The sequence below is a fragment of the Anomaloglossus baeobatrachus genome, chromosome 1 (assembly GCF_048569485.1).
Source record: "Anomaloglossus baeobatrachus isolate aAnoBae1 chromosome 1, aAnoBae1.hap1, whole genome shotgun sequence".
In the NCBI taxonomy this organism is placed as follows: Eukaryota; Metazoa; Chordata; class Amphibia; order Anura; family Aromobatidae; genus Anomaloglossus; species Anomaloglossus baeobatrachus.
Window position 1 is genome coordinate 919,112,478 of NC_134353.1, and position 72,089 is coordinate 919,184,566.

Consider the following 72,089-nt stretch of genomic DNA (forward strand, 5'->3'; position numbering starts at 1 on the left):
TCACTTGCAGATTAGAAATGGGGGTCTCATAGATGCTTCCCTTTACTAATCTAGCGCTTAGTGGCAGCTGTGATCTGTCATTAACACCTTATTACCCTAATTGCTACTACAACCCGGCAATTGGAATGAGCCAAGTAAAGTTTAAGATTGTCACCTCTAATGGATGCGATAATTCTGGGCTGCTGTAGGCTGCTATTTTTACGCTGCGGGGCCCATTAACCATAGGTCTCCTCAGCCTGAGAATACCAGCCCCCAGCTGTCGACTTTTTCGTGGCTGGATTATCAAAATTTGGAGGGACCACACGCCGATTTTTAAAATGATTTATTTAAATCATTTTTAAAAAGCCGCATGCAGTCCCTCTTATTTTGATACACAGCCAAGATAAGCGCAAGACTGGGTGCTTCAGCCTTTAGCTATATGCTTTATCTTTTCTGAGTATCAGTATGGGGGGACCCCACACCAATTTTTTATTTATTTATATTTACACCACGATAGGGATACAGACAGCACTTGTGACTGCAAGCCGGCAGATGCTGTCACCCAGGGTGGGGGCGCTGTCTGACCAAAACCAATTAGACACCAGGACTGCTGGTGGGCAGGGGGATAGCAGTGCTTATGCATGATGGATAAGAGCAGCCCCGGAAGTAGTATGAGCAGCCCTGGAAGTAGCGTTATAGCCGTGCGGGACTTTGGTAAGTATAATGCGCTTCCTCTAATCCCCTTATCCCTTTTACCACCATATTAAAGCACCATAGTCTGGTCCCAATGGGATTCAATTCTGGGTCAGAACCGGGGTTTTTTTTAAAACCAGATTAGACCTGCCGATCCAGGGTATCTGCGGGTCCGCCCATCAGTAGTTACAATGTTTTGAACTTTTGACTTTCAGGCTTAATATCTCACCACGTGTTACATGATTGAGCATGAAACAGCCAAGATGATTGTCTATAAAATTAAGGCTGGTTTCAGACGTCCGTGTTTTAGGTACGTGTGACATCCGTTTTTAAAACGGATGTCACACGTACCCATGTTACCCTATTGTGCACTCTCACACGGCCGTGTCTTCACACGGACCATGTGGCCCCGCTATTTCACACGTAGACGTTCCCATTTTTTCTCCAGCAGCACGTATGTCACACGGACCGCACACTGATGTGATCCGTGTGACATCAGTGTGACACGTACCGGAGAAAACACGGGTTTTTAAATAAAAATTTTTTCTATATTTACCTGTATCCATCAATTCTGTCTCCGGCTCTGCTGCGTCCCGCTCCTGCCCCCCCCTCCTCCCCCATTATTTTCATTGATTATTCACCGCGTTGAGCAGTTGAGAGCAGGGGCATCGCGGTGACAGCAAAAGAGACAGCACCGCTGACGACAGCACCGCCGAGGACAGCATGGCTGGGGACATCTCTAGTGACAGGTGAGTATCCTGCCAGCAGTGTGTGTTCAGGGATGTCCAGGAGATCATCGGATTTCCCAATGAACTCTGATGACCTCCTGATGACATCCCTGCGACAACTGCGCTACAGCGAGTGTCAGGATGGTGACTTCCGGGGTTTCATGAGAGTTCATTGGGAACCCTGATGAGTCCCTGGATGTCACTGCACAAACTGCTGTATACTCACCTGTCACCGGCGATGTCCCTGGCGGTGCTGTCCTCGGCTGTGCTGTACCCAGCCTGTCCCCGCGATGTTCCGGCTTCCAGATCCTCAGGCAGTGAATAATCAATGAAAATAATGAGCGGGAATCAGGAGCGGGACGCAGCAGAGCCGGAGATAACATCGCTGGATACAGGTAAATATAGAACATCTTTTCATTACAGAGACACGTGTTTTAGGCTTTGTGCGTACTAGAAATGTGATGTTTCTCAAGAAAATTTCTTGAGAAAATTCTGAGAGTGGAAGATTTCCGGACCTCCGGAAAAAATCCGCACCAAATCCGCGGTAAATCCGCATGCGGATTTGCTGCGGATTTGCCGCGAATTTGCCGCGATTTTCCCGCAGGTTGTTCCCTGCGGATTTTGCAGGCTGTACTGCAGAAATCCGCAGGTACCTGCGGAAAAGAATTGACATGCTCATTTTCTCAAGAAATTTTCTCAAGAAAATCTTCTCAAGGAAATTTCTTGAGAAAAATCCGCAGCGTGCGCACAGCTATTTTTTTTTCTCATAGGATTTGCTGGGAAATGTCTGCACAAAGATTGCAGACATTTCTCAAGAAATTTCCACAGCAAATCCGCGGGTAAATCCGCGGGTAAAACGGCCTAGTGCACACATAGCCTTACCCAGTACGTGTCACACGTATACAAACACGTATGTCACACGGATGTCACATGTGTAACTCACGTATGACCATAACCATGCGTGTGACTGGTACCTGATTAAACACGGACGTCTGAAACCAGGAGAAGCTATAGCATACAAAAGTTTGACTTGCAACTATTCAGCATATGATTAGTTATGAAAAAGAAGAAAAAGATCCAGCTGAGTGACCAGGTGATTTATTCAGTGCAGTTCAGACAAGGCATATGGTCGTGGTTAAACCATATGCCTTGTCTGAACTGCACTAAATAAATCACCTGGTCACTCAGCTGGATCGTTTTCTTCATTTTCATTGCTGTGCGGCCAGGGCAGGGCCGGATCCAAGTCTGAGGCGCGGTGAGGTCAGACGTGGGTGAGCTGGATTCCTTCACATATGATTAGTTATGCTGATTTTTGTCATATCACTGCATTGTTACTGTTTTGCTACTGGTGTTTGAAAAATCTCTTTATTCCTGTATTCTACAAATTACAACCTGTTTTCACATTCTCTAATAGCTCAGTGGGTTATTGGTTTGATTCTCAAGCGAAAGGTCACCTGTTTCGACTTGAGGAGCAGCCATGAAGAAGATTTCCCAAGAAAAGATAAACAATATCACCCAAGTTATTGCGTCATTGATAGTGATCTCTCGGCCAAGAAAATTGCCAAACTGCATCATTTGAGTTCCAGGACAGTTGGAAAAATACAAAATGAAGTCTGACTATGCATTCAAAAGCCAAGAGGTGGACATCCGGGCAAAATATCAGTTTATACCAAATGTTAGTGAATTCTGTAACTATCTTTTAAGCTTGTACCTGTTCCTGTATAAATGTAGTATACTTGATTCTTTTCCCATATCAATATAGTAAGCTCAATTATGTTCCCCTATGTATGTAGTAAGCTTGGTTCTGTACAGATATCTATGTAGTAAGCATGTGCCTATTACCTTGGTAAGCTTGGTTTGGTTATGTATCTATGTAGTAAGCTTTGTTTTGGTACTGTATCTGTATATCAAACTCAGTTCTATTCTTATGTAGTTAGCTTGATTCTATTTCCATATCTATGTAGTAACATTGGTTTTATTACTGTGTTTACGGAGTAAGTTTGGTTCCAGTACTGTATGTGTATAGTAAGCTTGTTACTGATACTGTATCTTTTTAGTAAGCTCAGTTTTGTATTCATGTAATTAGCTTGGTTTTGCTCCCCTATCCATGTAGCAACCTTGGCTATGTTTTCCTATTTAGGTAGCAACCTGGTTCTGTTTCCATATTCTTGTAGAAAACTTGGCTTTGGTACCGAATTTGTATCCGATCTTTGGTAAAGATGTTTCTATGGATAGGAGTCAGAAATTTTGTGCAGATTAATTTCTTACTGCATAACTGAAGCTTTATTTTGTACTGATTTCCCAACTCCCTATATCAGATTTTATTTGCTGCCCCAAAAATAAGCCCTAGCCTGATTTTACAGGATTTCTGGAGTCTGCTTGGACTATAAGCCCTACTCCAAATATAAGCCTCAGTTACAGTCAGGTCAGGACTGGCGTTAGGTGGAATCAAACTGAAAAATTTCTCAGGGCACCCACTCTCTTAGGGACATTAGCATTTGTAGTCCGAGGTTAACATTGTTTTAAGAACCTTTGGTGACTTCACAGTAAGTGACTATGATATAACCAAAGGTCTCCTAATTGTATGTAGGAGTCTTAAGGCCACTTTACACACAGAGATAAATCTTTGGCAGATCTGTGGTTGCTGTGAAATTGTGGACAATCAGTGCCAGGTTTGTGGCTGTATACAAATGGAACAATACAGTTAGGTCCAGAAATATTTGGACAGTAACACAAGTTTTGTTATTTTAGCTGTTTACAAAAACATGTTCAGAAATACAATTATATATATAATATGGGCTGAAAGTGCACACTCCCAGCTGAAATATGAGAGTTTTCACATCCAAATCGGAGAAAGGGTTTAGGAATCATAGCTCTGTAATGCATAGCCTCCTCTTTTTCAAGGGACCAAAAGTAATTGGACAAGGGACTCTAAGGGCTGCAATTAACTCTGAAGGCGTCTCCCTCGTTAACCTGTAATCAATGAAGTAGTTAAAAGGTCTGGGGTTGATTACAGGTGTGTGGTTTTGCATTTGGAAGCTGTTGCTGTGACCAGACAACATGCAGTCTAAGGAACTCTCAATTGAGGTGAAGCAGAACATCCTGAGGCTGAAAAAAAAGAAAAAATCCATCAGAGAGATAGCAGACATGCTTGGAGTAGCAAAATCAACAGTCGGGTACATTCTGAGAAAAAAGGAATTGACTGGTGAGCTTGGGAACTCAAAAAGGCCTGGGCGTCCACGGATGACAACAGTGGTGGATGATCGCCGCATACTTTCTTTGGTGAAGAAGAACCCATTCACAACATCAACTGAAGTCCAGAACACTCTCAGTGAAGTAGGTGTATCTGTCTCTAAGTCAACAGTAAAGAGAAGACTCCATGAAAGTAAATACAAAGGGTTCACATCTAGATGCAAACCATTCCTCAATTCCAAAAATAGACAGGCCAGAGTTAAATTTGCTGAAAAACACCTCATGAAGCCTGCTCAGTTCTGGAAAAGTATTCTATGGACAGATGAGACCAAGATCAACCTGTACCAGAATGATGGGAAGAAAAAAGTTTGGAGAAGAAAGGGAACGGCACATGATCCAAGGCACACCACATCCTCTGTAAAACATGGTGGAGGCAACGTGATGGCATGGGCATGCATGGCTTTCAATGGCACTGGGTGACTTGTGTTTATTGATGACATAACAGCAGACAAGAGTAGCCGGATGAATTCTGAAGTGTACCGGGATATACTTTCAGCCCAGATTCAGCCAAATGCCGCAAAGTTGATCGGACGGCGCTTCATAGTACAGATGGACAATGACCCCAAGCATACAGCCAAAGCTACCCAGGAGTTCATGAGTGCAAAAAAGTGGAACATTCTGCAATGGCCAAGTCAATCACCAGATCTTAACCCAATTGAGCATGCATTTCACTTGCTCAAATCCAGACTTAAGACGGAAAGACCCACAAACAAGCAAGACCTGAAGGCTGCGGCTGTAAAGGCCTGGCAAAGCATTAAGAAGGAGGAAACCCAGCGTTTGGTGATGTCCATGGGTTCCTGACTTAAGGCAGTGATTGCCTCCAAAGGATTCGCAACAAAATATTGAAAATAAAAATATTTTGTTTGGGTTTGGTTTATTTGTCCAATTACTTTTGACCTCCTAAAATGTGGAGTGTTTGTAAAGAAATGTGTACAATTCCTACAATTTCTATCAGATATTTTTGTTCAAACCTTCAAATTAAACGTTACAATCTGCACTTGAATTCTGTTGTAGAGGTTTCATTTCAAATCCAATGTGGTGGCATGCAGAGCCCAACTCGCGAAAATTGTATCACTGTCCAAATATTTCTGGACCTAACTGTATGTCCATGATTTCACTGCAACCACAGATCTGCCAAACATTTATCTCTGTGTGTAAAGTGTCCTTTAAGAGCTGAACAGGAGACAGGCTGGAATGCAGAACTGGCATTAAGGGGAAAGGAGATCAAACTGCGCAATTTCACGGGGCACCCAGTGTTTCTATCCTAATATGGTACAACTAAAAGGGAACCTGTCAGCAGAAATTTCGCCCAAAACCTAAAAGATTCCCCCTCTGCAGCTCCTGGGCTGCATTCTAGAAAGGTTCCTGTTATGATTGTGCCCCATGTGAGACCAAAATAAAGACTTTATAAAGTTGTACCTTTTTGTATTCAGATAGTGTAAATGGGACACGGGGGCGGGCTTTCTGGCGTCCGTTATTCTGCCTCCTGGTCCTGTATGCTGCCCCCATCGCTCCTTTCCATAGCTGATGCACCGCCCACTGCTCCAGCCATCCCCGCGCATGCCCAGTGCCAGTCTCACGGGACTGAGCAGTGTGACCGCTGGTGACATGTGCGCAGGCAAGTGATTATGGGCGGAGCTGTGATTGTTATCCGCAAGTACCCGCCCATAATCTCGTGAGCGCGAAACCTCACCAGCGGTCACACTGTGCTCAGGGTAGTGCTAGACTGTATGGGCTGCTTCCAGGGATGACGTCCCTTTTGTCACGTGATAGGGGCGTGTTCAAAATACTATCACGTGACAAAAGGGACGTCATCCCTGGAAGCAGCCCATACAGTCTAGCACTACCCTGAGCAGTGTGACCGCTGGTGAGGTTTGCGCGCTCACGAGATTATGGGCGGGTACTTGCTGATAACAATCACAGCCCCGCCCATAATCACTTGTCTGCGCACACGTCACCAGCGGTCACACTGCTCAGTCCCGTGAGACTGGCACTGGGCATGCTCGGGGATGGCTGGAGCAGTTGGCGGTGCATCAGCTGTGGAAAGGAGCGATGGGGGCGGCATACAGGACCAGGAGGCAGAATAACGGATGGCAGAGAGCCCGCCCCCGTGTCACATTTCCAGTATCTGAATACAAAAAGGTACCACTTTATAAAGTCTTTATTTTGGTCTCACATGGGGCACAATAATAACAGGGACCTTTCTAGAATGCAGCCCAGGAGCTGCAGAGGGGGAATCTTTTAGGTTTTGGGCGAAATTTCTGCTGACAGGTTCCCTTTTAGTTGTACCATATTAGGATAGAAACACTGGGTGCCCCGTGAAATTGCGCAGTTTGATCTCCTTTCCCCTTAATGCCAGTTCTGCATTCCAGCCTGTCTCCTGTTCAGCTCCTGTCCATAAATTAAATCAATTTTATTAAACAAAAAGTAATGGCTTAAAATACATAAAATAATTTAGATAGAAACCCAGGTGGAAAAGGTGAAAGAAGAAAGCATACATCAGTAATAAGGAGAGGCAGTAACAATATGATTTTACACAAATAGAATATACAATATTTTCACAATCAGCAGGGTATGTGGCAATATAATAATATCCTTGTGAAAATTTTGTGTAAGAACATAAATAATTTGCCAAGACCCATGCAGTAAAGATTAATTATGCAAAAATGTAATATAAATTACATACCCATTGCTCTCTGATTGTCCTCAGACCATAAGCCCCAACATGTGTTTCGGCATGCAACAGTGACACGAGCGGGCTACTGATGTCATGGGGGATTTCCCCATGACCTTCTAAGTCACTGGGATAGCCAGAAGGAATATTGACTCCGGAGGGGGCCGCTATGCGCATACGCGGGCTAATATGCATTACGTGGATCACCGGAAGTAATTCTGGCTTCGGGGGAGGGGGATTAGTTTCATATACAGTAGAGACGAAAAGTTTGGACACACCTTCTCATTCAAACAGTTTTCTTTATTTTCATGACTCTGAAAATTGTAGATTACATTGAAGGCATCAAAACTATGAATTAACACATGTGGAATGAAATACTTAACAAAAAAGTGTGAAACAACTGAAAATATGTCTTATATTCTAGGTTCTTCAAAGTAGCCACCTTTTGCTTTGATTACTGCTCTGCACACTCTTGGCATTCTCTTGATGAGCCTCAAGAGGTAGTCACCGGAAATGGTCTTCCAACAGTCTTGAAGGAGTTCCCAGAGATGCTTAGCACTTGTTGGCCCTTTTGCCTTCACTCTGCAGTCCAGCTCACCCCAAACTATCTTGATTGGGTTCAGGTCTGGTGATTGTGGAGGCCAGGTCATCTGGCGTAGCACCCCATCACTCTCCTTTTTAGTCAAATAGCCCTTACACAGCCTGGAGGTGTGTTTGGGGTCATTGTACTGTTGAAAAATAAAATGATGGTCCAACTAAAAGCAAACCGGATGGAATAGCATGCCGCTGCAAGATCCTGTGGTAGCCATGCTTGGTCTGTATGCCTTCAATTTTGAATAAATCTCTAACAGTGTCACCAGCAAAGCACACCCACACCATCACACCTCCTCCTCCATACTTCACGGTGGGCACCAGGCATGTAGAGTCCATCCGTTCACCTTTTCTGTGTTGCACAAAGACACGGTGGTTGGATCCAAACATCTCAAATTTGGACTCATCAGACCAAAGCACAGATTTTCACTGGTCGAATGTCCATTCCTTGTGTTCTTTAGCTCAAATAAGTCTCTTCTGCTTGTTGCCTGTCCTTAGCAGTGGTTTCCTAGCAGCTATTTTATCATGAAGGCCTGCTGCACAAAGTCTCCTCTTAACAGTTGTTCTAGAGATGTGTCTACTGCGAGAACTCTGTGTGGCATTGACCTGGTCTCTAATCTGAGCTGCTGTTAACCTGCGATTTCTGAGGCTGGTGACTCGGATAAACTTATCCTCCGCAGCAGAGGTGACTCTTGGTCTTCCTTTCCTGGAGCGGTCCTCATGTGAGCCAGTTTCTTTGTAGCATTTGATAGTTTTTGCCACTGCACTTGGGGACACTTTCAAAGTTTTCCCAATTTTTCGGACTGACTGACCTTTATTTTTTAAAGTAATGATGGTCACTCATTTTTCTTTACTCAGCTGTTTTTTTTCTTGATATAATACAAATTCTAACAGTCTATTCAGTAGGACTATCAGCTGTGTATCCACCAGACTTCTGCACAACACAACTGATGGTCCCAACCCCATTTATAAGGCAAGAAATCCCACTTATTAAACCTGACAGGGCACACCTGTGAAGTGAAAACCATTTCCGGTGACTACCTCTTGAAGATAATCAAGAGAATGCCAAGAATGTGCAAAGCAGTAATCAAAGCAAAAGGTGGCTACTTTGAAGAACCTAGAATATAAGACAGATTTTCAGTTGTTTCACACTTTTTTGTTAAGTATTTCATTCCACATGTGTTAATTCATAGTTTTGATGCCTTCAATGTGAATCTACAGTTTTCAGAGTCATGAAAATAAAAAAAACTCTTTGAATGAGAAGGTGTGTCCAAACCTTTGGTCTGTACTGTATATGTGCCGCTTATTGCGTCCACTTCTTCACCTGGGTTGGCCTCTTATAAAACCAGGACACACAGTATTTCATAAGCCCCAAAAGAAGTCCATGCAAAATGCGCATCAGGGTTGGTGGTCTAATGCTGGGTTCACACATAGCGACGCAGCAGCGATCACGACGGGCGACCTGACCTTATCAGGATCGCTGCTGAGTCGTTACATGGTCGCGGGTGAGCTGTCAAACAGGCAGATCTCACCAGCGACCAGTGATCAGCCCCCAGCCAGCAGCGACGGGTGGAAGGACTGATGTGCTTGGTAACTAAGGTAAATATCGGGTAACCAAGGGCTTGGTTACCCGATATTTACATTGGTTACCAGCGCACACCGCTTAGTCCTGGCTCCCTGCACGCCAGAGTACACATCGGGTTAATAAGCAAACCCTTGCTTATTTACCCGATGTGTATTCTGGCGTGCAGGGAGCCGGCAGCACAGGCAGCGTGAGAGCGGCGGATGCTGGTAACGAAGGTAAATATCGGGTATCCAAGGAAAGGGCTTCCCTTGGTTACCCGATGTTTACCTTGGTTACAGCTTACCGCAGGCTGCCAGATGCCGGCTCCCTGCTCGCTTCAGTTCGTCGCTTTCTCGCTGTCACACGCAGCGATGTGTGCTTCACAGCGGCAGAGTAACGTCCAAAAAAAATGAAGCAGGACATTCAGCAACGAGCGTCAACCTCACAGCAGTGGCCAGCTCGTTGCTGGATGTCACACACAGCGACAGCGACGGGACGTCGCTGCTACGTCACAGAAAATGGTGACGTAGCAGCGACGTCGTTGTTGCCGTCGCTGTGTGTGACACCACCTTAAGGTTGTCCCTGTTTTGCTTCCTTTTGCAGCCTCCTAGCCCTTACTATGACCATCTTTACAGCAATTTTACAACATAGAAATTCAGGTCCCCTTTGACTTCTATGAGGCTCGTTGTCAGGGGTTAAGTTCAGTTACTGAACCAAACTTTCAGCCGAACCCGGTGAAACCTGAAGATCCACGATTCCTCTCATCTCTAGCCACCATAACACTGCAAAAATATGCAATAAAAAGCAAACAAATTATCGTCAATAAATATCTTGTCTCCCCCCCACACTCCCAAAAAACAAGCCCTCACACAGCTCTAATGACTGAAAAATTAAAATGTTATGGTTCTCAGAAGATGGAGTCAAAATCAAACAATATATATTTTTTTAAAATTCCTAATTTTTTTCATCAATACAATAAGAAATAATAACAACTGAAACGTTTGTTATCACCAAAATCATACTGACCTTATTGTGACCAGGTAACTTTTACCACAAAATTTACGCCTTTTAAAACTATTTCCAAACAATAATGTCAGAATTGTGTGCTTTACACAATATCATTACACTTGGAATTTTTTTTTTATTTTGCTTCAGTACACTATTTGGTAAAATGAATAGTGTCATTCAAAAGTACAACTCATCCTGCAAGAAACAAGCTCTCATAGGTCTTTGTGAATGGAGAAATTGGAAAATAATGACTTTTGAATGACAAAACAAAATTGGAAAATGGCCGTGTCGGGAAGGGTTTAAAAACTGCATGCACAAAATATCAGATTTCTTTTGGTAGAAGAAAACAGAAAATGATTCAGATTAATTTCATAATGTATCATTATTGCAGCCTTATTTCGATACTGATTTTCAAACTGTGGTGATCTGGTAAATATTCACTGATAAGATGCAACAACCACACTCACAGTCCTTAGACATCCATTCCTGGTTACTTTTTCTTTTTTTTCCAGTCCTACAGTCCCTGTCCGGCTGATCGCGTTGCAGCGCAACGTATGCATTTTATATGAATGGTTGCTTAGATGTTGGCTGAGTGACTGGTTAATTTAGTGCTATATCAATATTCCCCAACACCACACTCTGGCAAATCAATTTTCAAAAACATAAAGCCGTTTTTTGGTTCACAGAAACATTACATAGTACCCATTGGGATGACACTAGTAACTATATAGAGCGAAAGGATGTCTCCTTTGGTTGTGGCATCCAAGTGAGTAGTGTTCTCTTTCACCTTCATAGCCCCTAACAGAGCAAATAAGAAGCGGACAACTCCTTTAAAATTAGTAAATTGCAGCTTCACAATGAAAGTTACTTGTAATGTAAGCTTTATAAATGGATTTTAATTTAATGAGAAAAAACAATGGTATGCTGAGTTGATAAAACCAACATTACAAAGTCAATTTATACAACTTTAGAATAGTCACATTTTAGCCTTGGAGGTCTGAGGAGGCCACAGAAGACCCCAGTAGGTGGGAGTCTCATTACAAATTTTGCATTGGGGTTCAGAACCTCCAGAGGTTAAAGATGTCTCATCACAATCTGATTAATATATAAACTTGCATGGTAATTAGCTAATTATCGTGGGTCAGGTTTCCGAGACCGATGATGTAGTACATGGTGACCATTCAGATAAAAGGCTGTCTCTGTAATAAAATTAGATGGCTGAAGCCACCAGAGTGAGAGCTGATCTTGTTGTAATCAGATTTCCATCTCTCCATGAAGGTCTTGAGTGGAGGAACCTACCCTCTTGACAACCAAAGGCCCAATTTATTATATCCTTAACATATCTTAAACGGGACCTGTCAGTGGAATAATGCTTCCCAAATCACAGGTAGCATGAATGAGAGCCTGAAGGCATTGCAGCCAGGTATGTCTTTAGCATTATAGAAATAACATAATTTGAGGAGTCGTTTAGCGACCATAGGTAGAAACAAAACAAGTCCAGCTCTGGCCTGATCTGATTGTCCTTGCATCACTCTACTTGATTGACAAGTATCTCCCTATGTACACAGATGGAAGAGACCTGTCAATCATCTGGAATTGTACAGGGAGAAGACAGCCGGTGGCAGGGCTGGACTAGTCACATCTCTCCCTATGGTCCCAGAGGGATATTTAACAATGGAGAATTTCAGAGAAAAACATATCTGGCTGCATTTGGTCTCTGATTAATTCAGCATTTGTTTTTTTCAGCATGAATCAACTGACTAATTCCCTTAACATATAGACGTGTACATACGGTCAACCAGTCTAGTCAATGGAACTACAATAATCTTCATTTTCAGCTTTGTGTATAGGATGCAGGATAAACATAGATTCCCCAAATAATAGAAATGATCACAATTTATTCCATCGAGAGCACCTAATATTTCTACGAAAAAATTCTTGAAGCTGTTTCCAACTAGTTTCTTGTGCTCTACAATGAGGAAGAAGTTCTCCACCCCAAGTCACAGGAAGTGGAAAGTATGAACCCTGTGATACTGGACAGAAAGGGAAACCAGGAGGCTCTATAAGATGCCCCGCTCCTGGATAACATTGCACATACACATCCTTCTTGCCATACTTTTCTGCCCGGGATTTTGCTTCACTAGCAAACAACAAACTATTGCAATGCTGGTCTTTGTCTCCCACCATAAAGAGGATGGGGCCTCTGGCTTTCTCCAGGGGAAGTATAGAGTCCTGGAATTCTGGTTTTCTTGGATCATCGATGAGGTTGGTAAAGCTGATGGACTGAAAGTCTATGCTTACAATTTTTTCCATTTTGTAAGGTATGGCTTTAATAACCAGATCACCATAAAATAGGTTGCTGCCATTCACGGCATTGGATCCATTGATGCATACTGTAGCAGCGACCTGAGGCAGGTAGGATGCCATAGCCAAAGCCATCTCAACTCCTTTACATATCGAGACCACTCCAATTCCATCATCTGATACCTAAAGAGTAGAATATATTATGACATTTATTCATATATCTATAGGAGTATAAATTGGTGAACAGTTAATGGAGCACATTCAACCTATGGCAATTTCATGGTGTTTAGCCGACCATTCAGACTAATGGCTAGCCAGTTAATATGGGGGCCGACTTGGTCTATGACAGAAGACGTTACACAGAGGTCCCCATATATAATGTACATGTGTCCTAGCAATCAAAAATGTACAGTTTTCATTTTATTTAAGAAATGGAAAAAACCCCGAGAAATTTGTAAAAAAAAAAAAAGACAAAAAAAAATTAAAAAAAAAACACTTGTGTGGCCATTTTTCAAGAGCCATAATGTTATCAATTTTCAGGAGATGGAGCTGTTTAACAGCTTGATTTTTGCTCCCTAAGTCGATTTGTTTATTGATAGAATTTTTGGCTACATACAATGTTTTGATCGCCTCTGATTAAATTTTTTACCTGTGTTGCAATGAGTGAAAAAAACGCAATTTTGACATTTTGATTTGTTTTCTCATTATGCCATTTATTGATTGGATTAATTTGTGTCCTAATAATTCAAATGTTTATGCATGTAGTGTGAGAGAAGCTCAGCCATACTGTCTGTGAGCTACTCTCATGCTTCTTAGCCATGTTAGCAAACTTCCATTTTGTCCCTGTCTTTATACAAGTACACTATAATTGACATTCTGAGTTACATAACCTTGGTTCGTGCTGACCAGGTGGAGTTTTCTGTTAAAAAGTTAGAAGCCAATTACTGGGAATAAAGCTGGCTTCCCGTTCCTGGAAGGCAACTAGACATTGCCCCAAGTCCCATTTAATTCACAGAAAATGTGCAAAGAGAAGGGTAATCCATCCTTCAGTTCTTCTACTACATGTATCCGATTCCATTTGTATCTGTTACCGATCCATACCTCTACCTAAGAATGATACTTTCTCGTCTCCATCAATTGGAGGCCCCAGCGAGATACAACCATGTTTCCCCTTTGAATTTTATCCCAGTCTGAACATATTGACTGCATCCCATCCCAAATGGAAATAAAACCCTGGAGTAAGTGAGCCTTTGTCTCGCAAAAACTTTCTCTTTGGGAAAGAAAGCAGGCTAAAGGCCCCGTCACACTAAGCAACATCGCTAGCAACATCGCTGCTAACGAACAACTTTTGTGACGTTGCTAGCGATGTTGCTTAGTGTGACATCCAGCAACAACCTGGCCCCTGCTGTGAGGTCGTTGGTTGTTGCTGAATGTCCTGGGCCATTTTTTAGTTGTTGCTGTCCTGCTGTGAAGCACAGATCGCTGTGTGTGACAGCGAGACAGCAACAACTAAATGTGCAGGCAGCAGGAGCCGGCTTCTGCAGAGGCTGGTAACCAATGTAAACATCGGGTAACCAAGAAGCCCTGTCTTTGGTTACCCGATATTTACCTTTGATACCAGCCTCCGCCGCTCTCACTGCCTGTGCTGCCGGCTCCTGCTCTGTGCACATGTAGCTGCAGCACACATCGGGTTAATGAACCCGATGTGTGCTGTAACTAGGAGAGCAAGGAGCCAGCGCTAAGCAGTGTGTGCTGCTCCCTGCTCTGTACACATTTAGCTGCAGCACACATCGGGTAATTAACCCGATGTGTGCTGTAACTAGGAGAGCAGGGAGCCAGCGCTCAGTGTGCGCTGCTCCCTGCTCTCTGCACGTGCGGTGGTAACCAAGGTAAATATCGGGTTGGTTACCCGATATTTACCTTAGTTACCAAGCGCAGCATCTTCCACGCGGCGCTGGGGGCTGGTCACTGGTTGCTGGTGAGCTCACCAGCAACTTGTGTAGCGACGCTCCAGCGATCCCTGCCAGGTCAGGTTGCTGGTGGGATCGCTGGAGCGTTGCAGTGTGACATCTCACCAGCAACCTCCTAGCAACTTACCAGCGATCCCTATCGTTGTTGGGATCGCTGGTAAGTTGCTTAGTGTGACGGTACCTTAAAGGTCCAGTCACACTAAGCAACTTACCAGCGATCCCAACAACGATAGGGATCGCTGGTAAGTTGCTAGGAGGTTGCTGGCGAGATGTCACACTGCGACGCTCCAGCGATCCCACCAGCAACCTGACCTGGCAGGGATCGCTGGAGCGTCGCTACACGAGTTGCTGGTGAGCTCACCAGCAACCAGTGACCAGCGCCGCGTGGAAGATGCTGCGCTTGGTAACTAAGGTAAATATCGGGTAACCAACCCGATATTTACCTTGGTTACCAGCGCACGGAGCTACACGTGCAGAGAGCAGGCAGCAGGGCACACTGAGCGCTGGCTCCCTGCTCTCCTAGTTACAGCATACATCAGGTTAATTACCCGATGTGTCCTGCAGCTACATGAGCACAGAGCAGGAGCCGGCACTGACAGTGAGAGCGGCGGAGGCTGGTAACAAAGGTAAATATCGGGTAACCAAGGACAGGGCTTCTTGGTTACCCGATGTTTACTGTGGTTACCAGCCTCCACAGAAGCCGGCTCCTGCTGCCTGCACATTTAGTTGTTGCTCTGTCGCTGTCACACACAGCGATCTGTGCTTCACAGCGGGACAGCAACAACTAAAAAATGGCCCAGGACATTCAGCAACAACCAACGATCTCACAGCAGAGGCCGGGTTGTTGCTGGATGTCACACACAGCAACATCGCTAGCAACATCGCTGCTATGTCACAAAAGTTGTTCGTTAGCAGCGATGTTGCTAGCGATGTTGCTTAGTGTGACGGGGCCTTAAGTGTCAGCCTAGGGTGAAAGAGATACTGTATGTTGCTGCTTCAGTTATTTTTATGTTGTTTTGTTTACTGCATTGCTAACACTTGTCACTTCTGTTTTTTTGGCTGTCTGAAGTCTGCTCATTGCTATATACACTGCCTGACTGATTGTGTATTAATTGCTGCTATTTAAATATGGCACTGTAACCGTATCAGTATTTCATATGCCAGTGTTTGCTGCTGCCAATCTGCGTGTTAAATGCCTTGTCATTTTGTGTTAAATGCCTCGTCCTCAATGTATTGGTAGTATTGTAGATATCTGGGAATTATTAGAAATTTACGGTTTAAATACCTTGTAGATTAAAGGCCACATCTCACTAAGCGACATCGCTGCTGAGTCACGGTTTTTGTGACGCAACAGCGATCTCGCTAGCGATCTCGTTATGTGTGACATCCAGCAACGACCTGGCCCCTGCTGTGAGGTCGCCGGTCGTTGCTTAATGTCCTGGACCATTTTCTTCAAAGGTGATGTCCTGCTGGGCAGGACACATCACTATGTTTGACACTGTGTGACAGGGTCCCAATGACAGCAGAGATCGTTATACAGGTCGCTACTGCGACCTGTATCATTACTGAGTCGTTGGTAAGGTCTGACTGTGTGATATCACACCAGCGACCACCCAGCAACTTACCAGCGATTCTTATCAGGTCGCATCGTTTTCGGGATAGCTGTTAAGTCGCTAAATGTGACGGGGGCTTTACCCTTAGCTACTGATGCGGAAGGGTGGGGCCTTGTAGACCAGTTCAAGGGTAGTGAAAGACTTTGTTATCTGCGATTCAATTGTCATATGGTTGCATCACCAGGGAGTGAAGAAAAGTACCCAGATGATGTGATTAATGAAATAAGAATATCTTTAGGAGGAAACAATCAATGGATTTGTCCACATGCATTTGAAAAATATAGGGAAGCTATAGCAAAGGGTTTTGCAATCCCTAAAAGGGGCATGGACCACTCTGTATCACTTGTGAATCTTGTTTATGTTCTGTTACTTTAAAAAAAAGTTATGTTCGAGGTGGAGTTTGGAGATTAGAAAGAGTACATTTAACTCCTGTGGTTTCACATCAGTATCGCAGAGGAAACCATTTGTACCAAGTGATTCCGTTGCACATTGTACCACACTCACATGCAGTAGGCAAGCCTTGGGGTTATATAATGCAAAGCAAGTGGTATATGCCCCATTGGCAGTATAACATTTTACATTGTCATAGATTTGACAGTCTTGGTGAGGATGCTGGGAAAGAAAATACGGACTATGATTCTCTAGACGAAGACTACGTAAATGTATGAAAATATATAGCGTTTGCTTTGGGAACTGCTTCGTTTATAGTGGTGTATAAACATAACATACGTAGGAAAAGCCTTTTATTTTGTGGTGTAGGATTAAGCCTGCAGGCCGAAGAAAGGTAGGGGAAGATGAAGGTAGGAGTAAATGATAAGAAGAGGGGAGTTGTGAGAGATGCTCAGCCATACTGTCTTTGAGCTTGCATCTTCGCCATATTGTTAGCAAACTTCCATTTTGTCCCAGTTTTCAAACAAATACACTTTAATTGACCGTCTTACCTTGGTTTGTGCTGACCAGGTGGAGTTTTCAGTTAAAAATGTAGAAAACATTTCCTCTAAGAACAATAAGAGTGAAATAAGCCAATTACTGGGAATAAAGTTGACTTCCCTTTCCTGAAAGCCAACTAGACCTTGACACGTCACATTTAATTCATAGAAAATGTGTAAGGGCAATCTATCATTCAGTTCTTCTCCGACATGTATCCGTTTCCATCTGTATCTGTTCCAATATTGTTTTATAATCCAGTTTGTGAAATTCCTCTAACTAATCTATTCTTGTGATTTCTGTATCCAGTCCAAAAATTGAACTATAAAAGTCCACCTATTTAGCCAATAATCGAATCCATCCTGACCAGGTGGCTTCGTCCCGTGCAGTGAACCGTGTGACAACACCCTCAAGATCCTAGACATAATCAATTACGCGAACACCCGTAAAATCCCCTTCATGATTCTTTCGCTTGATGCTGAAAAGGCATTCGATAGAATCTCCTGGTGTGCACTTTCTCAAATGTTAACTCATATTGGGTTCAGCCTTGTATTCACTTCAAAACTTTTAGCTCTTTATAACTCTCCATCAGCCAGACTGAAGATTAATTGACCTGTCGGACTCTCTTTCTATTAAAAATGAAACTCGCCATAGTAATACATGCAGCTGACCGGCTCCTGTCTGGAGAGGGCCAGGCCCTGCTGGGTGATGCGATGCAAGACTCACGCGAGTCACTCGCAAGTGTGACTCTGGCCTAAGGGGTATTTTGCACGCTGCGACATTGCTAACCGATGCTTGCGATGTCGAGCGCGATAGTACCCGCCCCTGTCGCACATGCGATATCTTGTGATAGCTGCCGTAGCGAACATTATCGCTACGGCAGCTTCACACGCACTTACCTGCCCTGCGACGTTGCTCTGGCCGGCGACCCGCCTCCTTCCTAAGGGGGCGGGTCGTGCGGTGTCACAGAGATGTCACACGGCAGGCGGCCAATAGACGCGGTGGGGCGGAGATGAGCGGGACATAAACATCCCGCCCGCCTCCTTCCTTCCACATTGGTGGTGGAGGCAGGTAAGGAGATGTTCCTCGCTCCTGCGGCTTCACACACAGCGATGTGTGCTGGCGCAGGAATGAGGAACAACATCGTATCTCCTATTGGTGCAACATTATGAAAATGTCCGACGCTACACAGATCACCGATTTCGACACTTTTGCGATCGTTTATCAGCGCATCTAGGCTTTACACGTTGCGATGTCGTTACTGGCGCCGGATGTGCGTCACTTTCGATTTGACCCCGACGATATCGCAGTAGCAATGTCGCAACGTGTAAAGTACCCCTAAGTCTGATGCTATAACATATTGCTCACTAACAATGTAGTAACTAAACTACAATCCATTTACCCCTTCAAGTGGCCCCTAATAACTCTATTGATTATTTAGGCACCCAGACCTCACAAGATTGTTGTAGCTGAACTTTCAACCATTTCTAGCTAAACTTGATGTCAATCTCAACACATGGGACCAGGGTGGATTATCCTGATTTGGAAGAATTAATATCCTTAAAATGACTATTTTACCTTTACTGCTGCATTCATTACAGACTATTCCAATTTAGATCCCCTCCTCTGTTTGGGTTGGGGTTTGGTGTTATGTAGATGATTTGTGTGGTTAGCAAGATGCCCAACGCTCAGATGGGATATTCTTACTTAGCCAAAAAAGACGGGGGGAGTGGGTCTACCTGATTGCTGTTGTTACTACTTAGCTGCAGCTCATGCGCGTATACTGGATTTACTACATAATTCCAGGTCAAAATTACGGGTCCGTATTGCGTTAATGTTTGCTCAGTGTCAGTGGCGACAATGCCCTGGATGTGGCTCATCCTATTAACCCTAGAACGCATACCTGGGGCCTCGCAGGCCTGCTTGGTCATTTGTTTTCTATGGTAGATTGTTATGCTTGCGCGTTCTAGGGTTAAGAAGACATTGTCATGTCCTATACTATTAAACTTACTTTGAAAACAATTCACCTCATGTCTATAAAAGGAGTTCATTGTGTCCGGCTGATAATACAGTCATCTGAATTAGGCCAAATTTCTTAGCTGAACAAGTGTTTAACTAATGCCCCCATTCATGTAGGCAGCTGTATCATCATTCGGTCGGCAACTATTGCACCAGACTCTCCCAGATACAGGACTGCTCACTTTGCCGAGCGCTCCTGGGTTCTCTATAAGAGAGCCGCTGCCAGACATTTCTGGAGGCTTATCATTTAAAGAACATAAATGATCTTTAGTCCTAAATCTGACATGCTGGATCCTTATTTTCCCGGATATCATCAGTCAGAGGCAGCCATACACACCAGACTGTGTGTACAGTCATGGCCAAAAGTTTTGAGAATGACACCAAAATGATATTTTCACATGATCTGTTGCCCTCTGGTTTTTAATTGTGTTTGTCTGATGTGTACATCACATACAGAAATATAATTGCAATCATATTATGAGTACCAAAAGGTTATATTGACAGTTAGAATGAGTTAATGCAGCAAGTCAATATTTGCAGTGTTGACCCTTCTTCTTCAGGACCTCTGCAATTCTCCCTGGCATGCTCTCAATCAACTTCTGGAGCAAATCCTGACTGATAGCTGTCCATTCTTGCATAAGCAATGCTTGCATTTTGCCAGAATTTGTTGGTTTTTGTTTGTCCACCCGTCTCTTGATGATTGCCCACAAGTTCTCAATGGGATTAAGATCTAGGGAGTTTCCAGGCCATGGACCCAAAATCTCTATGTTTTGTTCCATGAGCCATTTAGTGATCACCTTTGCTTTATGGCAAGGTGCTCCATCATGCTGGAAAAGGCATTGTTGGGTGCCAAACTGCTCTTGGAAAGTTGGGAGAAGTTGCTCTTGGAGGACATTCTGGTACCATTCTTTATTCATGGCTGTGTTTTTAGGCAAGACTGTGAGTGAGCCGATTCCCTTGGCTGAGAAGCAACCCCACACATGAATCATTTCAGGATGCTTAACAGTTGGCATGAGACAAGACTGGTGGTAGCGCTCACCTCTTCTTCTCCTAATAAGCGGTTTTCCAGATGTCCCAAACAATCGAAAAAGGGATTCATCTGAGAAAATGACTTTACCCCAGTCCTCAGCAGTCCACTCCCTGTAACTTTTGCAGAATATCAGTCGGTCCCTGATGTTTTTTCTGGAGAGAAGTGGCTTCTTTGCTGCCCTCCTTGAAACCAGGCCTTGCTCAAGCAGTCTCCGCCTCACAGTGCGTGCAGAAGCACTCACACCAGCCTGCTGCCATTGCTGAGCTAGCTCGGCACTGCTGGTAGTCCGATCCCGCAGCTGAAACAGTTTTAAGATATGGTCCTGGCGTTTGCTGGTCCTTCTTGGGCGCCCTGGAGCCTTTTTGGCAACAATGGAAGCTCTCTCCTTGAAGATCTTGATGATGCGATAGATTGTTGACTGAGGTGCAATCTTTTTAGCTGCGATACTCTTCCCTGTTAGGGCATTTTTGTGCAGAGCAATGATGGCTGCACGTGTTTCTTTAGAGATAACCATGGCTTACTGAAGAGAAAAAATGATACCAAGCACCAGCCTCCTCTTAAAGTGTCCAGTGGTGTCATTCTTACTTAATCATGACTGATTGATCGCCAGCCCTGTCCTCATCAACACCCACACCTGTGTTAATGGAACAATCACTAAAACAATGTTAGCTGCTCCTTTTAAGGCAGGAATGCAATGATGTTGAAATGTGTTTTGGGGGTTAAAGTTCATTTTCTTAGCCAATACTTACTTTGCAAGTAATTGCTGTTAAGCTGATCACTCTTTATGACATTCTGGAGTATATGCAAATTGCCATTAGAAAAACTTAAGCAGTAGACTTTGTAAAAATTAATAATTGTAGCATTCTCAAAACTTTTGGCCAGAACTGTATAATCTGTCAATATTGGTGGATTCTGAAATGTTTAGTCAGTATATGGGAGAGCTTAACTGCTATCTAAAGGGTATATATATGTACACAATGTCTCAATTATTTTTCAGACAGAAGACGCTTCAGGACACAGGTGTCTTTTGTGCTAAAGCTCCTTTTTTTATTCTTTTCAGTCATCTTTTCTGATATCTTTTGGCGTTTTTTAATTAAATTGTATTAAATAAACTAGTGAGCAGTTTACAAGCAGAAGTCGCCTGAGGAATAGTTGGGTCACTTCATTCAACCGCTTTGCATCTTTGGAAACCTGAATCAGTTAAAAGAAGCTCAAAAGACAACATATGATCAGAGATGAGCGAACCTTTGGAGGCTCAGTTCGCCAAGCCCAACCGAACAAGGGGTATGTTCGTTGAACCTTTATCAAACCAAACTTGAAACTTTTATCAAACCTTTTCGAACCACATTGATTTCAATGGGAGGCCAATTGTAAGTCAGAGAAAACACCATTAGGGGGTCAAATAGCTTCCAAAACAGCAAAACTACGTTTTACAGTGCAGCACCAATGTTTTGGCATAGCCATTACCTCACTAGGTTATTGACAGAAGAAATATAGAGGTGGTTTAGAAACAGGTGTAGGGCTGGTGCTCCCATGCCCCTGCCATTAAAGACAAGAGACAAATTTGAGACCTATCTAGCAGTCTTGACATTCAAAATCCTTTCAGGCAGACAGCAATACAGTAGCTTCAACTGCTTCTGTCACGGGCGGAGGAGACGCGCTCGCCACGCTCGGGTCCGTGGCTTCTGCTGCTGCTGCTCAGTGGCTCGAGCGGTGGACCGGACCCGGGGACTCGAGCAGCGCTCCTCCCCCGTGAGTGAAATGGGGAAGGTATGTTTAGGGAGATTGTTCGTGACGCCACCCACGGGTCGTGGTGATAATGGCACCACCGCTGCTGGTAACGGGGATCCCGGGAGAGATGGTAGGGTGCAGCTGAGATGTTGCCCCCTCCGTGGGTAGGGGGGTTGGTGATCCCGGGGCCCGGTGGTGTGACGGGGAGGCCGGATGGCTGGGGTGCAGGGACAGCGCGGCGCGGTGCCGGACGGCACTGGTGTACTCACTCAGACAATCACTGACAGAGCCGTAGGTAAACCAAAACAGCCGGATGGACGGGTCCCGCAGCCGGCTGCAGTGTTGTTGTTGTGCTCTCCCTGGACGGCTGATGGTGGCTGTCTTTCCCTGCACCTTTGAGAATGTTCTTGACTCCTGTGGTTGCCCACCGGAAGTCCGCTCCCCAGCGTATAGATGCCGTAGGAGCCCGTTTTGCCCGCAGGCGCTGTCCCTTGGATCTCTAGCCTGTGGCGGTGGCTGTATATCCTCTCTGGGTGGACGGTTGCCTTCAATCGGGACTTAGTAGTTTGGAAACCCCTAGGGTTCCTGTCACATTCGGATTTGACTATTGATGGCGGCTCCAAGCCTGGTTGGGGTCCGATGACCCTGCCTGTGTGCTTAGCTTCACTCCGTTCCCCGGTCCGGTATCGGCGGGCCGACGCCCGACCCCGGTCCTTAGGGCTCTGCGGAGTTCCACCAGCTCCTGCAGATGGCCACCACCATCTGCCAACCTTGCTGTCAGTGTCTGGGCTCCAACCCAGACACCTCAAGTGTTCACTCCTCTCACTTTCACCTCCAAGACTGAACTGACACCTTTCCTGCCTCCAGGCCTTTGAACTCCTCGGTGGGTGGGGCCAACCACCTGGCTCCGCCCCACCCAGTGTGGACATCAGACTCTGGAGGGAGGCAACAAGGGTTTTTGGTTTGCCTGGTGTAACTGCCTAGGGTGGGTGTGTGTGTGTTGGTATGTATGTGACTACCTGGCTTGTCCAGGGCATCACACTTCTCTCCCCATAGGGCCTTAAAAGAGCACTAGGTACATGTCGCGGGCGGAGGGGCCGCTGCTGCTGCTGCTCGGTGGCTCGAGCCCTTCATCTTGGTGGTCCACTGCGTCATGAGAAAATGCGCCTGGGCCTGGATCCTCCGACCCATCCTCTCTGTCTGCGCTTCAGTCCAGTCGGCGGTCCCGGAACTAGCGTCTCCACTTGCTGGTTATCGGACCCCTGCCGCTTGCTTGTCCAGGAACAGGATTTGGCAAATTCCTGGTGTCCCTGCCTTTTATCTTCTTGTGTCACATGACGCTTTTTCTGTCCTCCCCTCGGTTTTTCGACAGCAGTCTCGCGGGACCCACTGCCCTTTGCGCTTCCTGTCTGGGGAGTCACCAACTTCCGCCCGCGTTCCCAGGGGGCGGGGCATCAACTTCGCGCCCTTTTCCAGGGAAGAAGACGCCGGGCTTGTTGTTTTTCGCACCTAAAAATGGCGGCAAAATGGCGGCTGACTAAAACTTTTCAAGCGGATCACCGTGTACAGTCCAAAACAAGGCACACTTCCACCAGGTAGGTGGATGGGTTAGAATCCTGTTCGTGACACCAGGTTTTGAGGTGTGTCGCCCCCACGTCAGCAGTTGGGCTGCTCGGATACAGATCCGCAGTGGCTCAAGGGATTTCCAGACCCGGGGGTCGCGCGGACACTCAAATAAAAGGGGACATATACGTAAGGGGATTGCTGTAGATACTTCGTGACGCCACCCACGGTGTGTGGTAATATGGAGTACCACCGCTGCTTTTGGGGAGCACCCAGGGATGATGGAATGGCAGCTGGGTGTTAACCCGTGGGTAGGGGTGGATTCCCTGGGGCTCAGTGTCCAGGACACGGGGAGTGATGTAGGCCAGAGGTGGTGCGCCGGGACGGTCCAGGGAATGTTGATGTACTCACTGTTGAATAATTGCACACAAGTCCGTTGGTAAACCAAGGTGTCAGTGGCCGGCCACCGCGTTCGGGTGTACTCAGGTCCCACACCCGGCTGGTGTTCCGATGTCCCTTCCTCCGGCACTCTGTAATTTTCCTCACTTCTGGACAACTCTGTATGGAACGGGAAAGTCCGCTCCCGGTATGTTCTGGTTGGGAGACAAGCCCGCGAAAACTGACCCTTGGGATTTCAGTGGGTCCTCTTGGTCACAGAACCCTGGCACTACAGACCAAAGCCAACTTGGTGACCCTACTTGCAGTCTCCACATTTCCAAACATTTAGATCAGGCAACAGGAAAAGTGACAACAATTAGCACTCACTACAAATAGCCCAACAAAGCAACATGGCAGCGTGGGACTGGCCCAGGAACAAGCCCTGAACCAGCATTTCTCCCTTCACCAAAGACAGCAAGATAACAGGCGTAGGCCTCTTGGGCCCAGAAGACTGGCACTACCGACAAGACACAACTTGAAGACCCATCTTGGAGTCTAGACATTTAAATGCTTTCAGGCAGACAGTAGTACAGTACCATCAATTGCGCCCCTCCCCATAGGGTCTTAAAACATCAGTGAGTTATGGTCCATGCAACACACTGGATTTGGCCTGGCATTTAAATGTTAAAAATCAAGAGATGCATAACGGACAGGCGTAGGCCTCTTGGTCACATACGCCTAGCAGTACACCATCGCCTAGTCTGCACAGTCTGGGACTGGAGTGGCAAAGTCACTGGACATCCACAACTTGTTCATCTTTATGAACGTTAGGTGTTTTATGCTTTCAGGGGACAGCCGGATGTGCTTATTCGTCAATACACTGCCAAAAGCGCTAAAGACATGTTCCGAGAGAACGCTGGCTGCCGGGCAGGCCAAAACATCCAAGGTGTGACTGGCGAACTCAGGCCACTTTCATTTTTGAAGACTAAAATGCAAAGGGGTCCAATCCACCCTTATGGCATCAATGTTGAGCTCTAAATACTCCTGCACCATCCTCTCCAGTCCTTCACTACTACTAGTGTGACGCCCTGGGCAAGCCAGGGGTCACAGGTCATCACACCACCACACCCTACATCCCAGTTAGGAACACCAAAGCTACTAAAATCCTTGTTGCCTTCCTCCAGGGGCTGATGTTCACACCAGGAGGTGGGCCAGGCGGTTGGCTCCGCCCACCGAGGAGTTCACAGCTCTGGAGGCGGGAGAACGAGCAGTCCAGCTAGGGACAGAAAGGAGTAAACAAGCAGAACAGTGAGGGAAGTGAAAGTAGAAGGAAGTGGTAGAGGAGCTGAAAGTGAAGGAGTAGTGGAGCAAAGAAGAAAAGAGTAAAAGTGAGCTTGGAAAGCCCTGAAGTTGGTCCGGCTAAGTGCAGGACAGTGTCAGCAAGGTCAGCAACAGCGGTGATTGTCTGGAGGGGGACTGCTCGGAGGTTGCTGGAAGGACCGCGGACGGGTAGTGGCCCGGCGGTCTGGAGCAGTATACGAAGGACAGTCAGCACCAGGGCAGGGGCCTCTCGGACCCCGGCAAGGCTAGGAGTCGCCATAATTTGCCAAATCCGTCAGTGAAGGGGACGTCGATCCCCCAACAACCAAGTCCCGACTGAAGGCAAAAGTCCAACCATTAAGGAGGAACACCGCCACCGCCAAGGCACCACTTCCTCGGGGCCAGCGTCTGCGGGCAAAGTAGGGCTCCTCCGGCCCATATCCAAGCCGGGGAGCGGGTTACCGGTGGGAACCCATCGCTACCAACACAGAAACATTAGGTGCAAGTCAAAGGGACATCACCGTTACCTACTGGGAGAGCAAGTGCAGCCGTCCGTGGGAACCGTCTTTCCAGCCGTGTGGTTTACCGAAAAACTGTGTCCACGTCTCAGGCTGAGTGAGTACCACAGTGCCACAAGGGACCGCGCTGCCCCCTCGTCCCTGCGCCCACCAAGCCCTGCATCCCCCACTTCCTCACTGGGGCCCGGGATCACCAACCCCTACCCACAGAGGGGCAACACAACAACTGGCTGCTCCATACCATCCTTCCCGGGATCCCCATACAGAGCAGCGGTGGTGTCAACCAAATCACCACAACCGTGGGTGGCGTCACGGACAATAAACCATCCCCACACCCAACTACCCCCCTTTCACTCACGGGCGAGGAGCGCCGCTAGAGTCCCCGGGATCCGGCTCATCGCTCGAGCCACCGAGCAGCAGCAGGCCGCAGCAGCCGCGGCAGCCGGACCCGAGCAGCAGTGGGAGAGCGCGGCGTCCCCTCCTCCGCCCGCGACACTAGAGTAGAGACTTCTACTCTACTCTGCTGGTGCATGCAATGGTGTAAAAAAATGTGTGCCACAAATCATAGAAATTGCTTCTGGCACTTGAACTGCTGCTGCTAATGTTTCTGCGTTGAATTCTAAAGCTGTGATGCACACTGTGTGCCTCACTGCTGTCTTGTCTGTTAAAATGGTCTACAAGCTTGTTTCGATGCTCCAGCATCCGTGTGTCTCCCAATAGTCAGCACTGTTTCTATTACTAACAATCCGGACATCATGTAGCAAATAGTGAAGCAAGCAAAAAGGTGCTTCTTCCGCAGGCTATTCAAAATACTTTCCAACATGTAGAGGAGCGGCATAGTGATCCTGATGATGGAATCGTCAGTGCTAACCATCTTTGTAGTCGTTTTGAAACTGTGCAGGAGGGTTCAGAGGTCCTTCAACTGTGCCCTCTCCACAATCATGATTTTCCCCAAATCCGTACTGCATTGTCCAAGGTTATGCATTATGGCATAGAGCACCAGGGATGCAACATGTGCAGAGGGGAATTCCATCGTGTCGGCACATCGCATATCAACCGGTTAACCGGTAGGCCGAAAGTCGTCTAGACATAGGGCCGCTAACAGGTTTGCACCATTGTCGCACACGACCTTCCCTGGCTCCAGGTTTAGTGGAGGCAGCCATTGATCAAACTTGGCCTTGATAGCGGTCCACAACTCTGCAGCTGTGTGACTGCGTTCTCCAATGCAGATTAATTTCAGCACTACCTAATTGAGTTAAGCTCTGGCTGAGCTGTATGAAGGTGGGTGGATTCCCTCAGCACTTTTTAAATTAAGGGAAAGGGTGAGGGCGCAGGTGGAGGCCTTAGAAGAGGTGGAGGAAGTGGAAAAAAAAGCGGTAAATCCAGACGTTTGTACCAAAAGCCTTGGGGATTTCAAGACTTGGGAAGCAGCCCTTTCCCCGCCTGCCCCCGCAGCCACAAGAGTAACTCAGTGCCCAGTCAGCGAAATGTAACGCCCCTGGCCATGCTTGCTCATCCAGGTGTGGTGAAATGCACCCTGGGAGACAGAGTTTTTCAAGGAAAAGGTAATCTTGGCTGCGACATAATGGTGTAGTGCAGGCACAGCTTTGTTAAAAAAGTAATGGCAACTGGGCAACTGGTACTGGGGGATTGCGACCGCCATCAGGTTTCCGAAACTCTCTGTATCCACCAGGCAAAAACCTTGAAGCACTTAGTTTTGCCATGTGTTGGAGGAAATGGTCTTTTACGTGACCAAAATGGCAGGACCAAGGGCTGGTTGCTGTGCTGAGAGAGGAGGTTCTGCGGTCGGAGACCTGTGTTAGAATATTTTCACCGGTGATGTAGGAGGAGGAAGAAGCAGCAAACGATGTTGATTTGGCGGCCGGTAGTTGAGTCGACTCATTAGTCCGCATTTTAGCGCAGTGAGATTCCCAAAGTAATGCATGTTCGTTGCTCAGGTTGTGCCTGTTCATGCATGTAGTAGTCAAATTATTTGAATTATTGCCTCTACTCAGTCGTTGTTTACAACGTTGGTAGATAATGGAAGTTGGGTCATCTTTTGCGGTCTCAAAAAGGCTTGGGCTAGGCAACCCTTCATGCGAACTGCAGACCGCAACCGCTGCTGGCCACAGCCAGAGTTGTGGGTGAGAATGCAGTGCTTCTCATGGTTGCATCACTATGTCTTTGTGGGGGATTTGCCACCGTAACATCCTCGGCTTCCTCCTCCTTCATATCATCATCTGCTTAGTTGCGTGCCTCTGGGTTCACACCAAGTGGGATCTACAATTTCATCCTCATGCTCTATGTTGTCCCCCTCTTCCTCTTCCTGACATCACAGCACAGTACGCATGTGCCTCATGTATTTTAGTCTCATCATCATCACCTCCACCCCCGGGGGTTAACGTCAGGATCCAACTCTCAAAAGATTTTGGACATCGGTGCAGATCCTTTCCTCTGCAGACCTCTGATGCCCATGTGATAGAATGTGTGAACAGCTCTGCAGACTCTCCCATGTGTGGTTCCCCACAGTCATTTTGCCGGTTGGAGATTTGTAACGTGGACGCAAAGTAGTGTAATGGCGGGGTGGCGCCTTTGGGGAATTAACGGTGTGTGATGTTCAGGTGCAGGAAGAGGAGAGACCAGTTGATGCCGAGCTTGCCATCCACTCTAGCACCTGCTGTTTATCAGGCTCATTTCAAAGTTGAAGCGATGTGTGGCTGCCAAAGAAATCTAGGGGAGTAGGTTATCCTGTAATGGACGTTGTTTTAATTTCTCTTGGGTTAGGATGAGCTGGCATTTGCTTACTAGACCTTTCACTAACAGATCTTCTCACATGTACACCTCCAACACCCCCCCTAGCACTAATTCCATGACAACCTCGTTGTGATTTACCACTCATAGTTAACCTTTCCCCTTTCAAACAGATGTTTCACAAACCTACGCTCACACCTGTCAGACACCTGACACAAAAGATAAGTTATATATTTCCAACCTGAGTTGGCAATTTTGTGAAGGCATGAAAAAGTACCACTACCTCTACATGTGTTTTACTGCGTAATTTGGAGCAGACACGGAAAAGTGCGAAGACTTTTTTAGCTTGTTCAATAGCAAATTTTCAGCAGGCACTAATGATACCTATAAATGTGTTTCAATGTGTAACCCGGGCCTCGCGCATGCGCATTAGGGCGCGCGCGCGGTCATTGACCCTTTCTTAAAGGGCCAGTGTCCTCCAACAGGATATTTGAAGGATCAGGTACTGGGTATATAGGGGGATCCTTTCCAAGTGGGCGGGGCCTGTTCTTCGTGTTTTCTAAGCTAGGAGTCAGGTCTCCTTGTGTCTTGTGATATACTCACCTATCTCTCTCGTAGAGCCGCTCCTGCCTCGCCAACCGGTCCTGACAATACCCGAACCCCGAACGGTGACGGCCTGCCATCCCGTCAGTTCCTACCATCTCCGATCCCTGTGGTGACCCGCCTCCTCGCTCCATTGGTTCCGGACCCTGCCTGACGTCATCTCGGCCTCCGAACCTGAGCTCCGTCACCTGGACTACCATCAGAGACCCCGTGGTCCCAGGGACTTCTTCACTCCACTCCTCTGAACGGACTGTCCTGCTAGTGCTCCGGCTACCGGGCACCTTGCCCTCGGTGAGGTGTTCAGCCCAGTGGATCCACCTCCTGGGTCTGCCCGTCCACCTGGCCCTAACAACCTATAAATGTGTTTGCGTAATTTTCAGCAGTCCATTAATGAACGAACAAACATTACCGACTTTTAGGGCAAGTGCTCAGGGTTACCGAGCCCGAACAAACATGCAAAGGCTCGTATCGAATTTGAAATTGACGAACATTTATTGAACAGGTTTGCTCATCTCTACATATGATCAACAAGTAATTTTTACACTGCAGGGCACATATTCAGTTTTTTTAGAGTTTACTTAGCTCTATTTCAGATGGGTAATGGAACAGATCTGCCTGAAATAGATGTTGTATGCACATACCTTTAGTCTGACTTACCAGCAGAGCGTGTTACAACTAAAAGTGCCTAGGGCAGCATAGTATCATAGTATCATAGTTTTTAAGGTTGAAGGGAGACTCTAAGTCCATCTAGTTCAACCCATAGCCTAACATGTTGATCCAGAGGAAGGCAAAAGAAACCCCAATGTGGCAAACAAGTTCCAATGGGGAAAAAATGTCCTTCCTGACTCCACATCCGGCAATCAGACTAGTTCCCTGGATCAATACCCTGTCATAAAATCTAATATACATAACTGGTAATATTACATTTTTCAAGAAAGGCATCCAGGCTCTGCTTAAATGTTAGTAGTGAATCACTCATTACAACATCATGCGGCAGAGAGTTCCATAGTCTCACTGCTCGTACAGTGAAGAATCCTCGTCTGTGATTATGATTAAACCTTCTTTCCTCAAGACGTAGCGGATGCCCCCGTGTTCCAGTCGCAGGCCTAGGTGTAAAAAGATCTTTGGAAAGGTCTCTGTACTGTCCCCTCATATATTTATACATTGTGATTAGATCCCCCCTAAGCCTTCGTTTTTCCAAACTAAATAACCCCAGGTTTAATAACCTGTCTTGGTATTGCAGCCCACCCATTCCTCTAATAATCTTGGTGGCTCTTCTCTGCACCCTCTCCAGTTCAGCTATGTCCTTCTTATATATCGGTGACCAGAATTGTACACAGTATTCTAAGTGCGGTCGCACTAGTGACTTGTACAGAGGTAGAACTATATTTTTTTCATGAACACTTATACCTCTTTTAATACATCCCATTATTTTATTAGCCCTGGGAGCAGCTGCCTGACACTGGCCACTAAAGTGAAGTTTACCATCCACCCATACACCCAAGTCTTTTTCTGTGTCTGTTTTACCCAGTGTTCTACAATTAAGTACATAATCATAAATGTTATTTCCTCTACCCAAGTGCATGACCTTACATTTATCTACATTAAACTTCAATTGCCACTTCTCAGCCCAATCCTCCAATTTACATAAATCTCCCTGTAATATAAAATTATCCTCCTCTGTATTGATTACCCTGCAGAGTTTAGTATCATCTGCAAATATTGAAATTCTACTCCGCATGCCCCCAACAAGGTCATTTATAAATATGTTGAAAAGAAGCGGGCCCAATACTGACCCCTGTGGTACCCCACTATGAACTGAGACCCAGTCCGAGTACGTACCATTAATAACCACCCTTTGTTTCCTATCACTGAGCCAGTTTTTAACCCAGTTACACATATTTTCCCCTATCCCCATTATTCTCATTTTATGTACCAACCTTTTGTGTGGCACCGTATCAAAAGCTTTTGAAAAGTCCATATACACAACATCCACTGCATTTCCCTGGTCCAGACTTGAACTTACCTCTTCATAGAAGCTGATCAAATTAGTTTGACAGGATCGATCCCTCATAAACCCATGTTGATACTCTGTCATAAGGTTATTTTTCTTGAGATACTCCAGTATAGCATCTCTCAAGAAACCCTCAAGGATTTTACCAACCGTAGAGGTTAGACTTACCGGCCTATAATTTCCCGGCTCAGTTTTTGTCCCCTTTTTGAATATTGGCACCACATTTGCTATGCGCCAGTCCTGCGGTACCGACCCTGTTATTAAGGAATCTGAGAAGATTAAAAATAATGGTCTATCTATCACAGAACTCAATTCCTGTAGTACTCTGGGGTGTATGCCATCCGGGCCCAGAGATTTGTCAACCTTAGTGATTTCGAGGCGGCGGCGTACTTCCTGCTGTGTTAAGCAGGTAATATTCAAGGGTGAATTTATGGTATCACTGGTCATGTCATCTGCCATGGCATTTTCTTGTATAAAAACCGTAGAAAAAAAGTCATTCAGCAGGTTGGCTTTACCCTCATCCCCTTCCACCATTTCACCAAGACTATTTTTAAGGGGGCCAACACTATCGCTTTTCAGTTTTTTACTGTTTATGTAGTTAAAGAATATTTTAGGATTATTTTTACTTTCCCTCGCAATGAGTCTCTCTGTCTCAAACTTAGCTAACTTAATTTGCTTTTTACATATTTTATTTAATTTTCTATAATTATATAATGCCTCATCACTACCTACCCTCTTTAATTCTTTTAAGGCTTTCTGTTTTTCTTTTATTGCTTCCCTTACAGCTCTATTTAGCCATAGGGGTTTCCTCCTATTTCTAGCATGTTTGTTCCCATAGGGTATATTTTCTGCACAAGCCCTATTCAGGATGCTCATAAAAGTCTCCCATTTGCTTTGTGTACTTTTATTACTTAGTACATCATCCCAGTTTATTGCACTAAGATCATCTCTCAACCGTTTAAAATTTGCTTTCCTGAAGTTTAGTGTCCTTGTAGCCCCTCTACTAGACATCTTACTAAAGAATACATGAAAACTTATTATTTTGTGATCACTATTCCCCAAGTAACCCCCAACTTGTATATTTGATATGCGGTCTGGCCTATTGGTTAGTACAAGGTCTAGTAGTGCTCCCCCTCTTGTGGGGTCCTGTACCATTTGTGAAAGGTAATTATCTTTCATTGTTATCAAAAATCTATTTCCTTTGCTGGAACTGCAAGTTTCTGTTCCCCAATTTATATCAGGATAGTTAAAGTCCCCCATAATAATTACCTCTCCGAGACTCGCTGCTTTATCAATTTGCTTTATGAGGAGATTTTCTACCTCTTCCATAATATTCGGCGTCTTATAACACACCCCTATCAGTATTTTATTATTCATTCTTCCCCCCCTTATCTCCACCCATAGGGACTCTACATTCTCAGTACCCTCACATATGTTGTCACGCAGGATGGGTTTTAAGGATGATTTTACATATAGACACATACCTCCCCCTCGCTTATTTGTACGGTCATTCCTGAATAGGCTATAACCCTGTAAATTAACAGCCCAGTCATAGCTCTCATCCAGCCATGTCTCTGATATCCCCACTATATCATAATTTTCTTCCAATAATATTAATTCTAATTCCTCCACCTTATTTGTGAGGCTTCGGGCATTAGTGTACATGCACGTTACGTATGACTCTGTACCTATATTCCTGCTTACTGTATTAACTGTCCTAACCCTTCCCCCCGTACCACCCCCAATTTCATTACTTGTGCCCTGGTCACTATCTGCACTACATTCCCCTTCTATAAAGTGAATACCCTCGCCCCCCATTCCTAGTTTAAACACTCCTCCAACCTTATAGCCATTTTCTGCCCCAGCAGAGCTGCACCTTCCCCATTAAGATGTAGCCCATCCCTAGCATAGAATCTGTAGCCAACTGAAAAGTCGGACCAATTCTCCAGGAACCCAAAACCCTCTTTCCTACACCAATTCCTGAGCCACCTGTTAACCTCCCTGATCTCTCTTTGCCTCTCTGGTGTGGCTCGTGGCACAGGTAGCATGAATGTCAAATATGGCCCTGCGTACGCCCATTGTCGACATTTGAGAAATTATGCCGATCACAGTCAACTCCTCCACATGCGACCTCGACTACATATAAGCTACTACAAGAAATGCATTTAGAATCTCCTCGCCCTTTCTGTAAGGCTTGGGAAATGGAACTTCTCAAAACCTTTACAAAAGCGCAAGGGGACAGATATTTTTCCCTGTCTCACAAATCGGTGCTCACCTCTAAGTCACAAGAGACCAATTTTAAGATAATATCTAGGTGATCCAGGGTTCCCTGCACCTTGTACAAGTGTTTTCCAAGAGTCTCAGACTTGTGTTAGCATTGCTTGGCAGCAGTTGGGACAATGATGCATACAGGTGAAACCAGAAGTTTGCATACAGTATCTAAAAAGGCACATCTGCATGTTTTTCTCACTCTCTGACATGAAATAATAAACTTTTCCCGTTTTACGTCAATTAGGAACCAAAATTATTTATATCTGCCAAATGCCAGAATAATGAGAGAGAGAATGTTTTAAGACATTTTTATTACTTTCTCCAAAGTCAAAAGTTTACATACATTGCCCTTAAAACTGTATGACTAGGGAGAAACGTTTTGGATCTCCTTCCACAAGCTACTCACAATAGTTGGTAGGAATTTGGGCCCATTCCTACTGACAGAACTGGTGTAACTGAGCCATGTTTGGAGGTCGTCTTGCGCGCACCAGCCTTTTCAGCTTTTCACATAAATTTTCAATAGGATTGAGATCAGGGCTTTGTGATGGCCACTTCAAAACAATGACTTTGTTATCCTTAAGTCACTTTGTAACCAGTTTGGCAGTATGCTTTGGGTCATTGTTACTTTAACCCCAGTGAGAGCCATTCAGAGACTGCAAATGGCTCTCCTTGGGGTGCCTGTATACATCATGCAGAGAAGCATGCCTGCGCATTGGGGTCATTGTTTTATGGATATCCTCCATTTTTGTAGTTGTGATACCTTTTAATGGCTAACTAAAATTTTTTTGTTTCTCTCACTGAGAGCAATCAATCATGTTTCATGGATGAAACATCAGAGCACTGGCTATACTTGTCCGAGTTGTGTGAGTACCCAAGCACCCCGATGCTCAATCGAGAAACAAGTAGTGCCGAGCCCGCTCGCTCATCAGTAGAAATAACCATGTAATGACATGTCAACTATTCGATGGACTCCTTAACGCTTAAGTCTTGCTAACATGTTTCTATTAATAATTCTAACTTACTTTTGGATGATCACATAGAAATTGAGCGGCTTCTTCAAAATATTTTAAATCCATTTCACCAAAGGAAATAGGCAAATCATCATAACCATATATAGCCAGAGCAAGAGAGGCAAAACCATGGCTGGCCAGGAGGCTACTACGATACTCTAAAAGGCCACCAATACCTCCAAACAAGTCAATAACTCCTGGAAAGGGTCCTTCACCTGAAGAGAATATAAGATAGAAACAAAATAGATTTCAATAAAATTGAAGACTAGTTAAAGGGAGTTCCATTTTTTTTTTTTTTTTAAATCTATCTGTCTTTAGAGAGTCCATATCATGTTTGGAAGGTAAAAGAAAAGGCAGATCCTAAAGTTTGGCATGACATATCAAGAGAGTAGGAGAGTGTGCCGCCCCCGTGCCAGCAGCATGTGCTGCTCAGATCCGGATCTACGGTACAGCTCGAGGGGTTCTCCGGACCCGGGGGTCGCGCGGACACTCTGAATAAAAGGGGGATGTATTTATACGGGATTGGTTGTGACGCCACCCACGGTGTGTGGTGAGATGTAGCACCACCGCTGCTGTTGCGGGGCTCCGGGGACGTTGGGCTGGCAACTGGATGTTAACCCCTCCGGGGCAGAGATGGATGTCCCGGGGCCCAGTGTCTGTATGCTGAGGATGGTGATTGAAGGGGCCGGCGCACCCAGCCAGGCCGGGGATGTTACTCACAGTCAAATAAAGCACACAAGTCCTGTGGTAAACCAAGGTGATGGTGGCCGGCTGCCACAGACGGGTGTATCTGATGCCACACCCGGGTTGGTATCAAAGTCTCTCTCCTCTGAACTTAGTGTTTTGTAGAAAGGACGGTGTGAAACACGGGAGTCCGCTGCAGGTCCTTTGGTTGGGAGCCGTGACGGTCTGACGCTGACCCTTGGGATCTACGGGCTCTGGTGGTTACCCTATCCCTCTCTGTGGGTGGTTGTCTACTTTTACGGACTTAGGTTGGGACAGGACCTATAATCCTGCCTTTAATTGGTTAATTAGCTAGGCTGTCAGTGCCGGTCCTGGCTTCAGGGTCCAAGTACCCCCCTCTGTGCACACGGTTTCCGGGTCGGTTCTCCGGTGTCGGTACCGGCGGGCTACAACCCTGTCCCGGTCCACCTCGGATCTCCGGCAGCCGTCTTCCTGTCTCCTGCAGACTCCAGCTACCGTCTGCCACCTAGCCAAGGTTTCAGGGCTCCGACCCTGGCACCTGCCAGACTTCACCTCCACTCTTCAACTCAACCTTATCTGATCTGACTGTTTTCCCGCCCCGGGCTCCAGAGACCCCTAGGTGGGCGTTTCTTATATGCCTGGTCCCGCCCACTGGTGTGTCTGTCCTTCCCTGAGGGGGTGACTAGGGTTTCAGGTCGGCTGTTTTAACCCTTCGTGGGACTGATGTTATGCGGGGGCCTACATGTGCAACTACCTGGTTTTACAGGGCGCTACAAGAGCAGTAGATTGAGTGGGAGTAGCGTATGTACACTGTGTGCAGAATTATTAGGCAAGTTGTATTTTAGAGGATTTTTTTTTATTATTGATCAACAACTATGTTCTCAATCAACCCAAAAGACTCATCAATATCAAAGCTTAATATTTTTGGAAGTTGGAGTGTTTTTTTTTTTTTTTAGATTTGGCTATCTTAGGAGGATATCTGTTTGTGCAGGTAACTATTACTGTGCAGAATTATTAGGCAACTTAATAAAAACCAAATATATTCCCATCTCACTTGTTTATTTTCACCAGGTAAACCAACATAACTGCACAAAATTTAGAAATAAACATTTCTGACATGCAAAAACAAAACCCCAAAACATTAGTGACCAATATAGCCACCTTTCTTTATGATGAAACTCAACAGCCTACAATCCATAAATTCTGTCAGTTGCTTGATCTGTTTACGATCAACATTGCGTGCAGCAGCCACCACAGCCTCCCAGACACTGTTCCGAGAGGTGTACTGTTTTCCCTCCCTGTAGAGCTTACATTTTATGAGGGACCACAGGTTTTCTATGGGGTTCAGATCAGGTGAACAAGGGGGCCATGTCATTATTTTTTCCTCCTTTAGACCTTTACTGGTCAGCCACGCTGTGGAGTAGTTGGATGCATGTGATGGAGCATTGTCCTGCATGAAAATCATGTTTTTCTTGAACGATACTGACTTCTTGCTGTACCACTGCTTGAAGAAGTTGTCTTCCAGAAACCGGCAGTAGGTCTGGGAGTTGAGCTTCACTCCATCCTCAACCCGAAAAGGTCCCACAAGTTCATATTTGATGATGATTCCAGCCCATACCAGTACCCCACCTCCACCTTGCTGGCGTCTTAGTTGGAGTGGAGCTCTCTGCCCTTTACTGATCCAGCCTCGGGCCCATCCATCTGGCCCATCGAGAGTCACTCTCATTTCATCAGTCCATAAATCCTTTGAAAAATCAGTCATTTCTTGACCCAGTCTTGACGTTTTATCTTATGTTTCTTGTTCAAAGGTGGTCGTTTTTCAGCCTTCCTTACCTTGGCCATGTCCCTGAGTACAGCACAACTTGTGCTTTTTGATACTCCAGTAACGTTGCAGCTCTGAAATATGGCCAAACTGGTGACAAATGGCATCTTGGCAGCTTCACGCTTGATTTTCCTCAATTCATGGGCAGTTATTTTGCGCCTTTTTTGACCAACACACTTCTTGCGACCCTGTTGGCTATTTGCCATGAAACGCTTGATTGTTCGGTGATCACGCTTCAAAGGTTTGGCAATTTCAAGACTGCTGCATCCCTCTGCAAGACATCTCACAATTTTGGACTTTTTAGAGCCCGTCAAATCTCTCTTCTGACCCATTTTGCCAAAGGAAAGGAAGTTGCCTAATAATTAAGCACATCTTATATAGGGTGTTGATGTCATTACACCATACCCCTCCTCATTACAGAGATGCACATCACCTGATTTACATAATTGGTAGTTGGCTCTCAGCCTATACAGCTTGGAGTTGGACAACATGTATAAAAAGTATCATGTCATCAAAATACTCATTTGCCTAATAATTCTGCACACAGTGTAGATCATATTGGATGGATAGTAGATCATATTGGATTGGATAGTCACCGATTAGAGGGCAGGTCTGGAGCTGGCAGTCGCTTTCCAAATCTTTATCTGAGGAGTAGTGCTCTTGTCTGTAATGTGAAGGTGTTGCTGGACCCCCAGTCAAGTGATCTGAACTGTTTTTTTATTTGCAAGGGTAATATCCAAGAGGTGGGATGCATACTTGGAGTTTAATTTGTATTGCATTCCACAAAGGAGACATACATACATCTGTAGGATTTTCAAGTAATCACTCCCACTTGCTCCACTGTGGGAGAAGGGAGGTGGAAATCTTACTACTTCCATGCTTTCTAGAGATACTCACTGTTAGGAACCTTCATGTAAAGCACCACTCCAGCGTATTTGTGTTTATTTCCTCGCTGGAGTGGTGCTTTAAATCTAAGTACCCTGCCCCTTGTCTTATACTCTCCCTGCGGGGAGTTCCAATGTTTCATGGGACACACATGAGGTCACAACAACTCAATACAAGTCTATGAGAGTCTCATTCTGTCTCTCATAGACTTGCAGTGAGAGCTTGTGACGTAGCTTCTGACCTCCAGTAAGTCAAAATTTACTGTCGCAAAATGGTGCCGCAGGACCAGTGCAATGCCGACAAAAGGTGAAAACACCAGAGGTTGATTATAAGGCCAGGTGACGGGGACTCAGAGTTAAATCACTAATCCCCAGCATTGGAAAAAAAACCCACTGGAGTTGTGCTTTAGAGGAGCCAGGAGAGGGGAGTAAAGGGTAAGGGAAGATTGGGCCAACCAGCACTTTTTCTATAGGCCATGAGAGACTGCTCTGTTTGGGCAGAGTAATATTATAGCAATGCATAGAAATGAGGATGTAAGAGACTTGTGAAGATTTAGCAAGGGGTTGAAGACATTGGAGATGGGCACTACAGGTGTCTTAAAAAATCATGTGGTCACAGAAGCATCAACATTGATTTAAATGAATTTTCCCATGTTTTAAAGTAATTGCAATAGGTTATGGCATCAGTATAGGTTCATCGGGGGTACAATTTCTGTATCTCCCATGCAATCCCGAGAATTGGTGTAGGGCAGCCTCACATTTTACATTTTTCCTACACAGCCACATTCCTACCCAACTGGAGCCATCTCCATTGATGTAAATGCAATGGTGACAAATCAGTGATGGCACAGTGCTCTACACTACTGTTGCTTGTCCCTCCATTATTTGGATTGGGGTCCTAGTGATGACATCACTTTCGAACATGAGAACCTAAACATTGATGTGTGACATGAACGTTAACTACTCTTGCCAAAAAGGACACCACATATTATGTAGAACTCATGGATTACAACCCCCAAAAATCTTAATAGTAACTGTATTACCCTGATAATTAGGCCTGATATTGTTATGGGTTTCTTTTTACACTGTTACCTACCAGGTGGCAGAAAAAGCGCTCCTCGTATCCGTCCTTCTCTTATTAATATTCTCTGGACTCCGGGAGCTGAGTACCATCTTTCAATGACCTTGGTGGCAGCAGGTTCAGCTTCATGGAGTTTGAGCTCCAATGAGGAATATAGCTCCAGATGAATCAAGAAGGGACTTCCCACTACATCGTGTTTTATCAGCATTTCAAATGGGATTTTTGGTTTAAGAGCCCAGAATAATCCCATTGGACAGACTCCATGGAAGTCTCCACCAGTGGCGGGAGATTTCTCCAAATCCACCTTCCCTTCCATGTCTGTCTTGTAGAAAGCTCTGGAGTGAAATATATGACCTTTCTCATCCTTCAGCCATGCTCCTAGAGTGATTATCTGGTCGGGGAGAAGACCCCAAGCTTGGATCTTCACAGGTTCATCAGCCAAGGAGATCTCAGGAGATACTGATAGACCAACCATATCTGAAGATCAAGGAGTCTTAAATGGGAAACAAGGGTCAAGAAGACACAATTAATATTAAAGTATTTGATAAAAGTATTTATTGTCACAGAGTTTCCACATACAACACTTCATACAATCAACTAATATAAAGGCCCCGTCACACGCAGTGCTATCGCTAGCGATATCGCTAGCGAGCGTGTCCACCCCCGTCGTTTGTGCGTCACGGGCGATTTGCTGCCCGTGGCGCACAATATCAATTGGAGCCGTCACACGGACTTACCTGCCTAGCGACGTCGCTGTTGCCGGCGAACCGCCTCCTTTCTAAGGGGGCGGTTTGTACGGCGTCACAGCGGCGTCACTAAGGAGCCGTCCAATAGAAGCGGAGGGGTGGAGATGAGCGGCCGTAACAACCCGCCCACCCCCTTCCTTCCTCATTGCCGGTGGCCGCAGGTAAGCTGTAGTTTGTCGTTCCCGGGGTGTCACACGTAGCGATGTGTGCTGCCACGGGAACGACTAACAACCTGCATCCTCAACAATCAACGATTTTATGAAAATGAACGACGTGTCAACGATGGACGATGTGGTGAGTATTTTTGATCGTTAACGGCCGTTCGTTGGTGTCACACGCAACGACGTCACTAACGATGCCCGATGTGCGGCACGGAATCCATGACCCCGGCGATATATTGTTAGATACGTCGTTGCGTGTAACGGGGCCTAAACACTGTGTACTTATGAGGAACAAGAAAATACTAGTCATGTTGTTTCTTGACAGGAGTTCAGGCAGTCATAGTTATTTCACCAGCATCCAATGCATTATGATTATTAGGGTGTATATGAGCAAAAAAAAACTTAGAAGGAAGAGTTTCTCTTTGCACAATTTAGGGGGAAATTATTAAAAAAAGGCCGATGACTTGGAAAAAAAATTGTTGTAAAAATAAAGTTGTCACAGGAAGCCTGCCCCATGTACCGAGGAGTCCTCTAAAATCTATGCCTGCGTCATGGAGTAGCAGCAGCATTAGATGTCAGGGCATTGATGCCATGTACATCTGCAGACATGAACAGCATCTTTACATGGAGCTGTATGGTGGCACCAAAGCTGACGCTTAGATTAGGGTTGGCCTCAATGTGGGTCTTCTGATCTACAGATATCGGTAGAGCCGACCCTGGCCTGAATGGTACCCTGTGCAAAAATGCCCTTTGGTGCTCCTACCCTACTAATGTTTTACCCAATTTCCTAGGACACAATTGAGGACAGGAGGCCATTTCTTTCATATCCTAAAAAATTTGATTTCTTCATATGTATTGTACAATAAAATCCTCCAAATTTGTGTTGGAAAATCTGCACCTGAAATCCACATTAATTCCACCACATTTGACTTCGTTCTTTTAGGGGTCTTCTGTTCTCATCCATTTATGCTATATCTTTGAATATTACATAGTGGATGGTACATGCAGATCTCACCAATGTGACCAACATGTATCTGGAGAATGAGGCGCTGCTACTCATCATGAAGAGATTATATAAATTCCTGTACACTTGGATGGGAGTTCTGCCATCTCTGTTCTGGGAGTGTCCATGGCCCCATTGGTGGGATCTGTATCTATTATACAAATTCTGTGGATCAATGTAAAGAATATGAACAACAGACAATGCACCATGGAGCTTACAGCTTGTGCCGCGTGTACTCAGGACCAAAGGGTGCTCTTTATGGAAGAACTATGGCATATATACCATTCTTTAATCAGTGTGGGCTCACACCAGTTGGCAATGCTTCTGAAGCTCATCATACACAACACAGTTGCTGCAGAACCTCATCATAAACACATCAGCTGCTACAGAACCTCATAATACACCTCAGCTGCTACAGAACCTCATAATACACACCTCAGCTGCTGCAGAACATCATCATACACACCTCAACTGCTGCAGAACCTCATTATACATACATCTGCTGCAGACCCTCACTATATACACCTCAGCTGCTGCAGAACCTCATTATTCACATCTCAGCTTCTGCATGATCTCATTATTTACCTCAGTTGCTAATGTTGCATTGTAATGATAGAATGGCTTTCATACCTACACTAAACAATTGCATGTAATGTGCAGACAGCAGTGATGCCATATAACGCATGATTAGTGGTGAGCGGACCAGAACTTTAACGTTCAGTGTTTGTATGGAATACCGACCTTACAAAAAAAATCATTGTTTGAATTTGGGTGCTGTACATATGCTAACCACCCAGTCAAGAATCGGTGTGCTCTGGTATGCTTGGTGCTCGGCCGGTGCGAGCCGCTTGCAGTGTCTGAATGGCTCTCAATGAGTGTAAAATCAGCGTTATCGTATGTAATGTGGACGAAACAAAAACAAAACGCCCTCCTTTCCCCTGAAGTGCTCTATTTGTGGCTGGTTGTGTGTGGGCAGAAAGACACACTGCCCAATCAGTGACTTACAATGGGGTGCGGGTCAAGTCCAGTGCCAGAATAGAACTTTATCTAAAGTGTTCTGTCCCCACTTAAAGGTGATTGAAGGTGCGTAGTTGTGGGATGGCGTGAGAATCTTACCTTCGTTTTCCAATAGGTGAGGCAGACATGTCCAGAGCGCTTCAGAGTTGATGGATAAAACGTGCACACGCTGAGATGAACAATGGTGGTTTATTTCTCCATAAAACATGCACAGTTACAGGAACCGAGTTCTTAGTGTTGTGGTATTCTAGTGATGTTGTTTCTGATGCCACTAAGCTCAGAAGACTTTGCTTCTAGCAACTCAAATAAGGGGTGTGATTCTCACAATCTCTGGCTGGGAACTGAACATGGATGCCAAGATGTGATGTAAGAGGAGCAGCAGACTGGACGAAAAGAAACAGAGGAGCCGAAAGGTCTGACCAGTAGATGGCAGCAGAAGACAAGCATGAAAAACATTAAATAACAGTAGATATGTCATTACAGGTAACAGTTTTAAATAAAACAAGAAGGAACAGCACACTCCCCATCTGAAATTCACTTTCGGGATTCACTATTGAGTCAATAATATAACCTGAAAGGAAAGGCATGTTAAATGCAAAAACAAACTCAATTGAGTCCAAGCAAGAAGGATGGCTCAAAGTACAGGTTCAGTAGCGTTCATCCCATAGGGATGCTCTCTATGGGCAACAGCAGAACAAGTTCGTGGATTGGCCTTGCAAAGGTCTTCGTCTCACCTTTCCTGATGACCTTTAGCTCCACCTTCTGAACATTGACGTCCTGGCTAGGCAGTATCCTAGTAATAAGTCCCATAGGCCAGTCAGTCCTTTCTGTGGTCTGGTCTTTCATGAGGACTAGGTCTCCTTCTTTGAGGTTCAGCTTGGGATGTCACCACTTCTTTCTTCCCCGAAGAATGGTGAGGTATTCCTTCCTCCATTGGTTCCAAAAGGACTCAGTCAAATATTGAACCCATTTCCAGTGTTTTTGATAAGTGTTCGCATGGGTGAATTCTCCGCTGGGCATTACCGCGTTGTCAGTTTTTTGGGTAATAAGAATGGTAGGAGTCAATATGGTTGGTCTTTCTGGATCCATGGTCACCGGAACAAGGGGTCTTGAATTGATAATGGCTGACACTTTAGCTAAAAGAGTGACTAGAGTCTCATGTGTGAGTCTTGAGGAGTTGACGTCCATTAGCATGGATTCAAGATGTTGCGTGAAATCCCGATCATCCTCTCCCAGGAGCCTCCCATGTGAGAACTGTGAGGGGGTTTGAAGATCCAGGTGAAACCTTTCTCTGCCAGCAGATCTTGGATAGGCTTGGTGTCGATGTTCAGTTCTCTATATGCACCGACGAAGTTGCTTCCACGGTCAGACCTCAGCCGTTTCACTGGTCCTCTGATGGCAAGGAACCTTCTGAAGGTGTTGATTAGGCTGGAGGTGTCCATGGACTCTAAAGCTGGGTTCACACTAAGCGACAGCGACAACGACGTCGCTGTTACGTCACCATTTTCGGTGACGTAACAGCGACCTTGTAAGTCGCTGTTATGATCGCTGCTTAGCTGTCAAACACAGCAGAAGCAGCGATCATAACGTCGCTGTGCTACATGTGCAGAGAGCAGGGAGCCGCGCTTAGCGCTGGCTCCTTGCTCTCCTAGGTACAGTACACATCGGGTTAATTAACCCGATGTGTGCTGCAGCTACATGTCACAGTGCAGAGAGCAGGGAGCCGCGCGCACTGCTTAGCGCTGGCTCCTTGCTCTCCTTGCTACAGTATACATCGGGTTAATTACCCGATGCGTACTGCAGCCACATGTGCACAGAGCAGGAGCCGGCGCTGGCAGCAAGAGCGGAGGCTGGTAACGAAGGTAAATATCGGGTAACCAGGGAAAGGTCTTCCCTTGGTTACCCGATGTTTACGCTGGTTACAGCTTACCGCAGCTGCCAGTGCCGGCTCCTGCTCGCTTCATTTTGTCGCTCTCTCGCTGTCACACACAGCGATGTGTGTGTCACAGCGGGAGAGTGACGACCAAAAAATGAAGCTGGACATTCAGCAACGACCGGCGACCTCACAGCAGGGGCCAGGTCGTTGCTGGATGTCACACACAGCGACAGCGACGGGACGTCGCTGCAACGTCACAGAAAATGGTGACGTAGCAGCGACGTCGTTGTCGCTGTGTGTGACACCAGCTTAACACCTCAATGTGAATGGCTCGAACACTCATGCAGGTGAATAACACAGCTTACTGTTTGCTTGGTCGCCGCGAGTTCTGCGTGTGGACACCATCCATGGTCCGAAAACGTCTAGGCTCACGTAGGTGAAAGGTGGCTCTGTAGAAAGTCTGTCTGTAGACAAGTCAGCCATTTGTTGGTACAGTTGTTTTCCTCTCGCTTTAGGACAGTGCACACAATCGTGCAGTATTTGTGCTACACATCTCTTCATTCCAATAATCCAGACGCCTGCAGACCGTAAAGTGCCCTCAGTAATTTGCTTGCCTTGGTGTTCAGTCTTTTCATGGTGGTGTCGGATCAGCAAGACTGTAACATAGTGTTTGTTGGGAATGATGAGAGGATTTTGTTCTGCAACTCCGAGATGAGCCTGGTTTAAACGACTACCAACTCTCAGTAAGCCGAAACTGTCCATAACTGGGTTTAAACTGGCGAGAGGGCTTCTTAATGGAATCTGCTGTTTATTGTATAAACACTTCCATTCTATGGTGAATTCACTCTGTTAGAGGTGGCGTATTATGAGAGACTCACTATGGGAGATGTTCTCAGCAGAAAGGGGTTTGTGGCAGACATGCCAGTGAGGACAGTCTTTGTTTTCAAGGTCCGTACGATAGCATCTGGTGATATGCACTAACCTTGTGACGGTCATGACGAGCCTCATCCAGCTGGAGAAACGTTCAAAATGTTGGCAAGAGAGGTTGGAAGTTTTTTCTGCACTAGTGGCCAGGGTGTTGATTTCAGCTCGGACATCTGGATCGTTGTCTGGATCTAGGATGCTGAAGGCTTCCTGGACACCTTCTTCTGACTGTCTCAGCAGGAACTCTGGACCTGTAAGCCAAGAAGAAATAGCAAAAGAACTTATAGACATAGGTCTAGTTGCGTGATCTGCTGGATTCAGTTCAGATGGTACATAATGCCATTATTCTGGTTTAGAGGATCTCCTGATCTTTTCGATGCGGTTACTGACGTACACATAAAATCGTCTTGATTGATTGTAGATGTAACCTAAAACGACCTTACTGTCAGTGTAGTATTGGACCTCATCTATTTCAACACACAGTTCTTGCCGTATGAAGTCGGCAATTTCCACTGCCAAAACGGTGCCACAGAGTTCCAGTCTGGGAATAGTATAGTCGGGCTTCGGGGCTAGCTTAGCCTTGCCAAATACAAATCCAACGTAGTTTTGTCCGTTGGGGTCTGTCACTTTCTGGTATGCAACCGCTGCTATGGCTTCTGTTGAGGCGTCTGAGAAGATGTGGAGTTCCTTCTTTATGCTAGAGGTGAGTGAGATTTTGATATAACATCTTGGGATGTGAATGTTGTTCAACCCACACAACGACTGTTTCCAAGCTTCCCATTTTTGCTGTTTGTCGGAAGGGAGTGGGGTATCCCAGTCTTTGACGGTTTCAGAGAATTGTCTCAGCAGGGATTTGCCTTGTATAGTGATAGGCGCCACAAATCCCAGCGGGTCGAATAAGCTGTTCACTACAGAAAGGACACCACGTTTTGTGAATGGCTTGTCTGAGCAACTTATTTGAAATCCGAAGGAGTCAGCTGCGAGATCCCATCTGATGCCCAGGCTCCTCTGCACGGGTGGACTGTCTAGCCCCAAGTCAATGTCCTTGAACCCAGGTGCGTGATCACCTGACTCAAAGGCTCTCATTACGGTCGGGCTGTTTGAAGCAATTTTGTGTAACCTGAGTTTTGCCTGGGACAGCATGCCTTGGGTCCTTTTGAGCATATCAATGGCTGCTTCCTCGGTGGGTAGTGATTTGAGCCCATCATCTACATAAAAGTCTTTCTCAACAAAGTCTCTGGCATCTGTTCCATACTCAGACTCTCCCTCTAATGCGGTTCTCCGGAGGCCATAGGTTGCAACTGCGGGTGAAGGGCTGTTTCCAAATACATGGACCCTCATACGATATTCCACCATCTCTTTATTGGTGTCATTGTCCTTGTACCACAGAAATCTGAGGAACTTCCGGTGGTCCTCTCTGACTAGGAAACAGTGGAACATCTGTTCAATATCGGAAGTGACGGCGACAAGCTCTTTTCTGAACCTCAGCAATACTCCTACCAAGTTGTTTGATAGGTTGGGACCTGTGAGGAGAACATCGTTAAGGGATACGCCTTCATGTTTGGTGCTGGAGTCGAAGACAACCCTGATTTGATTCGGTTTCCATGGGTGGTATACACCGAATGAAGGCAGATATCAGCACTCTTCGTTCTTCTTCAAGGATGGAGCAGGTTCTGCGTGGTTGTTGCGGAATATTTTGTCCATAAAGGCAACAATATGTTCTCTCATTTCAGGTTTGCTGTTCATAGAACGCTGAAGAGCGTTAAATCTGGTCTGAGCTTGATCTCGGTTGTTTGGTAGTCTTACCCTGGTAGATCGGAAGGGTAATGGAGAGACCCAGTGGTTGGTTTTGTCTTTAGAAAACTCACAGTCCATATTTCGATGAATTCTCTGTCCTCTACTGACAAGGCTACTTTATCGTCGTCCTTGTTTGTGAGAAAGACTGATCTTCCCAAGTTGTCGATATGCAGAGGAGAAGCGATGTCAGGTAGCTGTATTGTGTCTGGAGACTTCTCTTTCACTCCATAGTGATGAGGACATGGCTTTAAGCAGGTTGTGCGCCCATCTCCATGCACATAAGTCTTGAATGAGTCAATTTCTGATCGATCAACGCACACATTTCCTATGACTACCCATCCCAAGTCCAGTCTGTGGGCGTATGGTGCATAGTCAGGCCCATTACACTGTTGTCGCACCTTGTGTACCCTTAGATTGTCTCTGCTGAGCAGGAGTAGAATCTCTGCGTTGTTGTCCAAAGGTGGGATAACACTAGCGAGGTGTCTCAGGTGTGGTTGATGAAATGCAGCTTCTGGGGTAGGAATTTCATTCCTGTGGCTAGGTAATTGGTCACATTCAACTAGCGTTGGTAGAGGTATTTCAGTCTTCCCATTGATAGAAGAAGCAATGAATCCCTGGGCTCTTCTGCCGCTAGTCTCTATGCGACCCGAGCAGGTTTTCAAGGTGTAGGTTTCTGATGGTCCATTAATTCCGAAAACTTCAAAGAATTTGGATCCTGCCAGGGACCGGTTGCTTTGGTCGTCTATGATGGCATACACCTTCATTGCCTTTTCTGGATGTCCCACGGGATAAACCTTGATGAGGCATATTCGAGCACAACATTTCTCCATTTGGCCCTCTCCACATACCTCTGAGCATGAGCAGGAGACGGCTGTGTTGGTATCAGTCTGATTCTTGGACTCCCCGCCATGACTTGGAGTGGGAGCGGTGGTGACTGCAGCTGGTGTGTTTCTAGCTAGCTGGGTTGAGTGCATGGCTGAAACGTGTTTTTTGCTATGACACTCCTTACACTTGACGATGGATTTACAGTCCTTGGCCATGTGCTCAAGTGATGCGCAGCATTTGAAACAGATTACAGATCCCTCCCCTCGCACCTCAGGATCCCTAGGTGGGCGTTCTCCAACTGCCTGGTCTCGCCGATTGGCGTGTCCATATTGCCATGGGGGGGTGACTAGAGTTTCAGGTTGGCTTTGATGTAACCTTTTGTGGGAAGGTGTTATGTTGAATCCCAAGAAGGAGGCAATTCCTGTACCCTTGGGGGCACAGTCATCTGTGACTCCCTGGTTTTGCCAGGGCGTCACATGGGCATCTGACGAATAACTTCTCCTGCTTCTCTTGTTATAATTTTCAGTTTAGAGAAACAGGAGGAGACGTAATTCGGCAGATGATTACACGTCTGCAAATCGCATGTGAGCGATGAGATGATGACTTCTCTAATCGGTATGTGAAACAGAGTGCATAGTACATACCTGGAGGATACGGCAGGTCAATATTCAGAATTACAAACACGTAACCTTCACGAATATAATACACAGATACACATTACATATGATACATGACAGGAGCAGGGCATATGCAGGAGGTAAAAATTAAGTATAAATGCAGAGCACACTGCCATCACGTCACAGGCTCCCCCTGATGTCATTACGTTTGTCAGGAGCCCATAGCTGCAGACCAAGTGAGGGACAGAGGAGCCATCTGCTCCTCAATGATGTTTAACCATGAATCCAAGGAAAAAGTGATGGACATATAGATAGATAGATGATAGATACTATATAAAGGAATAGATTGTAGATAGAGATATTGCACACTTTACAGGACACACACACACACACACACACACACATCTTATAAATAAGATATCTCCTGCAGGAGTTCAGTAGGTGTTTTCAGCAACTTCTTCAGCTGGAGCAGATCAGGCGCCCGTCTCCCATCTCTCTGTGGTGAAGACGGAAGAAGACAGGACACAGAGCACACAGGATGTGAGGGTGCCCACTGCTGGAACCTGTGCACCACAGGAGCAGCAAATGAAAGTGAACTGCTGTCTCCATGCAGTGCCCCCTCTGCATTCAGCTGGTCGGTGCCCTGTGTGACCGCACCAGTCACACATAGTTAAGGCTGGCCATGGTATCGGCATCTTTCTTGAGTCTCAGCAACTCCCCATTTTAAGAGCTTAGCCAGACCCCTTCTTTACCTATGATCATCTGTGATAGCTCCCCCTTGTACTGGTTGTACACAGCTAATTTTAAATGCAGCAGTGCAAAGAGAAGCACACCACTAACTCCTTCACCATCTTAAACCATATCCTATCAAACTGTAATATATACCAAAGAATGCAATGCCATCTTAGACCACCATGAACAATATGTATCATTATTAACCTTTTTTTCACCATAGGTATCAATATAAATTACATGTGTTAACATCTTCTGTTGTATTCACAATAGTGTTGTGGTTTCTATACATAATAGAAGTCACAAGACTGTGCCAAATCTGAAGCCCGTCGGATACTAGCAATAGACCCAACTGACTTTTAATAGGGGCATATGACATCTACCATAATGCCGAATGCAGTGTTATCTGCCCAACGTGAAGCTGTGAAGAAGAAGTCTCTGAATAGAAACCCTGACGCAGATGTGAGATGCATTTTCATGATGTATTCATGATTGGTTGAAATAGGTGCAAAGCTACTGTAAAATAAGAATAGATTGATACTTGCATCTTGGATGGGGTACCTGATGATAGTGTCCAATTATGGTGCAGTGTCCTTAGCAGATGGAGACTTGTGAAGTGAGTCACAGGCAACTGATGACTTTGACTGCAATGCATACCACTTTTGCGACTTCCTACTAAAATGCTAATGGAGGGATGGGAAAATTACACAAAAATGTCTTCATGTTATCACATGGGCTTAGAAGCAGCTTGAAGCTTAAGATCATGAACAGCCTTGGGATGATTTTTAGATGAAAACCTTCCTTCTGTTTATTTTGTGTGATAAGTCAGCATTAGAAATTCACATAACTTTTTGCAGGTTAATATGGACTCTGCAGGCAGTCACCCTGAGGAAGCAGGGCGAGACGCACGTCGGGGCGCAGGGGCGCACACTCCATACAACTTATCGCAAGCTATCACATCCACATGGATTAACGTGGCTCTTATGACTATTGGCCTGTAATTGTTTTGCTCTTATTTTATGCTGTGTATTCATCTAGCAGTTACTATGACTTTACCACTAATACTAATACTTTAATGCACCATGCACTTTAGGCTGAGTTCACATGTTTTGTAGTCATCCGTTATAATGATCCATAAGAGATTTGTTTCCTAAAAAGTTGTGCAAAACACAGCATTGTTGTCCCTTGTTAAATAACGAATGTCGTCCAGATCAGTTTTTAACATGTGGAGTTTATGGACAATGGATCTGTTAATGGAATGCTATTTATTGTCCATTTATTGTCCATTTGTAACAGATCCATTAAGAAAACAACAAATCTCTTACAAATCCATGTACAATGGATGGCATAGACTCTGACAGTGACGTAACTAGAGTTTGATGGGCCCCGGTGCAAAGTTCAGACCAGGCCGCCCCCTCCACGTACACAGACACTTAGGCGGGCTTTGCACACTACGACATCGCAGGTGCGATGTCGGTGGGTTCAAATTGAAAGTGACGCAAATCCGGCATCGCATGCGACATCGTAGTGTGTAAAGCCTAGATTCTATTAACGAGCGCAAAATCGTCGTAATCGTATCATCGGTGCAGCGTCGGCGTAATCCATAATTACGCTGACGCGACGGTCCGATGTTGTTCCTCGCTCCTGCGGCAGCACACATCGCTGTGTGTGAAGTCGCAGGAGCGAGGAACATCTCCTACTGGCGTCACCGCGGCTTCCGTAGGATATGCGGAAGGAAGGAGGTGGGCGGGATGTTTACATCCTGCTCATCTCCGCCCCTCCGCCACTATTGGCCGCCTGCCGTGTGACGTCGCTATGACTCCGCACGACCCGCCCCCTTAGGAAGGAGGCGGGTTGCCGGCCAGAGCGACGGTCGCAGGGCAGGTGAGTGCATGTGAATCTGGCGTAGCGATAATTTTCGCTACGCCAGCTATCACACGATATCGTACCTGCGACGGGGGCGGGGACTATCGCGTGCGACATCGCAGCATCGGCTTGCGATGTCGCAACGTGCAAAGCCGCCCTTAGGGTACGGGATAATGACACTGACACTCGGGGTACAGGATAATGATGCTGACACTTGGCTCTTACCCACAACACCCAGATTTCCCATTATCTGAAATTCCTCTATTAGCACCCAGCTTTCCTATGTTCTGATATCTATCTTGTCCTCGGCAAACAGCTTTCCAATGCTCTGCTATACATCTTTCCCTCAGCACCCAGCTTTCCCATATCAGAGCATAGGAAAGCTGGGTGCTGATAGAAGATGTATAGCAGAGCATGGGAAAGCTGGGTGCTGAGAGAAAGAGCCTTTTTCCCTCAGCACAAAACGTTTCCATCCCATGCTTGAATCTTTGTCCCCCCTTGTATATAGTTCTCCAAATACAATAAATGGCCCCCACATAGCCTTCCATATAGTATAAAGGGTCCCACATAACCCTTCATATATTAGAATACACTTCCATAGTCCTCATGTATTATAATGCATTTCCCATAGTTATCCATGTATTATAATTCACCCCATAGTTCTCCATATATTATACTGCACCACATAGTTCTCCATATATTATAATGCACCACATAGTCCTCCATATTGTCACGCTCCCCGGTCCCCGTGTCCCGCTCTCCAGTTCCCGATGGTGCCCCCTGCTCACCGCTCCGGTCTCCGGTCCTCTCCTCCATGGCCTTCCTGCTCCCTCTCCCTCACCTGCGTCCTCCATGCGTCCAGTTCCCCGCTCCCGGCGCTCCTCTGCGACGCAGGACACTCTGCCGGGCACTCCTGCTTCCTCTGCACCGCTTCCTGCCCTGGCTTCTGGCACACGGGCCTCGCGCATGCGCACTAGGGCGCGCGCGTGGTTATTGACCCTCTCTTAAAGGGCCAGCGTCCAGAAACAGGATATTGCCTATGCAGGTACAGGGTATAAGAGGATTCCCCTTCCAGGTGGGCGGGGCCTATTCTACATGTTTAGTAAGCTAGGAGTTCAGGTCCCCCTTTTGCCTTGTTCGGTACTAACCCTGTCTGTCTCGCAGAGCCTGTCCTGCCACGCCAACCGGTCCTAACCACAACTGCTCCAGAACTCCTGTCGGTGACTGTCGGCTGATATTCCACTACCTCTTCAGTCCCGCCAGTCTCCGGTCCCTAGCTCCGTTTGGTGACCTGCCATCTCGCTCAGCTGGTTCCGGATTCCGTCTGACATCTCTATCCGGCCTCTAACCCTTAGCCTTGTCACCCGGACTACCTTCTGGAACTCTGTGATCCCAGGGACATCTACTTCCCAGTTCTCTGTATGGACTGTCTCGCTACCAGGAGTGCTTCGGCTGCCGTGCATCAAGGCCCTCTGGCGGGGTGACCGGCCTGGTTGCCTCACCGGGGGAATCCGGTGTACGGTCCAGTGTTTCCACCACCAGGACCTAACAGCTAGAACAGGCCATGTGTTATGGAGGGCTATCTGATAATAACCTAAATGAGTATCAGACAGTCAGGGTCCACCGTGCAAAGACTCTGCTGCAGACTATGGCAGAGTGCAATACCTCTGTTAACTCACAGAAGGATATAATAAGAAAGTAAAGCAATTCCTCCCTTACTTGGAGGGTGTGTGGAATGATCTCTGTTAATATTCACAGAGACAAAGGCAATGTGTGCGAAATGGCACCTACCTAGGTCCGCTCTTCTAGTGGTGCAAAAGAGACGAACAGCAGCGTAAGCCGCACAAAGCTCCTACCTGCGTTCGCTCCACTAGTGTGCGAGGACACGAACCACTAGATATGGCACCTGCCTAGGTCCGCTCTTCTAGTGGTGCAAAAGAGACGAACAGCAGCGTAAGCCGCACAAAGCTCCTACCTCTGTTCGCTCCCCTAGTGTGCGAGGATATGAACAACTGCCAGACGCAGTATAAGGAACGTTACCCTAGCGGCAACGTCCACCTACGAGTCGAACCACAAGGCCCAGCCAGACCATGTGCCTCAGGCACCTGCCTATGTCCGCTCCCCTAAGAGGTAAGGATACGGACAGCAGCCGAAGCTGTAAGGTATAAGAACGCTACCCTGCCAGTAGCGCTCACCTAGCATAGACAGAGGAATGCCTAGAGGAACGCGCACAGAGCGTCTACTCTTATGCATGAACCAAGAGGACTGAGCGCCATGCGGCATGTGTCAGGGTCTTATATAGACTCTGTGCCTCATCCAAGATGGAGGACACCAGAGCCAATCCGCTGCCAGAACGACAGGAGTGACGTCATGCTGGCCTATCACCGAGCAAGGCATCACAAGCACATGACCAGCGACCAATCGGCATAGAAGGTGTCAGAGACATGTGACCTCGTGTCAGCGATGATGTCACCCGCACATGTGCAATGGCTCCAATATAGGACTTAGTCTCTGGCGCTCGCACATGTGCAGTAGCAAGAAATCTGGACTTAGTCTCCAGCGCTCGCACATGTGCAGTAGCAAGAAATCTGGACATAGTCTCCAGTGCTCGCAGCAACCGTAACACCATGGATCCCGCCGAAGCACTAGCATCCCAGTTGGGTGGATTGCAGCAGGAACTGGGACGACAACGCGAGACCCAATCCCGCATGCTAGCCTTCATGACATCTGTGGACACCCGCCTGAATACGCTGCAGGCGACTGCCACGTCCCTGGCGACTCAGTCCATGTCCGCAGCTCCCGTGGCAGTTTCCTCGGAGACCTCTAACTCCGTCTGGCCTCACCACCCCGGTATGCCGGAGATCCTTGCCGAAGATCCTAAGACCTGCAGGGGATTTTTGAATCAGTGCTCCCTCTACTTCAAGTTGCTTCCGCATCTTTTTGCCTCAGACCAAGCCAAAGTAGCTTTTGTGGTGTCCCATCTAGAGGGTGAGGCACTGGCCTGGATGAATCCCCTGTGGGAGAAGGAGGACCCTGTGACCACCAACATCCAGAACTTCCTGCAAGCTTTTCGCACCACATTTGATGAACCCGGACAACCTCCGCGTCTGCCTCATCACTCCTCAGGTTACGTCAGGGGACCTTGACGGTGGGCCAGTATGCCATCCGCTTCCGCACCTTGGCTTCGGAATTAGGATGGAACAATGAGGCTTTAACTGCCGCCTTCTGGGAAGGGCTCTCTGGTCGTATCAAGGACGAGCTGGCCGGCCGCGACGTTCCCTCCACCTTGGATGCCCTGATCGCTTTAGCAACCCAAGTGGACCTTTGCTTTCAGGAACGATCCAAAGAACTGTCCCGCGAGAGACATCCGGTACGGCACTCCTCTCCTCCGCTGAATCCGCCATTCCCCAGGCAGCTTCATCTGGCGTCCCTGCCCACGAGCCTATGCAAATCGACCGTCTGAGGCAGTCCGAGCAACGCCGAGCAGAACGGCTCGCCAAGGGCTTCTGCTTCTACTGCGGAGATGGCACACACTTGCTACGTTCCTGTCCAGAGAAGCCGGGAAACTCCAAAGCCTAGGGTTGGTAGGAGAGGCCACCCTAGGTGATGGGACTCTCTCAGACCCAGTGACATGGACGGTGCAGGTGTCAACGGAAGAGACTCGGTTCACGGCGGAGGTATATCTCGATTCCGGGGCAGCAGGCAATTTCATCCAGCAGGCTACGGTGGACAAGTATCAGGTGCCTGTTATTCCACTAGTCAAACCCCTCATCATTGCCTCAGTGGATGGGAGACCCCTCTCTGACACCATCTTGTTGGTCACCAAGCATGTGGAAGTTCGTATCTGGGCCCTGCACACCGAGAGAATAGCCCTCTATGTCCTTCCGCGCATGTCTCATCAGATCCTGCTGGGACTGCCCTGGTTACGGGCACACGAACCTTCGGTCGACTGGCGTGCTGGTGAGATTACCCGATGGGGACCCTCTTGTCATGAGAACTGCCTGAAGTCCATACAGCCCGTCTGGCGACCTCCGGTCCCGAAGTCTCTACCAGATCTGCCTCCCGCCTATTGGTCCTTCGCGGACGTTTTCGATAAAAAGGAATCAGAGGTTCTACCGCCACATCGTCCCTACGACTGTGCCATCGACCTGCTGCCGGGAACTACACCACCTCGAGGAAGGATATACCCCTTGTTACCCCTTGTCCCCTGCTGAAACACGGGCCATGTCTGCCTACATCACCGAGAACCTGGCAAGGGGATTCATTCGGAGATCCTCGTCTCCTGCTGGAGCAGGCTTCTTCTTCGTTAAGAAGAAAGAAGGCGACCTGCGTCCCTGCATTGACTACCGGGGATTAAACCAGATCACCGTGAAAAATAAATACCCTCTGCCGCTCATCCCCGAATTATTCGATCGGCTCAGAGGAGCCCGTGTGTTCACCAAGCTGGACCTCCGCGGTGCCTACAACCTGGTTCGCATTCGCTCTGGGGACGAATGGAAGACCGCATTCAACACTCATGATGGGCACTACGAGTATTGTGTGATGCCCTTTGGCCTGTGTAACGCCCCGGTAGTCTTCCAAGAACTAGTGAACGACGTGTTCAGGGATCTCCTCTACGTCTGTGTGGTCGTATATCTGGACGACATCCTGGTCTTCTCCCCAGACCTACAGACCCACAGAGAGAACGTGCAGCAGGTACTACAAAGGCTCAGAGAGAATCGCCTGTACGCCAAGTACGAGAAGTGCGTGTTCGAACAGTCATCTCTTCCCTTCCTGGGTTACGTGATCTCTGACACCGGCCTGCAGATGGACCCAGAGAAGGTGTCTTCTATCCTCAACTGGCCCCCTCCTTCCGGACTGAAGGCTATTCAGCGCTTTCTCGGCTTTGCCAACTATTACCGGCAGTTCATTCCCCACTTCTCTGCTCTGACTGCGCCTCTCTCTGCCTTGACCAAGAATGGGGCTAAACCGAAGGACTGGTCACATGCGGATGACACCGTGTTCTGCTCCCTGAAGCAGGCGTTTGCTTCCTCTCCTGTTCTCCATCATCCTGAATTGAACCGACAGTTCACCTTGGAGGTGGATGCCTCCTCCTCAGGGGCCGGGGCAGTGCTCATGCAGAAATCCTCCACCGGGAAGATGGTCACTTGCGGATTCTTCTCCAAGAGCTTCTCGGCACCAGAACGCAACTACACCATCGGTGATCGAGAGCTACTGGCTGTCAAGCTGGCTTTGGAGGAATGGCGCTACCTCCTGGAGGGAGCAGTATACCTTGTGATCATCTACACTGACCACAAGAACCTGGAATACCTGCGGTCTGCCCAAAGACTGAACCCGCGACAAGCCCGCTGGTCCTTGTTTTTTGCCCGGTTCGATTTCCAACTCCATTTTCGACCCGCGGATAAGAACGTGCGGGCAGACGCCTTGTCCAGGTCCTTCATGCCCGTGGAGCAGGAGGATGAGACGTTCCAGCCCATTATCTGTCCCAGTAAAGTCATTCCGGTGGCTCCTGTCACTCTGGCTCAGATACCCCCTGGGAAGACCTATGTCTCAGCTACCGACAAACAAAGAGTCTTACACTGGGGTCATGCCTCGAAGATCGCCGGCCATGCTGGTCAGAAGAAAACATGGACTACGATTGTCCGTCACTATTGGTGGCCGTCCCTCCGCAAAGACGTCGCATCCTTCGTCTCAGCCTGCCCATCCTGTGCCAGGAACAAGACGCCCAAGCACCTGCCATACGGTCGTCTCCTGCCTCTGCCAATTCCCTCCGTTCCGTGGCAACACATTGCAATGGACTTTATTATGGACTTGCCCTTGTCCTCCGGACACACGGTCATATGGGTCGTGGTGGACCGTTTCTCAAAGATGGCTCACTTCGTTCCCATGGTCGGACTGCCCTCTGCCCAGGAGCTCGCTGACGCCTTCATACAGCACATCTTCCGATTGCATGGCTTCCCCGCACACATTGTGTCTGACAGAGGAACTCCGTTTACCTCGCACTTCTGGAGGGCCCTCTGCAAACATCTGGGAGTGTCTCTGGACTTTTCTTCCGCCTACCACCCTCAGTCGAATGGCCAAGTGGAACGAGTCAATCAGATCCTGACCTCCTTCCTGCGCCACTACGTCAACATCCATCACGACGATTGGTCCATGCTCCTTCCTTGGGCTGAATTCTCCCATAACCATCACATCAGCGAGTCCACCTCCAGGTCTCCCTTCCATGTTTACTGACTTCAGCCTACCTCCCCGTTACCAGTATCCTCGGCTTCAGATGTCCCTGCTGCTGATGCTCTAGTCCGGGACTTCTCAGCTATATGGAACTCTGTCAAGACTTCCCTTGTGCGCGCTTCCCTGCAGATGAAGAGACACGCGGACAAGAGGCGCCTGGGATCCTCCGTGTTTCTCTCCAGGTGATCTGGTCTGGCTGGCTTCCAAATATGTCCGATTGAAGCTACCATTGTACAAGTTGGGTCCTCGATACATCGGGCCGTTTAAAGTTATCGGCAAGATCAATGAGGTCTCCTACAAGCTGCAGCTCCTGGCCAAGATGCGGATACCAAACTCCTTCCATGTCTCCTTGCTAAAGCCGGTTGTCCTTGGTCCCTTCTCCGCTGATGCCAGTACTGCTCCTCCTCCTATTGCTGACGATGACATCTATGCGGTAAGGGATATCGTGGCCATGAAGACCGTGCGGGGCCGGCAATTCTTCCTGGTGGACTGGGCGGGTTATGGCCCCGAGGATAGGTCCTAGGAGCCCCGGGAGAATGTTGGCACCCCCCTGACACGTGACTTCATGTCCCGGTAGCGGGGATGAGGGCGTGGGGGAGGGGGTACTGTCACGGTCCCCGTGTCACGCTCTCTGGTTCCCGACGGCACCCCCTGGTCACTGCTCCGGTCTCCGGTCCTCTCCTCCATGACCTTCCTGCTCCCTCTCCCTCGCCTGCGTCCTCCATGCGTCCGGTTCCCCGCTCTCGGCACTTCTCTGCGATGCAGGGCACTCTGCCGGGCACTCCTGCTTCCTCTGCACCGCTTCCTGCCCTGGCTTCTGGCACACGGGCCTCGCGCATGCGCATTAGGGCGTGCGTGCGGTCATTGCCCTCTCTTAAAGGGCCAGCGTCCAGAAACAGGATATGGCCTATGCAGGTACAGGGTATAAGAGGATTCCCCTTCCAGGTGGGTGGGGCCTGTTCTACGTGTTTAGTAAGCTAGGAGTTCAGGTCCCCCTTTTGCCTTGTTCGGTACTAACCCTGTCTGTCTCGCAGAGCCTGTCCTGCCACGCCAACCGGTCCTAACCACAACTGCTCCAGAACTCCTGTCGGTGACTGTCGGCTGATATTCCACTACCTCTTCAGTCCCGCCAGTCTCCGGTCCCTAGCTCCATTTGGTGACCTGCCATCTCGCTCAGCTGGTTCCGGATTCCGTCTGACATCTCTACCCGGCCACTAACCCTGAGCCTCGTCACCCGGACTACCTTCTGGAACTCTGTGATCCCAGGGACATCTACTTCCCAGTTCTCTGTACGGACTGTCTAGCTACCAGGAGTGCTTCGGCTGCCGTGCATCAAGGCCCTCTGGCGGGGTGACCGGCCTGGTTGCCTCACCAGGGGAATCCGGTGTACGGTCCAGTGTTTCCACCACCAGGACCTAACACATATATTATAATGCACCCCCATACTCCTTCATGTATAACGTAGCCCTTCAATTATTATCATGAATTTCTCATGGTTCTCCATATATTATAATTCACCCCATAGTCCTCCATATATTATCATGCAGCCCTATAGTCCTCCATGTATAAAGTAGCCCTCATAGCCCTCCAATTATTATAATGAATTTCTCATAGTTCTCCATATATTATAATTCACCCCATAGTACTCCATATATTATACTGCACCACATAGTCCCCAATGTTTTATAATGCACCCCCATAGTCCATGTATAAGGTAGGCTCCATAGCCCTCCATATATTATAATGTAGCCCCCATAGTCCTATATGTATTATAACGCAACCCCATAAAACTTCATATTGTATTATGTAGCCCCATACGCCCCCATGCATAATGCACACCTATATTACATGTATAAGGTGTCCTTCATTTTGTATTATGCAGAAACCCCCCCCCCGACCTCCATATATAATCATCCAGCCTCCCCATGTATAATAATGCAGCCAGCCCCTCCAGGCCTCCATGTATAATGTAGCAGCCAGCCTCTCCAGGCCTCCATGTATAACAATGCACCCAGCCTCCCCAGACCTCCATGTATAATATAGCAGCCAGCCTCTCCAGACCTCCATCTATAATAATGCATCCAGCCTCCCCAGACCTCCATGTATAATAATGCATCCAGCCTCCCCAGTCCTCCATGTATAATAATACAGCCAGCCTCCCCAGGCGTCCATGTATAAAATAGCAGCCAGCCTCTCCTGGCCTCCATGTATAATATAGCAGCCAGCCTCCCCAGGCCTCCATGTATAATAATGCAGCCAGCCTACCCAGGCTTCCATGTATAATAATGCAGTCAGCCTACCCAGGCTTCCATGTATAATAATGCAGTCAGCCCTCCATGTATAATAATGCAGCCAGCCTCCCCAGACCTCCATGTATAATAGTGCAGCCAGCCTCCCCAGACCTCCATCTATAATAATGCAGCCAGCCTCGCCAATCCTCCATGTATAATAATGCATCCAGCTTCCCCAGGCCTCCATGTATAGTAATACAGCCAGCCTCCCCAGACCTCCATATATAATATAGCAGCCAGCCTCTCCAGGCCCCCCATGTATGATGTAGCAGCCAGCCTCTCCAGGCCGCCTCCATGTATAATATAGCAGCCAGCCTCTCCAGGCCTCCAGGTATAATATAGCAGCCAGCCTCCCCAGGCCTCCATGTATAATGCAGTATCTCCAGGCCTCCATGTATAATGCAGAGTCTTAAGGCCTCCATGTATAATGCAGCCTCTCCAGGCCTCCATGTGCAATATAGCAGCCAGCCTCCCCAGGCCTCCATATTTAATATAGCAGCCAGCCTCTCCAGGCCTCCATGTATAATAAAGCAGCCAGCCTCCCCAGGCCTCCATGTATAATGCAGCCTCCCCAGGCCTCCATGTATAATGCAGCCTCCCCAGGCCTCCATGTATAATGCAGCCAGCCTCTCCAGGACTCCATGTATAATATAGCAGAGAGCCTCTCCAGGCCTCCATGTATAATATAGCAGTCAGCCTCTCCAGGCCTCCATGTGCAATATAAGGAATAACGTTTGGAACACCATTCTAAGTCTGAACTGGGTGCAAAAACCTAAAAAAACATCACTATGGGGAGATAAGGTATGCACACCAGTGACTATGTAAGGGGAATACATGAAATAGCAGAAACTGCTGTGTGAATACTGACTTGAAAAATCCAATAGCTATATGTAAGAGTGAAAATGTGAAAAATGGAATCTGCATTACTGCCATGAACATATGAATCAAGAGAATTTTTTTAGGTTTTTGCACCCAGTTCAGACTTAGAATGGTGTTCCAAACGTTATTCCTTAGGGTATGTGCGCACGTTGCTTTTTACCTGCTTTTTACCTGCTTTTTTGCTGCTTTTTCTTCTGCGCTGTTTAATGCCAAAATGGATGTGTTTTTCTATTCTAGCAAAGTCTATGGGAATTTGGGTTTTTTGTTCACACTATGTTGTTCAAAATGCTGCCTTTTTGAGGCAGAACTTTGGTCAAAAACTCAGCTTTTCAAAGAAGCAACATGTCAATTGTTTTTGCCATTTGGGTTTTGCACTGCAAAGCTGAGTTTTTGACCAAAGTTCTGCCACAAAAAGGCAGCAGTTTGAACAACAATAGTGTGAACAAGAAACCCAAATTCCCATAGACTTTGCTTGAATAGAAGAACACATCCATTTTGGCATTAAACAGCGCAGAAGAAAAAGCAGCAAAAAAGCAGGTAAAAAGCAGGTAAAAAGCAACGTGCGCACATACCCTTATTGTTAGTAGTTTTTCGTTTGTGAACCCTCCCCACTCACACCTATTGCCAATCCATATCATACGCATATATAGCCTGGGTCTCAGCTTCCCATACACGGTAAGTTTTTTAACTGCATGAGAGGACACACACAGGCTAGGGACCCCAACGTAGAGAAATACTTTGGCGTAGTGTTGGGGCTCTATTGCATTGATCAATTCAGTAGCTAAATTTCTCTTGATTCATATGTTCATGGCAGTAACGCAGATTCCATTTTTCACATTTTCACTCTTACATATAGCTATTGGATTTTTCAAGTCAGTATTCACACAGCAGTTTCTGCTATTTCATGTATTCCCCTTACATAGTCACTGGTGTGCATACCTTATCTCCCCATAATGTCCATGTGCAATATAGCAGCCAGCCTCCCCAGGCCTCCATGTTTAATATAGCAGCCAGCCTCTCCAGGCCTCCATGTATAATGCAGCCTTCCCAGGCCTTCATGTGTAAGGCAGCCAGCCTCTCCAGGACTCCATGTATAAAATAGCAGCCAGCCTCTCCAGGCCTCCATGTATAATATAGCAGCCAGCCTCTCCAGGCCTCCATGTTTAATATAGCAGCCAGCCTCTCCAGGCCTCCATGTATAATGCAGCCTACCCAGGCCTCCATGTATAATACAGCCTCCCCAGTCCTCCATGTATAATGCAGCCAGCCTCTCCAGGACTCCATGTATAATATAGCAGCCAGCCTCCCCAGGCCTTCATGTTTAATATAGCAGCCAGCCTCTCCAGGCCTCCAAATATAATATAGCAGCCAGCCTCTCCAGTCCTCTATGTGCAATATAGCAGCCAGCCTCTCCAGGCTGCCTCCATGTATAAAATAGCAGCCAGCCTCTCCAGGCCTCCATGTATAATATAGCAGCCAGCCTCTCCAGGCCTCCATGTTTAATATAGCAGCCAGCCTCTCCAGGCCTCCATGTTTAATATAGCAGCCAGCCTCTCCAGGCCTCCATGTATAATGCAGCCTACCCAGGCCTCCATGTATAATACAGCCTCCCCAGGCCTCCATGTATAATGCAGCAGCCTCTCCAGGACTCCATGTATAATATAGCAGCCAGCCTCTCCAGGCCTCCATGTTTAATATAGCAGCTAGCCTCTCCAGGCCTCCATGTATAATGCAGCCTACCCAGGCCTCCATGTATAATACAGCCTCCCCAGGCCTCCATGTATAATGCAGCCAGCCTGTCCAGGACTCCATGTATAATATAGCAGCCAGCCTCTCCAGGCCTCCAAGTGCAATACAGCAGCCAGCCTCTCCAGGCCTCCATGTTTAATATAGCAGCCAGCCTCTCCAGGCCTCCATATATAATGCAGCCTCCCCAGGTCTCCATGTATAATGCAGCCTCCCCAGGCCTCCGTGTATAATGCAGTATCTCCAGGCCTCCATGTACAATGCAGCCTCTCCATGCCTCCATGTATAATGCAGCCTCTCCAGGCCTCCATGTATAATAATGCAGCCTCCCCAGACCTCCATGTATAATGCAGCCTCTCCAGGCCTCCATGTATAATAATGCAGCCTCCCCAGACCTCCATGTATAATAAAGCAGCCTCCCCAGACCTCCATGTATAATGCAGCCTCTCCAGGCCTCCATGTATAACAATGCAGCCTCCCCAGACCTCCATGTATAATGCAGCTTCTCCAGGCCTCCATGTATAATAATGCAGCCTCCCCAGACCTCCATGTATAATGCAGCCTCTCCAGGCCTCCATGTATAATAATGCAGCCTCCCCAGACCTCCATGTATAATGCAGCCTCTCCAGGCCTCCATGTATAACAATGCAGCCTCGCAGGACCTCCATGTATAATGCAGCCTCTCCAGGCCTCCATGTATAATAATGCAGCCTCCCCAGACCTCCATGTATAATGCAGCCTCTCCAGGCCTCCATGTATAATAATGCAGCCTCTCCAGACCTCCATGTATAATGCAGCTTCTTCAGGCATCCATGTATAATAATGCAGCCTCCCCAGACCTCCATGTATAATGCAGACTTTCCAGGCCTCCATGTATAATAATGCAGCCTCCCCAGGCCTCTATGTATAATGCAGCCTCTCCAGGCATCCATGTATAATAATGCAGCCTCCCCAGACCTCCATGTATAATGCAGCCTTCCCAATCCTCTGGCTACCGTGTACTCACTAATTTATATTAAAAATAAAAAAGGACTCACCCTCTCTCTTCCTTCTAATGGCGACCGCTGCGACCACGGTAGTTACGCCCCTGGACTCTGATGTTAAAGAAATGGATACAGCAGAAATTTTGGGTAATTTTGATCTGTGATGGATGTGTCCTTCAGTTTGCAAAAAAAAAAGGAGATGTGAACAGTTCCACAGATTATAATGCCAAAAAATGGAGAAATTCAGCTCACCCCTCTTCACTACAAATCTTACCTCTGGTGCACGGAAACACCCTGACCTGGGTGGAGAACACGTGGAGAAAAATGCCATCCATGATTAAGACCTCCATAGGTCAAAACGCGTAGGAAATTGCTCCCTTGTCTCATCTGCCTCTACATATTTTTGTTCTGCATTGATGGAAGATTTTAATCATTAAATAAAGAAATTGATTTTAAGTCGGGTTTTCTCCTGGAGTTGCTGGAAAATTCTTCTTTTTCTCCACAGATTATAATGGGTACGAGTGCTATCCGAAAAAAAAAAACATGGATAGAATACGTATGTGAAAATTGACGTCTGAATGAGGCCTTAAAGGCTTATATGGGAAACTCATGGGGTTTCATTTTTTACATAAATAGGTTGCAGTACAAGTTTATCTTTGTTTCTATGGTCTATTAGTGTACAGCCAACGAAAGGAAAATTAGTTTTGGAGAGCAAATAGAAAGTGGCAATTTAGAAGCAACCACAATGTTATATATTACATGCAGGGTCGCCATCAGGGCATGACAATGTGAGGGGCCCGGTAAAGAGGGGGGCCCGGCCAGGGCCCAGGGTAATTACTTAGCTTTATTAAGCTCCAGGCAGTGTCACGTTTGCTACTATACATGGCTAATTTGTCTGCAAAGGGGCGGAGCATTACCTTATAGTGTGGATCCTCATGACCTGAAGTGCTTGGGGACCCGTTTAGTGTTAAAAGTCCTCTTGGGGCCTGACCGTGATCACGACTCCGGGCTCTATGTTTCTACTGTGCTCCAGGATCTTGTGGTGGCCAGAGAGACATGAAATTCCGCTGTCCGGCAGATTCTGGTTGGGTAACCTGAAGTATGCACCACCCTAGGGCTCTGCACCCTGAACAGCGCCGGTTTCAAGGGAGCAATAAAGCTCTCCCCTCAGCAACCATGTTACTCCTATATCCCACAGGAGCTACCGGTAACCCAGCTCCTCACTGGTCGCCTCCTGCTCCTTCCAGTCTGCCCGGTCCTAACTGTGGAAGCTCTGAAGCACTCTCCACAGCGACCGTGTTGTTCTGAGTATCAGACAAGTCTCAGGTAAAAACTGTGTGTTCTGTGGCGGTGCCGCGGCCGGTTGCGTTCGGGTCCCCCAACTCGGCTGGTGATCTCTATCCTTTTCCTGCACTGCGTTGTGTAAGGTGGACTTTCTTAGTGTGAAACTCAGGAGTCCGCTCCCGGCTGGATGTGGCCTAAGGAGCCGTGCCCACAGACGCTGGCCCGTGGGATCTATGAGCCCTGGCGGTGACCTCTTATCCCTAGTCGGTGGGCTGTTGTCTTCTATGAAGGACTTTGGGTGGGACAGGACCTCTAGTCCTAGCCTCAATCTGTTAATTAACCAGTTCCGCTTTGTTCCGGTCCTGGCTTCAGGGTCCGAGTATCCCCCTTTGTGCCACGGTTTCTGGGTCGGTTCCCCGTGTCGGTACCAGCGGGCTACAACCCTGTCCCTGTCCACCTCGGTTCTGCCAAGCCATCTTCACGTCTCCTGCTGACGGAGACCACCGTCTGCCTCCTAGCCAGTGGCACCAGGGCTCCTACCTTAGTACCGTTCAACTTGAACTTCCTTGCTGGAGGTACACTTAGCTCCAGCCCACACTCCTCTCCAAACTCAACTCCAAACTAAACTGCTTGTTTTTCCTACCCCGGGCTGTCTAGACCCCTGGGTGGGCGTGTCCCAACCGCCTGGTCACGCCCACTGGTGTGTCTATCTTTCCCTAAGGGGGGGTGACTAGGGTTTCTGGTTGGCTGTGTGTTTCCTAGTGAGGGAACGGTGTAATGCGGGGGCCTAACTGTGACTACCTGGTTTTGCCAGGGTGTCACAACAGCAGTGGCGGCTATTTCCTGGCCGCATACCGCAGGTGGCGTCACGAAATCAACCTCCACCATCATCCTTCACCACTCCCTCTCCCTCCGTGTACACCTCGGTGTCACAAAACCGGGCAGGGCCACCCGTGACATCCCCTGAACCTCACAGTCCCGTTAACGAGTATTTTCCCCCGACGCCCTGGGGTGCTACACATGGCCAACCTCAGCTCAGCACAGCTCAGCTGTTTGGGGTTGAAATTCCCCACCGAGCTAGAGCTGTGGACAAATGCCGTATTGACCTTTCTAAAATTGTGGCTCTGTGGGGCAACTTTGCCTATCTTGACTGTGTGGGTGAATCGGGAATACAGACTACATAGGAAAATTTGTTAAACTTGATGCTGTGTGGGTGAAGTCAGGCAATCTTCTTGACTGGCTGGGTGATCTGGGAATACAGGCTCTGTAAGGGCCCTTTTTTAAATTGTTGGTCTGTGGAGAATCTCTGAAATTCATCTCTGTGGGGTCACTGTTAGGCTATGTGCCCACGGGGATTTTTTTTTCAGCACAAAAAAAAGCTGCTTTTTTTCTGTGCTTCTTTTCAAGCTTTCATGCTTTTCTTCATGCTTCTTTTCATGCTTTCATGATTTTTTTTCTTGCTTCTTTTCATGCTTTTTTTCTTGCTTTTTTCATGCTTCTTTTCATGCTTCTTTTCATGCTTTTTTTCCTGCTTTTTTTCATGCTTTCATGCTTTTTTTTCATGCTTTTTTTCATGCTTCTTTTCATGCTTTTTTTGTTACTATTGAATGCTTGTTTCAGCTCATTAAAGTTGGATATGAAAAAAAAGGTGTTCTGATATCATTTCCTTCTTCAACCCATTTTCTTCAATCTCCATTTTGGAATAAAAGTGACAGGAAAATGATGATCCATTAGATCGTTTACCGGCGCCGGTATTCACCGGCTCATGCAGGTGAATAGCGGCGCCGGGAATCAGGTACTCAGAGATCACTGTTGCTATAGTAACTCGCTCATTAGGTTACTATGGCAATGGTGGCAGCGGTGATGTCACCGCTTACCAACCCGCAGTTTCTGCTCACTCATTGAGTGATTAGACAGCACGAGGAGCAGAAGCGTTTTTCCTTCCCCGTGCTTTCTGATGTAGCAGAGCTAGATCGGTGACAGAAGACCAGGATCGAGGAGGGGTGAGAGGGAGTAATAAAGATGGAGTCCCTAAGTGTGTCTGTGTATTTATTTCTAATAAAAAAGACACCACACAGAAAAAATACTTTAACACTTTATTGGAGATTCTTAATGGCCGGGTCAAACTTGGCCTGACATTAAGAATCTCGGACTTAGTACTAGCTGGTAAAACAAAGCTGGTATTAACCCCTTAATACCCAGCATGCCACCCGGCACCAGGTCCGCTGGGAGAGTTGGATACAGCGCCAAAAGATGGCACTTCTATGAAAGCACCATTTTCTGGGGCAGCTGCAGACTTCAATACGCAGCAGGGGGCCCAGAAAGCTTGGGCCACTCTGCTCTGCGGATTCCAGTCTCTAGCTGTCTGGTTGTACCTGGCTGGACACAAAAATTGGGCGAAGTCCACGTCTTTTTTTTAGATTTTTGGCAAAATAACTCAAGGAAAAAGGGCTTCCCTGGATTTTCCATTGCCAGTGAAGGTAACACCAAGCAGTAAGGGTTAGCAGCTAGTAGCTGTTTGGGTTACCCATAGCTAGCAATAGAAAATGCAGTGGGAGCCTACACATTTTTTTTCTTTACCCCTAACCCTTTTGGGTTATGTGGGGTTTTTTTTTTAGTTTTTTTTTTAATTTAAAAAAAAATAAAATCAAAAAAATCATCATGGGTTTCGCCATACTTTTGTATGCCAGCCAGGTACAGCAGGCAGGTACAGGCTGCCCCCAACCACCAGCTGCCTATTTGTACCCAGCTGGGAACAAAAAATATAGGGAAGCCTTTCTTTTTAATGATTTCATGAATTTCATGAAATAATTAAAAATAAAAAAAACGACGTGGGATTCACCCAATTTATGTGTCCAGCCAGGTACAACTAGGCAGCTGGGGACTGGAATCCGCAGCACAGGGGTGGCCCAAGCTTCCTTGCCCCCCCCGCTGCGAATTGCAGTCCGCAGCCAAACCAGAAAATGGTTCGTTCATAGGAAGCGCCATCTTCTGAAGCTGTATCCAACTCTTCCAGTGGCCCTGGTATCGGGTGGCTCGCTGGGTAATAATGAGATTAGGGCCAGCTTTGTATTATCAGCTGGCCCTAAGTCTGAAATTCATGGTGTCACACCAATATTAGACACAGCCACCATGAATTTCTAGTAAAGATAATAAAAAACACAACACAGAGAAAAATATTTTTTATTAGAAATAAAACACAACACAATTAGTGACTCCATCTTTATTGAACTAAAGAACCCCCCTCCGCCGTAGTCCTGGGTCGAGGGTCCCACGATGTCCAATCCGAATCCAATATCATCTGATCAGAAGGCAAACTGATCAGATGATGACACATCATCTGATCGGTTTGCCTTCTGATCAGATGATATTGGATTCAGGTCTTTGAACCTGACACAGGTTCAAGGACCTGATAGCATCATCCGATTGTTTAAGTTCAGCAAAGATCAGCTGATTCATCATCTGCTTGTTAAAAAGCCGGCAGGCTTTTCACCGCTGGACGTAAACAATCAGCTGCTTACCGGCGGGTCCTGGAGCCATAGGACGTGACCCTGGAGACTGCAGAGAGGTGAGTAAAGGTACCGTCACAATAAGCAACAGCGCTAGCAACGTCGCTGCTGAGGCACAACTTGCTAGCGATTGTTGCTGTGTGTGACATCCAGCAACAACCTGGCCCCTGCTGTGAGGTCGCTGGTTGTTGCTGAATGTCCTGGACCATTTTTTAGTTGTTGCTCTCCCGCTGTGAAGCACACATCGCTGTGTGTGACAGCGATCGAGCAACAACTAAATGTGCAGGCAGCAGGAGCCGGCTTCTGCGGACGCTGGTAACCACGGGAAAACATCGGGTAACCAAGAAGCCCTTCCCTTGGTTACCCGATATTTACCTTTTGTTACCAGCGTCCGCCGCTCTCAGCTATCAGTGCCGGCTCCCTGCTCTCTGCACACATAGCAGAGTACACATCGGGTAATTAACCCGATGTGTACTGTGGCTAGGAGTGCAGGGAACAGGGAGCCAGCACTGGCAGTGTGAGAGCGGCGGATGCTGGTAACGAAGGTAAATATCGGGTAACCAAGGGAAGGGCTTCTTTGTTACCCGATTTTTACCGTGTTTACCAGCGTCCGCAGACGCCGACTCCCTGCTGCCTGCACATGTAGCAGAGTACACATCGGGTAATTAACCCGATGTGTACTATGGCTAGGTGTGCAGGGAGCCAGCGCTAAGCGATGTGCGCTGGTAACCAAGGTAAATATCGGGTTGGTTACCCGATATTTACCTTAGTTACCAAGTGCAGCATGCTTTCACGCGTTGCTGCTGGCTGGGGACTGGTCACTGGTTGCTGGTGAGATCTGCCTGTGTGACAGCTCACCAGCAACCTGTGTAGTGACGCTCCAGCGATCCCTGCCAGGTCAGGTTGCTGGTGGGATCGCTGGAGCATCCCTTAGGGGTGCTTCACACACAGCGAGCTCGCTGCCGAGATCGCTGCTGAGTCACGCTTTTTGTGACGCAGCAGTGACCTCATTAGCGATCTCGCTGTGTGTGACAATGAGCAGCGATCTGGCCCCTGCTGCGAGATCGCTGCTCGTTACACACAGCCCTGGTTCGTTTTCTTCAAAGCCGCTCTCCCGCTGTGACACACAGATCGCTGTGTGTGACAGCGAGAGAGCGACAAATGAAGCGAGCAGGAGCCGGCATCTGACAGCTGAGGTAAGCTGTATCCAAGATAAACATCGGGTAACCAAGGTGGTTACCCGATATTTACCTTAGTTACGAGCCTCTGCAGCTCTCACGCTGCCTGTGCTGCCGGCTCCGGCTCTCTGCACATGTAGCTGCTGTACACATCGGGTTAATTAACCCGATGTGTACAGCAGCTAGGAGAGCAAGGAGCCAGCGCTAAGCAGTGTGCGCGGCTCCCTGCTCTCTGAACATGTAGCTGCATTACACATCGGGTTAATTAACCCGATGTGTACTGTAGCTATGGTAGGAGAGCAAGGAGCCAGCGCTCAGTGTGCGCGGCTCCCTGCTCCCTGCACACACAGCTGTGCGCTGGTAACTAATGTAAACATCGGGTAACCATACCCGATGTTTACCTTAGTTACCAGTCTCCGCAGCTTCCAGACGGCAGCTCCGTGCAAGCGCAGCGTCGCTTGCACGTCGCTGCTGGCTGGGGGCTGTTCACTGGTCGCTGGTGAGATCTGCCTGTTTGACAGCTCACCAGCGACCATGTAGCGATGCAGCAGCGATCCTGACCAGGTCAGATCGCTGGTCGGATCGCTGCTGCATCGCTAAGTGTGAAGGTACCCTTACTGACGGATTTCCTGGAGATCCCCCACTGGGATGAACTCTTTACCTTGTGATGTCAGCGGGGGTCCCTGCAGAGGTGTCGCTGTAAACAATGGGAGATAAGGAAATAGCTGCCGACGCTGGCTATGTGGCATTCTTCTATGAAGGAATCTACATAGCCATAGCTTTCTTTTCTCCCTAAAAACGCCCAAACGCATAAAATATAAAGCAACGTGGGCATTAGACATGCGTTTTTTCCTGCTTTTTTTCCCTACTCCATTGAAGTCAATTGTGGAAAAAAGCAGGGAAAAACGCTAAAACAATTGACATGTTGCTTCTGTTTTCAGCAAGAAAAAAAGCAACAGAAAAAGAAGCAACGTGGGCACAGCAAGTCCCGATTCTCATAGACTTTGCTGGGATGCTTTTTCCTTGCTTTTATTGATTAAAAAAAGCAATGAAAAATGCTAGAAAAAACGCTGTAAAAACGACCTGTGGGCACAAGGCCTTAAACATTTTTAGTTTCTTCTTTTATTTGCTACATAACCATAACTGCTATGATGCTATGACAGAAGCCTTTGACCTCATGATCCTCATTTGGCCTTACATGCACTGAGCTGTGAGGTCTCATATAGACAGGTGTGCGCCTTTCCAAATCAAGTCCTATCAGTTTAATTAAACACAGCTGGACTCCAATGCAGGCGTAGAACCATCTCAAGGAGGATCACAAGGAAATGGACAGCGTGTGACTTACATATGAGTGTCTGAGCAAAGGGTCTGAATACTTATGACAATGTGATATTTCAGTTTTTCTTGTTTACAAAATGTGCAAAAATTTCTACTTTTTTTTTGTTCTTATTGTTAAGATGGGGTGCAGAGTGTACATTAATGAGAAAATAATGAACTTTTTTCAATCTACCAAATGGCTGCAATGAAACAAAGAATGAACAATTTAAAGGGTCTGAATACTTTCCGTACCCACTGTATAATGACCAAAAACAGTGTATCCACAATGCAGCTTATTCTGAAATGTAATTGAAAATGTAGGTACTGTATATTTCACACATTCATTTTTTGAACTTTTTATCCCTACAAACATCTCTTGAATTGTATGGTATGTAGGATAAGTGAGGATGAAGCACTAAGCTCGTAGATATAAGTTAGAGTTTATGTGGCACCCCAGTGGTCCGGTTGCCAGTAACATTGCCCTCCTCACAGGGGGTGATGCTATGCCTGGAAGCAAAGGGGGGGTCACCCATGCTAGGTAAACTAGCACTCAACACTTCCTACTACGGACCAGAAGGGGGAGCTCAAGAACCCGGTTTGAGGGGAGCTTCCCTTTGCATTCTGGCCTGAAGGAGGAGTTAGGAACAGACACACAGACAGAAAGTGAAACTGAGCAGAACAAGTCAGGAGTGGAGAGAAGACAGTCGCTAAGAAGAGAGCTGTGACATAGCTCTCTAAGGGCCGAGCGCATTGCCCCGGACATCGGAGTCCGAGGCTGCGTGGGTACTGAAGTCCCCACAGCAGAATCCAAAGGGCAGGAGATTGCAGGTCTTCTGGCCCACAGAGGGCAGATGGTGTGGAGCAGCAAGGTGTCAGTCCCTCCGCAGGTAGGGAAGGCCCCGGACTCTGGGGTTTGGTAGCTTTGGGAGGACGGTGCAGGGATCAGGGTACTCACTGCGGGTAGTCGTGGTGTTGGATGAGGTTTAGAAAGTAGACACACACACTATAGATAAACCAAAGTCTCGGAGTGCCGCTGCGAGGAGCCCGTCCAAGTACCCGGTCCCACCAGTGTCACTTAGTGATTCGGAACCTGCCTCCGTGCACTCTTTAGTGTCTGTATGGGTCCCTATAGCTTGAAGCTGTAAGGTTCAATTCTTCAGTTTTAAGTGAAGTCTTGCTCCTAAGGGCTGGCACTTGAGACTTCAGTGGGTTGCTTTGTTTGGAAAACCCTGTCCCCCGCATTGTGCTGATGCCCTCAATCTCTGAGCTCTGGGAAGGTCCCTGAAGGCCCCCTTCCTCTGCAGGGTAATTGCCAGGACGTTGAAACGTCTCCTGACCTAGGGTCTTGTACCCCGTCATGCTCGGTACCGGTCAGCTCTGTTGACCCCTCTTTGCAGTCCCTCAGAGGCCATGTCTGTCACACCCCAGACCGACGTCCCTGAACCCAGTTGTCGCGGGCGGGGAGGAGGGTGTCAGCACTGCGCTCACCCCTCTGCTCGGGTCCGGCAGCTGCTGCTCAGTGGTGGCTCGAGCGGTGGGCCGGATCCCGGGGGTTCTCGAGTGGCGCTCCTCGCCCGTGAGTGAAAGGGGATTGGGTTTTGGGATATAGTCTATTGTCCGTGATGCCACCCACGGTTGTGGTGATTTGTTAGCACCACCGCTGCTCGGTGTGGGGACCCCCGGAGTGATGGTGTGAAGCAGCAAGTTGTTGTGTTGCCCCTCCGTGGGTAGCGGTTGGTGATCCCGGGGCCCAGTGATGCAGGGCTTGGTGGGCGCAGGGACGCGGGGGCAGCGCTGTGCCTTGCGGCACTGTGGTACTCACTCAGCCTGAGACGATGACACAGTTCTCGGTAAAACACATGGCTGGAAAGACGGTTCCCACGGACGGCTGCACTTGCTTTCCCGAGAAGGTGATGGTGACGGTCCCTCTGTCCTGCACCTATGTTGTTGATGGTTGCGATGGGTTCCCACCGGTAACCCGCACCCCGGCTTCAAGCTGGACCAGGGGAGCTCTACTCTTTGCCCGCAGGCGCTGGCCCTCAGAAACTGGTGCCCTGGCGGTGGCGGTGTCTCTGCTTTAATGGTTGGGCTGTTGCCTTCAATC

At 47.2% G+C, this 72,089-nt stretch overlaps 1 protein-coding gene across 1 annotated transcript; it reads right to left on the minus strand.

The window, feature by feature from the left end:
* Window positions 1–11,365: 11,365 nt before the first annotated feature.
* LOC142302092 (acyl-coenzyme A amino acid N-acyltransferase 1-like) lies at window positions 11,366–49,341 on the minus strand. Its single transcript, XM_075343177.1, has 4 exons — window positions 49,263–49,341; window positions 39,019–39,496; window positions 34,524–34,726; window positions 11,366–12,976 (listed from the first exon to the last, which is right to left on the minus strand). Exons 2-4 carry the CDS (start codon window positions 39,476–39,478, stop codon window positions 12,380–12,382), a joined length of 1,260 nt encoding a protein of 419 aa, XP_075199292.1. The 5' UTR covers window positions 39,479–39,496; window positions 49,263–49,341; the 3' UTR covers window positions 11,366–12,379.
* Between the last annotated feature and the right edge of the window lie 22,748 nt (window positions 49,342–72,089).

What these genes read in the sequence shown, in the direction of transcription:
- LOC142302092 (XM_075343177.1), bottom strand. Translation starts at nt 39,478, where the DNA reads ATGGTTGGTCTATCAGTATCTCCTGAGATCTCCTTGGCTGATGAACCT. An exon ending in AGCGCTTTTTCTGCCACCTG is followed by an intron (nt 34,727 to 39,018) that starts GTAGGTAACAGT and finishes TATTCTCTTCAG; the next exon opens with GTGAAGGACCCTTTCCAGGA. An exon ending in TTCTATGTGATCATCCAAAA is followed by an intron (nt 12,977 to 34,523) that starts GTAAGTTAGAAT and finishes TCTACTCTTTAG; the next exon opens with GTATCAGATGATGGAATTGG.